The sequence below is a fragment of the Nannobrachium achirus genome, assembly GCF_963921795.1.
Source record: "Nannobrachium achirus genome assembly, chromosome: 1".
NCBI lineage: Eukaryota > Metazoa > Chordata > Actinopteri > Myctophiformes > Myctophidae > Nannobrachium > Nannobrachium achirus.
In genome coordinates, this window is record NC_137810.1 from 31865845 (window position 1) to 31937933 (window position 72089).

General features: G+C 40.7%; 1 protein-coding gene and 1 pseudogene across 2 annotated transcripts; one reads left to right on the top strand and one right to left on the bottom strand.

The window, feature by feature from the left end:
* The first annotated feature begins 17637 nt into the window (after window positions 1-17637).
* Window positions 17638-44340, top strand: LOC308287101 (protein brambleberry-like; annotated as a pseudogene). The gene is made up of 12 exons: window positions 17638-17730; window positions 40401-40529; window positions 40668-40862; window positions 40955-41177; window positions 41492-41609; window positions 41717-41897; window positions 42096-42302; window positions 42400-42559; window positions 42674-42732; window positions 42821-42948; window positions 43051-43151; window positions 44289-44340. The product of its transcript is annotated as a protein brambleberry-like (transcript).
* A 43-nt stretch (window positions 44341-44383) lies between these two features.
* LOC308282512 (GDP-L-fucose synthase-like) lies at window positions 44384-53973 on the bottom strand. Its single transcript, XM_080722877.1, has 10 exons — window positions 53914-53973; window positions 52340-52491; window positions 51732-51846; window positions 50415-50543; window positions 47130-47203; window positions 46870-47003; window positions 46613-46744; window positions 46412-46491; window positions 45477-45576; window positions 44384-45370 (listed from the first exon to the last, which is right to left on the bottom strand). Exons 2-10 carry the CDS (start codon window positions 52489-52491, stop codon window positions 45315-45317), a joined length of 972 nt encoding a protein of 323 aa, XP_080579003.1. The 5' UTR covers window positions 53914-53973; the 3' UTR covers window positions 44384-45314.
* Window positions 53974-72089: the final 18116 nt, after the last annotated feature.

The following is a 72089-nucleotide window of genomic DNA, read 5'->3' on the forward strand; positions in this document are numbered from 1 at the left end:
GGGAATGTGTGTGCTCACTTTGGCAGCGACCGGGCCAACAGCGACTGAGATTAGGCACTCACAAACTGCGAGGACGCACGCACGCACGCACGCACGGACGGACGGACGGACGCACGCACGCACGGACGGACGGACGCACGGACGCACGGACGGACGGACGGAGGGGAAAACATACTCTCCCTCAGCCTTCGGCTGGTGGAGACAAACATACTCTCCCCCATGCCTTCGGCTGGTGGAGACAATGAACTGCTTCAAGTAGCATGTGAGGGGTCAAACTAGGGTGTTTTCATGATTCTGAATCCATTGCAAGCATTTGTTTTGCACAAAACACATTCCTTGGGCTAAAAGACAGCGCTACAAAACTGACCTAAGTGATGAGTCATCACTGTGATGACTGTGAAAAGTGATGACTAAATAAAGATATTATGGAGTTCTGAACTGAACAGAACGCAGTTAAACACAAGTGTTTCGAAAGAAACACCTGTTTATTAAGTTCTGGAAGGAAGAACTCCATCCGACTCTCGGCCCTCTGTTCGTGCAAGCAGAGCGGCTTCAGAGGAGGCGCGGCTGGGCGTCACCGGCTGTTAGACAAGCTATCTGGCAAATGATTTCCTATTAAACTGATAGTTTACCTGTGGCGTGACTTATAGATATTGTGGATTACATTGTGTTGCTATATTACATTATATAGTGTACATACACAGTGTTGTACCCGAACGCGTTCAAAGAACGATCGTTCATGAACACGTTCATATTTTAGGCGAACGTGAACTTTGTTTTCGCTTGATGAACGATATTGTCGAACGCGGTCATTCTGACGCCCGTGAACGGCGTTCGTCGGCCGTTCGTCGGCCGTTCATGCGGCGGTCCGCGCCTCCGCGGTCGTCTGTCCTCTCCTCTCTCTTTTCATTCACATGCTCCAATAGCACGCACTGCACGCAGCTCCTCGTGAACGTTGATATGCGGTGCTGTCTGCAGCTGCACTGTGAATCTCCTCCTCATTACGTCTCGCAAGCCTGACTTTACTTTGTCGTATGTGTGTTGCACGGCGAAAATAGCTGATCTGCAAGCTCACAACGCGTCGCATCCACGAGACAACATGAGCTTGTAGATCAGCTATTTTAACCAACGCGGACACATGCTGTGGGCGAGGTTTAGAAACTTCTGCCTTCAGCCCTTCACAATAAGGGTGCAGGAAGACTGGGCACTGGGCAGTGGGCACATAAATATTGTGGGCACCTCAATGTTAAGTTGGATGAAATTATTGCTGTGTGTGGTTCTATATGGGCTGTGTCAATAATTTTGACAAATAATAGCATGCAGCAACGTCTAAACATTTATATATATATATATATATATATATATATATATATTATTAGTGGCCAAGGCCACGAAGTGGCAAATGGCCACTCATTGATATTGGACTTCATCATCATAACTATTATTATTCTTCCGCCACTTTTTCTCTAGCGGCTAGACCGTGCAGTCGCTTTTTACGAAACTCGGCAGTATGGCAGAGGACTATGCCAAACGGCTAAAACGCGAAGCTCGCAACAATCGGCCAAAGGGTGGCGCTGTAGGAAGCCTTCGAAAGTGCAAACTTTGAACAGATATAGCTCATGCTGTGTTTGAGGTACAGCCATGATACCAGTATACACTTATGCGTCTCCTCATGCCGAACAACTTTTACACTCTGACTTTTGACCTCTGACCTTTACCTCTCCCACAATTTTGAATTATATGAAAAACAGTCAAAATCTATCTCCTCCTGGGATTTTCGCATAACGTGCGCGAAACTTTTTTTTACATGAACTTTGGACCAATACGGTCATCACACAGCGGCCGGATTTTCTTTAAAGCGAAACATTATTTTTTAATAATTCACTGTATAATGCAGTTTTATGCAAATTATTCTTCTGCCTCTAAATCATACATGCAAAGTGACACGTTCATGGCATTTGGCGAATATGTAGAGGGTCAGTCCAAATATCACTGAAAGCAATCTTACTCCAATTGGCCAAAGGGGGGCGCTATACGAAGCGTTTGAAAACTCAAACTTTAAAGGGGCATAAGTCATGCCTTGTTTCGTTTGAAGACGTGCAACTTGCTTACACGCGCGCCTTGACTCAAGCGGAAGACATCTGTGTCTTTGTTAAGTAAGCTCCGCCCTTAGATTTTCCGCCATTTTGAGCAGTTCGTAAAACGCTTAAACCCGCTTTTATTCCGGATTTTTCGCGTCACGTGCACGGAACTTTTTTTACATGAACTTTGGACCAATATCTAAAGATCTGTCAGATCGGATTTTTAAAAAATTGAAACATGCTTTTTTAATAATTCAATGCATATTGCGGTTTTATGCAAATTATTCTTCTGCCTCTAAAACATACGTGCAAAGTCACATTTTCATGATGAAATACTGTAGAGGGTAAGTCCAAATATCACTGAAACCAAAAAGAATCATATTTGAACTGGGGACCCCCCACCCTGACGTGAGTAGGGGTTTCCCATGATCTGGGCCTTAGGCTAGATGCAGAATAGAGCTGGGACGTTCGCGAACGAATCGAATCTTTTGAATGGCTCTTTGAAGTGAACGATGGGATCCGGTTCGTGCAGTAGAGAGCCGTTCATTTGGGGGGGAGACCCCCCCCCCCCCCCCAATTCAACATCTCCTTGCTACTCCACTGAGTACTGACTGAGTACAGTGAGTGAGTGAGAGAGAGAGAACAAGTGGAGGAGTGAGTTCATTGTTGCCTGCTTGTTTTTTTTAGGTGTTTTATGAATAACAAAAGTCAAGGTAGCTTAATTTACACACACATTTTATGAAAAGGGTAAATACTAAATTGTGATCTCAACTGTCAGCAGAGGAATGTGGTGCCACCTTGTGGATTCATGTTTAAACAAATTCTTCTTAAAAATATATAAATATACAAGGAGTATGAGCCAGTCTTTTGAACGGCTCTTTTTAGTGAGCCAGATCGATGGTACTGTCTCACTTCAAAGAGCCATAAATCCCACCTCTAATGCAGAATAGACCCAAACACAGCTGCCCAGCAATTGGCAATCAAACCACACCCAGTATAAAGCCAGTCTTTCTGCAGTAACTTGCTCAGTGTGGTGCACAACACTGGATGTGTTACAGGCAGCAGGTATGTACTCTTTATTTATTTCAACAACTATTCCAATTTCTGACAGTTTAATTCATCAATTATTTATACTTACCCATGCAATAATTTGACTTTTAGATACCATACCTACCTGATCCACTCGCTACACTGGCTGTGTGAATGAGGAACATTGTGACTTGGTGAGTGACCATGTGCTCTGTAATGTAATGTTTTTTGGGATTTTTAATGTAAAAAATATTTATTTTTGAATGTAATGCTTGTATGTAAACTGCTAAGTTGATTATTGAATTGATGTATTTTGAGTTTAAAGACGGCTTGTAGATCAGCAGATTAGCAGAATATTTTTTTAAGCTGGTAGATCGGCAGATTAACTGAATTTGTTATTTTGTATTCATTTTATTTTATATTCATTTTGCCTTTTTCTCTGTATCCAGTCCAGGTTTTTTGGCTAGGAACTGAACTGAATGATGGCAAGCCAGCCCTGTACAATCCCTGTATGATCCCAGTCCTGTTTCACCTATGGTCATGGGTAGGAAACTCAGCGGCAGCAACTCATACACAAACATTCCCCCCAGTTCTCTCAATCCCAATTTGCCCTATGAACATTGAACATTCTGACTGACTTGACTTTGACCGGACTGATATTTGGGAATCAAATGTGAATATCAACTGTATGCATTCATGCTTTATTTTCCTTTTCCTTTTTCAATATAATCTCTCGCAATACAGTTTGGTCTCTTGAGTTTTATTTAATGTTGTCATCAATGTAATTCCTCCAACCAACACCTTCTTCTGCAACAACAGGTGTAGCATATGCTTTGTAGAGGGAAAGTATAAATTGCTAGTGGACCAAACTACAAGCCAATGCATTTTAATGTTTATGCCTGCCAGTTTATTGAATGATTGGGGTGGTGGTTATAATGGGTGTGGCCACTTATCCTGGGTCTCTCCTGGACTGCTGTGGGCTGTTCCTCGAGTAATAGGAACATGCCAAGTGCTGAGAAGGGGTTTCAGGGTTTCAGAGTAATTTGTTTATTTAAATTGTTAATGAGTTTCCACCCAAATTATATTTGTTTAATAACTATCTTTTTTGTGACATGTGTGTTTAGCTGTAAAATTGAAAATTTTTAATAATAATGCATCTTTAGTGTATAGGTTAATTTTAGGCAATGGGTTATTTTGGAAGTATTTAAGTATTGTTGCTAATTGGGGCTGTGTCCTGTGGTACAGTCCACTTCTATTTAAAGAAGGTCACAGGGACAGACAAGGTAATTAGTTGGACCTGCACTGAAGTGAGTTATGGAAGAAAAAAAAAGGTATTTGGCTGCAGACCCCATCTCAAAATATTTTGTTCCAGGGATCCCAAAAGTAAATAGGCCTATTTGCGTTAAAATATTCACTCTAGATGCCGAATAGATACACGAAGCTCAGATCCGTTGACAAATGAAAACTTCAACTTTTTTCAATAAAAACAATTTAAGTTTAGTTTAATTTAAGTCTGACTCTGCTAGCCACTTACAGAAAATAATGCTGCTATAATATTTTGCAATTGCAAATCTTTGTGTAAATAAACTGAAATTCATACTATTGCATGACTATTTCTTTATCATGTTTCACAAGCATCTGGGTCTACAATGCCAGTGGTGTAAAAGTAACTGAGTACATTTACTCAAATACTATCCTTAGTATAATTTTGAGGTATTTTATACTTCACTTGTATACTCTTACTTCTAGGCTACTCCAGTAAATGCTCATGCGTTGCATTGCATTGTGAGCTTGTAGATCTGCTATTTTCAAAAATGTTTAAGTTGATGCCAATACCTTTGTACTTTTATTCAGTATTTATCTATATATACAGTAGTGCTTTGGGGGCCGGACGCCGTGTGGCCGGAAATATTTCCCCACATGCACGCGCACGGACGGCACGGACGGCACCGAACGGTGCACGACCGTGTAAACGCGTGCATACCCCCCGCGAGAGCCGCGACAACCCCCCACCCCGCGAATCCGCGATAACTACAAGCAATACTTTAATCAGTGGCTACTACTATGCATAACATGTTTCTAGTGGTGAATGTGTGAGCGTCCTCAAGCCTCTATTCATATGGATATATAGCCTACTTAGGTTTCCAGCTGTGACTGCATTGTGCATGTGTCGATGTGTGTGTGTCCTCATACATGGCTCCATATTACTGTGGTATTTAGTGTTTGAGATTCGTTCAAGGCAAACTTTGTTTCTCTATCCTACTGCAGCGCTGTATTTTCTAAATGAATTTAAAGAAAGTAGAACATAAAATCTTAAGTAACAATGCAAATGTAGAAACTATTGTTTTCCCACCATTAGATCTGCTGACATCCTTTCTATCTAAATAGCCTCTAGAGGCGCGTGCACGCGCGTGCACGTGACGTCAATAAATGACCGTCCGCCCGAAAAAAAAAATCCCAAAGCACCACTGTCTATATATTCATGTTATTCCTGGCACCGCCCCCGTTATCCTGTTCATATCCTGAAAGAGGCGGAGGCTGAAAAAGCTGTCCTGAAAAACATCATTTGGTTTCCTGTTGTCCTTGCATTAAAGTGTCAATAGTTGGCGTTCTAGGCTCTGGGCTCTGAATGTACCTGGGTTGCCATGTCTGCTTATAATAAGCAATTTGTGTCTCTAGAAATACTATAGTTGCTTATTGGGCATTCTAATATTTTTAAACCAGTGTGTGAAGTTGGCTGATGGCCTAGGGTCTGGGGATCTTAATATAATCCGATTCTATGGGAAAGAATGGAAAATCAAATATCAATTTTTTTGATTTTTGTTTTAGAGCAAAAAACTAATATTGGGTAAATTTTCCAATTTTCTAACCGTTAAACTAAAATAAAATTATACTAAAGTACCGGTAACGTTTTTGGGGTCTAGGGATCTTAGTATAATTTGATTTTTTGGGAAGGAATGAAAAATCAAATATTTATTTTTTCATTTAATTTTTTAGAGCAAAAAACTAATATTGGTTCAATTTTCCAATTTTCTAACCGTGAAACAAAAATAAAATTATACTAAGATCCCTAGAACATTTCTGGACTGGGATCTTATTATAATTTGATTTTTTGGGAAGGAATGGTAAATCAAAGATCAATTTTTTTTTTGATTTTCGTTTTAGAGCAAAAATCTAATATTGCTTCATTTTTCCAATTTTCTAACACTGAAACACAATCAGGAAAATACTCAAATGAGCTCTGATTGTGTGATTCATATTTTGGCATTTTGTGATTTGGAACCATAGGCCCATTATTCAATTATCTAGTCCAGGAAAAAAACCTCATCATGAATGTCACGACCAATCACATGGTCTACAACTTCAAAATAAAAGCTGTAGGCTAGCCCAGGGATCTTCAACGTTTTCAGGCCCCCAAACTGATGGGTAGATGGAGCAGGGACCCCTTACCTCGAAGGGTGGGGTGGGGCTACAACATATTGTAGGTGTAGGCTATATTTATGAATAAAATTCAATACTATGCTATTAAAATAATAGATTATATTCATGATTTTATTTTAAATATGCATGTATTGTAGGCTTCAAGTGGCGTACCACTGCCATTTATAAACATACCTCATTAACTGAGAACCAATGTCAATACTATAAATTTAGCACTAACAATCTGTCATTTGCATAATAATCATGTATAAAAGCTGTTCAAAATAGACAGAATCATGTTTTTAATGCTTAATTTAAAACAATTTCAGGGACCCCCTGCAGTATCCCTGTTGAAGACCCCTGGCCTAGCCTAACCTAACCAGGTAGGCAGGCAGGCAGGCAGGCAGGCAGACAGACACAGGGACGTCACAATGGGGGGGGGGGGGGGGGGTGAATGAGTTACTAGGGCCCAAGGTGGAGGTGCCTGGAATTATTTTCTAGGCCTACCTTAGCTATTGAAAAATAGCAGATATACTAGTAAGACGCCTCAGGGCGACATGCGACCTTGCCCTGAAGGGCGACATGCAACCTCGCCCTCGAGGTCGCGCCAAACAGTGCCTGTTGAGATTGGCAAAACATGCCCATATATGGGTCACTGTATCCAACTTTTTAAAGATGACAGTTTATATGAATTAAATATATTTATGCCAGTCTAATTCAAAGCCTGTGTTCAGTAGATCGATCTCGTGACTGGCACTTATTAAACCTGTGCCTCAGTTGAAGGCATTTAAACTGTTTTTTTGGTCTAAAAAAAGTTTCTATCTAACTAAGCAACATAATATAATTTAGTGGAACATATATGTATAGGCTAATTATAATAGGCCTACAATAGTGACGGGGAAGTGATAGTCTGACTGACTCCTTGCAGATAATAGGAAGGAATCCATTCAGAATGAGTGAACCATTAGTGAACCACTACAATGGCAAAAGTACTAGCCCCAATCAGGCCGCCGCTGCTATGGAGACATTTTCCCGGTTCTCTGAGTATTCTCTGTATTTTTAAGTAGGCTCTGTGATGATACATTTACCACTTGAAAGTCAGTCAGAAGCGTGTTCTTGCTTGTCATTGGCCCATTAGTTTTACACTTGGGTGTAATATGACGCGCCATAAGAGACATAATACATGATAATGCCTGTAAATGCATTTTATACACACATTTTACACCTGTACACATCAATGTGCAAATGGCCTCCATTCTCTCTCTCTCTCTCTCTCTCTCTCAAAGCACACCTAAAAGCACAGCAGAGAGACCTGCTAGTTGACCGCACGCAGGCACGCACAATGACCTCACTGACTTTAAATCACTGCCTTGGGACAAGGCGGCTGAAACCGACAGACACTGTTCCTCTGGTTTGGTGACATAGTGTCTTTCTCTCTGTTCGTTATGGCAGGAATGAAAAACACATTTTAAAAACCTGTTAACCTGTGCAAAATGTCTGTCCTGGCCATCAGAAGATTCTCACTAGAGGTCAAAGGTCACACACTGACAGCTAAAGAATGCTCAGAATACACACTCTGCACACAAGAGCAATAATTACAATTCCACCCAAAGGTGTGCTAAGGCATTCCATGATATTTTGAATGCTCTGAGGTGTTGAAAGGTTTGCAAGATTAGAATCTTGAGCATCTACCAAGTCATGAGTGTAAATTATCTATCTATAAATGCGACAAATCTCTGTGAGTATGTGCCCCGCGTATCTCGAGAACCGTTCGTCCCACCGGCTTCAGATTCGGCACGCGCGTTCCCCGCCGCGGCGCGGAGTGCAGCGCCGGGCCTCGACCCGACCCGACGTGCGGTTTTCCGAAACCGCCCCAAAACGTTCGGAATCTCCTTATGCGGAGCTACTGTTGACATCAGGCTGTTCCGGAGGAAATCGGCACAAACGCTGATTCATTGTGACATCACTTCATAAAAGGCTCTGACATCACGTACGCCACATGAGTCTGCAAAAAATGCCATGGTTACGTATTGAATGTCATCAGTATGACGTGTTCTGATGTTCATAATACAGGCTTAAATGAACACAGGCAAACATATGGCCTGTGTCCATATATGACAACAGGTATAATGGGGTTTGCATTAAAGGGGGAACCGGCACTATGTCTGCAACACAGTCAGAGGCACAGACAGATAAAGAGATCTCCATAATAGGAATAAAGGGACACAGACAAACAGATACAGAGATCTCCATACATGGGCATAAAATGGATGCAGAAAGACAGATACAGATATCTCCATATATGAGCATAAATGGAGACAAGCAAACAGATGGTCAATACGAGATCTCAATATAAGGGCATAAAATGGATGCTTAGAGACAGATAACTCCATATATGGGCATAAATGGACACACTCCATATATGGGCATAAATGGACATAGGCAAACAGATGGTCAAAACGGGTCCTACAGAGATCTCCATATATGGGCATAAAATGGTCGTAGACAGACACATATCTCCATATATGGGCATAAATGGACACATGCATACAGATGGTCAAAACAGATCCTATGACAACAGGTATAATGGGGTTTGCATTTAAGGGCAGGGCATTCATTCCCTATTTACATTGTTCCCGAGTTGGCCAGGGTGCCGACTCGGGCGGCCGAGCTTCTAGTATGATTAATAAGGTTATCTCCACCAACTAGTTTGACACTCATTTAACTGTTTAGATAGGTCGTCTATGTACAAATTAAAGAGTAGGCTACAGGCAACATATTTCCTCTCTGGCGTACCCCATTGGTCACCAGAAGTGGAGTGGATGTACTGTATTCCACACTTGCATAGTTTGGTGTGAATACCAAAACGGCAGGATCCTTATTACAGAATATATAAGGAAACACCACGCTCTTTTAGCTGTAAAAACAGTTTACCATGATTGATGTGATCAAATACCTGGGGTGCATCAAGGAAACACGTAAATATAGTACTGTTGTATCTTCTGTACTGACTGACGATGTCCTTAGTGTATAAATACATAAATGAGTGCCATGCTTTTTCTTGCATGATGCAAATACTGACAACCAAATTGGTTGTCAGTATTTGCTGTATATTCATTGAGCCTTTCCATGGGGATACCTTCCAATGCTCGCCAATGCAATAGGTCTGTAATTATCAATGCTTGTTAACTTCCCAGTTTTGTTTTTGACAACTACTGGCAGAACAGATAGCATAGATTCAGGCAGTATGCCATGCATCAGCAGCCCTGAAAAACACAGCAAGCAGCACTGAAACTACAGTATATGGCTAGTGTGCTTCAGATGTTCTGCTGTTATCTGATCTTGAAATGCTTTGTTAAGCCAATTTCTCTATAAGGCTGCTCACCTCATCATATATAATCACACCATCACTGTGGGTAACCTCACCAATATTAAGAACTTCACTCTTGACACAGTTAAAGATATTTGCATAGTGTATTTTCCACCACTCAGCACCACTCATCAATACTGGAAGGCATTGGCATATTATATTACTGTTGTTAACCACCTTCACTTCCTTCCAGAAATCATAAACAGCAGAGAGACCTGCTAGTTGACCGCACGCAGGCACGCACAACGACCTCACTGACTTTAAATCACAGCCTTGGGACAAGGCGGACGAAACCGACAGACACTGTTCCTCTGGTTTGGTGACATTGTGTCCTTCTCTCTGTTCGTTATGGCAGGAATGAAAAACACATTTTAAAAACCTGTTAACCTGTGCAAAATGTCCGTCCTGGCCATCAGAAGATTCTCTCTAGGGGTCAAAGGTCACACACTGACAGCTAAAGAATGCTCAGAATACACACTCTGCAAACCAAGAGCAATGATTAAAATTCCACCCAAAGGTGTGCTAAGACATTCCATGATATTTTGAATGCTCTGAGGTGTTGGAAGGTTTGCAAGATTAGAATCTTGAGCAATCTGGACTCTTCTCTCTTTTTCTTTTTCTTTTTTGTTGATAAGCCCGTCATAATTATTCTAGAATTGCCTAATCGCAAATTATTCGAGTGTCACAAAGCTATTTCCGCAATAAAAAAAGTATACAATTATTAAATAAGCTAGTAATTTATTTGTTAGCTTGTTATAATGTAAGGAGATATATTCAACAAAATATGGAGATATGGGGCTCTTTTCTCGATATACTCTGCCTTCAAAAACTCTTGGTTGAGGTTATAAGAGGTTACTGACACGGTCACCAACCCATTCGCCTAAGACTTATTCGCCTTAACAGATTTGGTCTTTTCGCCTGGCACTTTCGCCGTGGAGGAGAGTCTTTTCACCGCCGTTGAAGAGCCATTTCGCCTAAATGTTTTAGGGTCCGTCTTTTTTATCCATTTTGCCTGGCTTAAAATGTTAAGTCGGGTGTCTTTAACAACGATGACATGCGATGCTGCGCACTGGCTGGGCTGCCACGCTGTGGGCAGACAGACAGGCAGGTAGACAGACAGACAGACAGAATTTGGCACAGAGCAGAGGAGCGCGCACCAGAACCAGACACAGAAAGTTTATGCTTGCAGGGGGATCTGCGCGCCAGAACAATTTTGTTGCATATTTTACAAACCAAATCAAATGCTATGATGTATATCGGGACGTCTTGACTCATCATGACCTTGCGCAATGCACATATCAATTAATTAATTATTTGGACGCACCTGGTTCCAAAGCTCTAATCTGTATGTCTACGTTCAATTCTGCTGTCATTTAAATATTATAGTGATTGTGACAGTGGTGTTACCTGTCAAACGGTGACCATTACACACAGCTATGCACATAATGCACTCTATAATCACAGCAATACAGATAGTTATTGGAATCAGGTGAGTCCAAATTTGCATGGCTCTTATCTCACAGTTATGCCCTATGCAGGTGCAGTGCATATTTTAACGGGGGACCCCCCACCCTGACAAGCACTAAGAGTTGAGGCATTACATTTTGTATAACATGGTTCTATTGTGAAAATAGCAGATCTACATGCTCCCAGCACCTTGCAATGTGAGCATGTAGATCGTCTATTTTCACAATTTCTGCCTCTAATATTTGAATTGGTGTGGGGATTCGACCAGAGATGACATGCGCTTGTCAAATTAAACGCATTCCTGCAGCGAGAGAGAGATGCAAACATGGACAGTCTGATAGCTGTAGTAGGCGAAATGGCTCTTCAACGGCGGTGAATCGGCCAGGCAGGGTGGGTGAAAACACTCTCCTCCACAGCGAAAGTGCTACGCAAAAGGACCAAATGCGTTTAGGCGAATAAGTTTTAGGCGAATGTGCCTGACACCACTGACACAATGAAGGTTGTTGTAGTCAACATTGTTTATTGTGCCATTCTGGGATGGGGGAGGGCTGTTGTTTTTTCTTCTAGTAGTGAGAAGTAGTGAGAATAAATAATTACACTATATTTAGGAGAGATAGAAATAAATTCGGAGGTGGTGTGGCTATATATGTACAGAATCAGTTACCAGCTAAAGAATGTAAAGAAATGGTGGTGAGTGACATAGAGGCTCTCTGTGTGCAGATACACCTGCCATACTTAAAGCCACTATTAATAGCTTGCTGTTACAGGCCACCAAGTTCAGATATTCAATATTTAGATGGGATGTGTATATATGATAGATAAAATGTCTGATTCAAATAATGACTTGTTTATTTTGGGTGATCTGAATATTGATTATTTCTCTTCAAACTGCCATTTAAGGAAAAAGCTCCTCTCAGTTACAAATGCCTGTAACCTATCACAAGTGGTTAACCTACCAACCAGAGTGTTCATTAATAAAGCTGGTGGTAAATCATCAACATGCATAGACCACATCTTTACAAATGTTCCTGAGCACTGTTCAAAATCAAAATCTTTACCCATTGGTTGTACTGATCACAATTTGCTTTCTATTACCATGCAAATTAAAATGCCTAGGGCTGGAAATAAGGTAACATTCAGAAGGTCCTTTAAGAGGTTTAATTCAGATATATTTGTGACAGATGTTGGTAATGAGCAATGGTCAGATGTATGCTTAGAAAAAGACCCAGAAATTGCTCTAAATAGATTCATGTTTAAATTAAATAGACTGGCTGACAAGCATGCCCCCTTGAGGAAACATAGTGTAAAGCATAACAGTGCTCCATGGTTGAATGATGAGTTAAAGGCTCTAATGAGGCAGCGAGATAATGCCAAGAAGGCTCTTAATCAATCTGGATGTTTACATGATAGGGAGCAATACTGTAAATTAAGAAATATGGTCACTAAATGTAATAAGAATACAAAAAAAGAATATTATCAGCAGAAAATAAGTAATGCTAAAAATGACAGTAAGAAAATATGGAAGACATTAAATGAAATTATGGGGAGGAAATCAAACTCAAGTTCCAATTATGTAGAATGTGATGGTATTTATATTACAAAACCTCTTGAAATTGCTAATTATTTTAATAGTTTTTTCACCAATAAAATAGGAAAATTAAGAGAAAAGATGGTTCCAACAACTAGTTCTATGTCAGATGATATTATTAAAAAATATATTATGGAGGAGAAAGAATGCACTTTTGAGTTTAGGCTGGTTGATGTCTCTATGGTTGAGAAAATGTTGTGGCAACTTTCTGATGATACATCTCCAGGTATTGACAATATGGATGGTAAATTTCTCAAGGTGGCAGCTAAAGAACTATCTATTCCTATATGTCATATCTTTAACAGATGTTTGGCCAGCTCTGTGTGTCCCACAATATGGAAAGAAGCTAAAATAATACCACTGCCAAAGGACAAAAAGGCTGCATTTTCTGGGGCCAATAGTAGGCCTATAAGTCTACTGCCGGTACTTAGCAAAATGTTGGAGAGGATCGTTTTTGATCAAATACAACACTATTTTTTAAGTAATCAGTTAACTACGCAATTTCAACATGCATATAGAGCTGGTCACTCAACTAACTCTGCTATTGTGCACATGACTGACAAATGGTTGGATGAATTGGACAATAAGAAAATGGTTGGAACAGTTATGCTTGACTTCAGTGCAGCGTTTGATGTCATTGATCATGAACTGCTAAGGTCCAAATTGAAGGCATATGGTTTTGTATCCTCGGCTCTCTCTTGGATGGATAGTTATCTTTCTGGGAGGAGGCAAAGAGTGTTTTATAATGGAAGTCTATCTGAGAGTAAGGATGTTATATGTGGAGTCCCTCAGGGAAGCTGTTTAGGCCCACTTTTATTTTCCATTTTTACTAATGATATGCCCTATGTGTTGGATAAAGCAAATATGATCATGTATGCTGATGATTCGACCATGTTTAGCTCTGCAAAAACATGCAATATACTAAATAAAGTGTTATTAAAGGAATTACAATTAGTGTCAAATTGGGTAAAGGAAAACAAATTGATCTTGAATGTGTCCAAGACAAAGTGCATTGTCTTTGGCACTAGAGATATGCTGGCAAGGGACTCAAAATTGAGTCTATCTATGGTGGGTACCCCAATACAGCAAGTTAATAAAATCAAGTTACTTGGTGTCACAATTGATGAGCGCTTGACATGGTCGGATCATATTGACACAATTGTTGTAAAAATGGGGCAGGGTATTGCGGTTACACGCAGATGTTCTCCCTACATTACACCATCAATTAGAAAGGAGGTAACACAAGCATTAGTTCTTTCTCATTTGGAGTATTGTACAGTTGTGTGGTCCTCTGCTGCTAAAATGGATATTAAAAAACTCCAGCTAGCACAAAATAGAGCTGCAAGATTAGCACTTAATTGCTCTTTTAAAACAAATGTGGCTAGGATGCACTACCGTTTGGTATGGTTAACTGTTGAGGGGAAGTTAAAGTTGTACTATGTAACTTTTTTTATAAAACAAATCTTAAAATTCTCCTAACTATTAAATCACAAAAGTTTTAGAAGATCCGCGCCGTGAATTTCAGCCTGTAAAGCCTTCTCTGTATGTAAACTGAGATCCTTGCCGTGGACCGGATCTCGCGCCAAAATTGCGTCATCACACTACCGGCCAATCACAGCGAGGGTTATACAACTGCCGGCCAATCACAGCGCATCTTGAAGTGGGGTCGCTATGGCAGCCATATTTGTTGTCGCCCGTTTGTACCATCCCTTCTCTAGGTAATTTCGCCTACCAGGCAGGGTGAAGGAGTCCGTATCTCTGGAATTACTGAACGCACAGGAACAAGGGACCCCTTAAAAGATAGATCTCAGCGAGGTGGAGGCAGACGCGGGGGTCTGAAGGTACGAAAAACGTCCGAAAGACGCGGACGCGACCGCGGTTTGCTATAGGGCTAATGACCACTAGTTGGGCATCTTACACAGTATGGCTTTAACATCTAGTATTATAACATTTTCTAGAAATGCAATAATTGAGGGGAAGCCAGATTTCTTCAGAGATCAATTATTGAATGCAGGTCTAAAACACGGTTATCAAACCAGACAGGTAAGCTCAGGGTATTTGGAACTTCCAAAACCAAATTCAGAAATACTTAAAAGAGCTGTTATTTATAGAGCCATCCAACAATGGAACTCATTATCTGTCAATATGAAACAAATCAAAAGTAAGTACTTATTCAAAAGAACTATTAAACAAATATTAATGAGAGACAACACACTTTGAATAATCAATATGTTTTTTTTGTACATTTTCTTGTATTATTTTATATTTGTATATTAATGTATTTTAGATTCAGACTGACGAGTGTCAGTTGTTTGTATGAATATTGTATGTTGATGTTGTGATGTTTTATGTGGACCCCAGGAAGACTAGCAACCGCGGCAGCGGAAGCTAATGGGGATCCGAATAAAGAACTAAAGAACTTCTTGCTTTTTTCCTTACAGTATATCCTGTTTTCTGTACGGATGGACGGATATACTTGGATACACTGTCAATAAATACATCTTGACTTTACCATCATCTGACCTGTATAATCTTTGAATAAGAAGCCTCAAAGTCTAATACAGTCTGATGGTGACAGCCTTAATTGGTAGTTGAAATGCTGGATGAATTGTAGTGTAACTGCAAACTGAATGCAGGAACTGTAACTGAATGCAGGAAAGAGTCCCAGCATACTGTGGATCATTCTCTGGTGCCTTCTCTCATTGAGTTCACAAGCTTTGAAATGCCGAGTCCAACAGCGGTTCTACGTATGTGGGTTGGGGGACCCCCAGAGTGGTCAACTTCTCTTAATTCCGCCAACTAATAAAACTACACCACAGGCCTGTGTGCAACTGTGCATGTGTGCGTGTGTGGCAAGAGAGGGCGATGAGTTTCTTTGGGTTAAAAAGTAGCCCAGCCTTAAAATAGACTCATGCTGGGTTTAGGGTGTCGTCAGATTGACTTCAGTGACCTTTGTGTGAGAACTGGAGTATCTATCGTATGACCTGAGGCCATTATTACCAACGGTTTGATCTCAGTAAGGGCTTCTGTTATTGATTCAGACCATCTTTTATCACCATCAAAGCACAGATGATCCTTGTAATGTTACAACAGCAAAAACAACAACACTGCACTGGTTTAAAACGACAAGGAAAGCTAGCTTGCCTTCCTGCTGCAGTCACACTGGCTGCGTCCGAAATCCACCCTATTCTCTAATGTAGTGTACTAAAAGGGGGCTCCGCCATTTTGAACAAGTGTCCGAATGTATAGTGAGCATTTTTGTACCCTAATATAGTGTACTGAAGTATCCCACAATGCATTTGGATTTGTAGGGTGCATTCGATGGTCACTATTCAAGCCCTACCGCCCCACAATGCACTGCGCTGCGGACGCTGTGTCGCGCTTTGAGCACGCACATGCGGTGTGCACGCGCACACGCACACTGCAGGCTCGTCTCTGGGCAGGAGCCGTAGCCACCTGTTGCTGAGCAAACGCAACAGAGCCGTCCGTAGCAGAACCACCGGCTAAAGAAAACAACTCGTACAAATGTCCACAGCCTTGTCACCAGAGAACAAATGATGAAAACAGCTCTAAAGTTGTTTATGAAGAGAATATACGAGAATAGACGCTGGAAGCTTTTGTTTTTCGATCTTTTCTACCCAACCTTCCACAGCTGATAATAATAATCATGATAAATAATGTTATTTAAATTACCAAGAATAACCTATTTTATCACAACTTAACTTTATTTTATTGAATTGTGATAAATAAAAACATAATTATATTTGGCCTATTTCTCATAATAACACCACAACATGTTATGTTATTTACAATCCACAAGCATTGGGGAGTTGATGTACAAGCTCAAAACGCTTCGCTTCGCCACCTGTTGAGAGCTTGTAGATCGGCTATTATTTATTGCTCCAAAAGCCAGTGCTCTGAGCGTTTTAACTGTGCGACAGCGATGAGCCGATGACGCAACCAGATGGCGACGGAGTAGTGTCCGAAATGCGCTGATTTGTTCACTAGTGTAGTACACTACATCTGGATCCCTCATTTAGGGTTAGGGAGTAGGGAACGTGTTCTGCATTTCGGACACAGCCCCTGTCTCTCATGCAATATTCAAATTATGCAGTTGAGGATATACTGTATACAGTCAGTCAGATTACAAGTCCTTCCATAACCAGACTCAATCTTTCTCTGTGGTACCCTAATACCTCCTCATTGTCTGCACCATGACCACAATCCAGTCACTGAAACTCTGTCACATATTCTGAATGGCTGTATGTAAGGGAATGTACACTGCTAGACAAATTCATACGTTTCATCTTCTGCCAAATTCTATAAGCAGATTAAGCACTCGTGTTTCAATAGGCAACAGGCCTAATGAAAATAATGAGAAGTGACCATTTTAGAAGTGGCATGTACAGTTGATCACAGTCTGGAAGAGGCATTCCTTACCAAGGTGCTTAAGTACCAACATCTTAAAGGAGTAGTTCACCCCCAAAATGACAAAATGGATGTTTTGTCCTATTTGAATATGACATCATTGACAACATGAGTAGGATTTGAGAGGCCTTCGCTGCTCGACTCGAATCCGACTCCAGGGCCTCGGCCTCGGACCGCAGAGTCCGGGGACCCCCGCTCGGGGACCACCTCCAGGGACCCCCGGTCGGGGACCACCTCCAGGGACCCCTGGCGATATGACCGTGGACCTGGGGATATGGCTATGGAGAACCAGGCGGGCTGCCGCTCCGCTCCTGTCCGACTTTGGGGCCTCGGCCTGGGGCCGCAGAGTGGCTGGGGGCCCCCGGACCCCCCGGACCCCCAGGGACCCCCTGGCGGCACCGCCAAAGAGCTAAAAAAATGGCAAAACTCTGGCTAGGAGCGGCCGGGAGAGCCGGGGCCGGTACCCACACGTCCGCCTCGGCGCCCCTTAGCCGGCCGCGTGTAGAGCGCCGCCTATTGGCAGAACCCCGCCACTGCAGCACACATAAAATGGCATAACTCGGGCTAGGAGCAGCCGGGAGAGCCGGGGGTGGTACCCACGCGTTGGCCTCTGCGCCCCAGAGCATGCCGCTCGTAGAGCGCCACCTAGTGGTCGACCCCCGCCACTGCAGCCAGCTAAAAAGGTCGTAACTCGGCCCCCGTGTGACCGGGAGGAACGGGGCTGGCACCCAGGGGGTCCCCGGGGGCAGGGCCACCGCCAGGGCCCCCGGGGACCCCCGGAGTTCCGGGGACCCCCTGGAAAAAAATATGGAAAAATAGCCAAAAGTAGCCGATCTACAAGCCAATGCTCCACTCCACGCGGCGTGGCCCGGCCGGGTAGGGGTCCGCTTCTCAGGGGGGGTTCTCTGGGGGTCCCTGGCAGCCCATGGAGCGCCGGTGCCCCGCCACGCCGTTCGCGGGCCCCAGGAGAAAATGTAAAAAATTCTAAACGTGGGAAAATGAGTCTAAGTGTAGCGGTTGAACACGCTCCGAGCTCCAGGCTTTCTCCGACCGCAGCTCCACTGCCGTGCGGATTCGAACCAGGCGCCTACGCGTCCGGCTCGCCGCCCCGGACCCGGCCGGGGGCTCCACGCACTCTGGCCGGCTGCCGGCGCACAACTAGGCCGCCGCTCCTCCAGGGGGGCCTTCCAGTGGTCCCTAGCCGACAACCGAGCACCGGGGCCCGGCCAGGCATTCCAGGGACCCCCCGGGGGAACCAGGCTGGTCCCGAGTACCCACTTTAGCTGTATTGATGAATAGCTATTAAAATGATTTTATTTAATCAATATATATTGAATAGGCACACGAGGAGCACTTTGTAGACAAGAGCTGTTTCCAGCTTCATTTATTTTTCTTAAAACAACGAATAAAAAGGTTATTTAAAATAATTCTAACATGGTATAATTATAGATGTGGATTAAACGTCTAAATGAGGTCTAAAAATATACTGTAAACGGTAAATGGATCATATTGATCCATAACGGGCCGTTGAAAATAGTGAAAATCAAGATTGTTGGCAGGGTTCGAACTGGCAATCTCTGGCTTACAAGTCCCAAGCACAGTCCACTGAGCCATCAATGCAGACATGTTAGTATTGTCTTTCTGTCCCTATTAGAAGGTGACGTTGCCCACCTGTGCTCATGTTGAGGAAACTAAATGTATTGATAGGCGCAGCATAAGCCTATCGATTACAATTATTTTGTTTAATCAATGAGACTCACACCACCTGTGTTAATTTTAGGGTAGTACGCATTGTTGAGGAAACTAATTGTATTGATAGGCGCATAAGCCTATATCATTCTATCAGTTTTTTTTTTGTTTTTTTTTATTATTATTATTATTATTATTATTCCCAAAGATCTTTCTTCATATTCACATACAAAAAAAGAAAGTAGAGTTCAAAATTAAAATATAAGGAAAGTTAAAAAAGTTAAAGTACCTTTTGTTTAATGAATGCATAGCCGGACCACCTGATATACCTCTGCGGACCACTAGTGGTCCACGTACCACCGGTTGAAAACAAATGACTTATATAATGGTCTAAACATAGACGTTGAAAAGCGGTATAATAGACGTGTACATCTAGACGGATACCTTATATTGACGAATGACTGTATTTTAAAGCAATATTTGGAGATCATTCTGCAACGTGCAGTTATTTTTTTAATTATATATTTATTGAAATATGGATTAAGTGTAATCGTCTAAATTTGGTCTAGATATAGACGTTGATACGCGGTATTGATTTAGACGTCTAAATCACGGCTAAGTCTAAACTATACTTTAAATTGACCAGCGCATGTTATTATTATTATAGTCCAATACTAGGAGATCAGTTATGCAGCTTACTGTAGTTTTTTTGATAAATAGTTATTGAATTGTGGGGAAAAAAGGCAAAGTCTAATTTCGGTCTAAATATAGACATAAACTAGACGGTTGAAATTGCGTCTAGAAAAAAACTAGACGTCTAATATCCGTCTATTGCTCAGTGGGTAGTATGAGTCACCAGAAACATATTGGGTGTTTTTAATGTATCTATCATGGTGCCGAGGAGCTCTACCACACATGGGTGTGTATGTGGAGGAGCCCTTTAGGAGGAAGGCCCTGATGATGATATTGACTGAAGCAAATTAAATCCGTCCAGAGTGTTCATAAAAGCCTGATTAGACGATAAAATGACCAGAAGTTAAATATCCCTTTAAGTAAACGTATCAATACGCCCAGTACTCTGATACAAGTAAAAGTCTGGAATTCAAAATGTAAATGAGTAGATCAGAGCTCACAACACATCGCATCATGGTTTGCTGTGTGGCTATTTTCAAATAGCCAAAGTTTAAATAGGGCTGGAGTGGTTAATGTATGTTTTGTAATAATAATCAACATTTACAAAACAACTAGTAACTAACGTTTTAAAATAATTGTTGTGGAATAAAAGTACAATATTTGCCTCTGAGATGTAGAGGAGTATAAAATATTTAAAATTGGACATAGTTTTAATAGTAAAGTAAAAGTACCTCAAAATTGTACTCAAATACAGCTACTTAAATAACTGTAATAGTTACTTTCCACCACTGAATACGGTCTGTGAGTAGGCTACTTACATGTAAATTAATGTACTTTGTGATTTTCCACCACTGGTTACAGTGTGTGACCAGACCTGTCTAATGTTGTGATGGATTCTTGCAAGGTGAGCACTCAACAGCACCTGTTAGTAATTATTGACCGGCAGTCATTCAAAGATAAGAAGTTTCAGTTTCAGGGAACATTCAGGAATAGGCCTAGTTTCTGACCAGCTGGTCAAACTTGTAAGTTGACTTTAGGCCACATTCTTTCCTGTGTGTTGCTTTTACTGTCATGTTGGCCCCCTGGACCTCACCTGGGAGTTAGCAGCTAGCAGAGGTTCAAAACGGGGTAATAGGCCCCTTCATTTACATTTATATCGACCACAATTAGTAAAAGGTTTCCTGCTCTGCTCTCAGAGTGGAGCATGACATAGAAGATGAGTAAAATAGGTAAATTAATTATGTATTTATGTTTGAAGCTTGTGAATTGTGCTGTTGATTGAGGGTAAAGTTATTCAATATTATACCGCCCTCTAGTGGTATCATGAACAATATTATCTTCAGATTGTAGCCTAATCCTTTATCTGTGTGCTTTTAATGGTAACAGGGAAGCAGGGAAGTGGGCACCATACACCAATACTTTTACACTTCTAATACTTCAACTCTTTTAATACATTTAACAAAATGTTTGCACCTTTTACACTATCAATACGTAATACTATTAAAATTCATAGGGAGCCCAAACTGTTTCTTGAGGAACAGAACACTACTTTCTAGTCAGGACAGCTAGTTCAATTATATTCATAATGTCATAGTAGGACCCAATGTTTAATTTCATTTCAAACAAAAGTAATTTGTTAGATATTGATATTGAATTTAAGATTAATACATTTGTGGTAGGCTACAGACACAATGTTTTTCTATGTACTATATCAAGTGTTTTATGTGCTCGTAATTTCAAAACTGTTTAATTTGTAATTTTTAAGAAAAGTAACTGTTGAGGCTGATGTTGATAAACATATTGTAATTTCAAAGAAAAATTGCCTACTTGTTGAGTTTGAAATTGATTTTGTGTCAACATTAACACAGATATTCTGTGGTACAGTACCATGTACCATTTGATTAAATATACTTTTACATGCATGATATCATGTGTTTGTCATTTCTACACCGTACCGTTGTGCAGGCATAAAGTGAAAGCATGTGTTCAGGGATGCATGAGGAAAACAATATGAGGAGGTGAAGGTTGCAGTGTTGATTACATGTACTCTAGTTTTAGTTGACTAATTCTCTAAATAAGATTTTAGTCGGCTAAATCGGTCACCAGCGCTTTCGCCTATGATTTTTTCGCCTACATGGATTTGGTCTTTTCGCGTGGCACTTTCGCCGTGGAGGAGAGTGTTTTCACCTAACCTGTCTGGCCGTTTCGCCGCCGTTGAAGAGCCATTTCGCCTACGCTACGCTCAATTCTGCTGTCAGACTGTCCATGTTTGCATATTGTCCCTTTGTCATTTAAATATTATAGTGACTGTGACAGTGGTGTGACATGTCTGTCCTTAGGTCAAACACCCTTAAATTGCTTTGGTCCGACCACTAAAACCTAACCTTAACCCTAACCCTAACCTCAGTAAGCGTGACGCGGGTGATTATCTAACATACCGACACGGGTGATTATCTAACCATTTAATTATTTGGACGCACCTGATTCCAATAGCTCTAATCTGTATTAATGTGACTATGGTGCATAGGATAGCCATGTGTAATGGTCACCGTTTGACAGTGTTGGGAAAGTTCACTTTCAAAATGAATTAGTTCAAGTTCAAGTTTAAAACCTCTAAAACGAACTAGTTAATTTCATAGTTCATAATTCTACATTTTGAACTAAAGTTCATGGTTCCTCAAAATGAACTTAGTTCTTTTTCGTTCTTTTTTTAACCATAATATCTTTATACTTTTGGCTATTCAAATGTATTTTTTTAGACGTTGCTGCAAGCTATTATTTGTCAAAATCATTGACACAGCCCATATAGAACCACACACAGCAATTATTTCATCCAACTTAACATTGAGGTGCCCACAATATTTAGGTGCCCAGTGCCCAGTCTTCCTCACCCTTATTGTGAAGGCAGACGTTTCTAACCGTCCGCGTTGGTTAAAATAGCTGATCTACAAGCTCACGTTGTCTCGTCACGTGGATGAGATGCGTTGTGAGCTTGCAGATCAGCTATTTTGGCACGCAACACACGTCACACAACAAAGTAGTCAGGCTTTACTTGGGTGGGAGACAACGTAACGAGGAGGAGACTCAGCACCGCTCAGGCGCTCACATAAAGTATGTACTGTATGTATGTAGGTGTCTCCCTACAGCCAATGACCGACCAGCATTCCTGGTGATGATGTCAACAGAGTTTGGTATATAAGAGCGCTCTCAATAAAGTCTTAACGGGCGAAGATATTAGGGACACAAGGCCAGCAGTGCACACCTTGTGGCGTGCTCTGCTTGCGCACAAGTAGGCCATGTGTGACCTGCGTATGTGTGAGGCACAAGTTGGCACCTCGACAAAGCTACCACACTCTGCTTGCGCAGAAGTAGGCCATGTGTGTGGCCTGCTTAAGCATGAGGTGTAAGTTGGCACCTCGACAGAGGTTATTAGTGTGGTTGCCTGACAGGGCAACACATTATAGTTCTAGGGAAACTTTACAGACTTATAGGGTAACGTTTATGGACTGTTTATAAACGACTTATAGGTTAACGTTTATGGACTGTTTATAAACGTTTATTGACTCCTAGGCTATAGTGAATCAAGTGGGAATCAGTAGGGAATCAATTGGAGTGGGAATCAGTAGGGAATAAAGGAAGTGGGAATCAATAGGGAATCAATTGGTCGAGCTTCATGCATGACAGTTAGCTTACTGTCGAATATAGTCAGCAACCACACTTCTAGATCTTTCTAGTTATTATTAAAAATATGTATCCACAACTTTCCAACATCCCATCGTGCAATGCACAGAAGGCAAGCGGCATTTCCTCGATGTGAGCTTGTATGTCTGCTGTTAACCGGATGTGGCCCGCAAATAATTCTATACAGTGAATTCTGGCGGAAACAGGTGGATAATATAATATGTGAACGGTCACAGCTTGACCACATCTCTGTCGGTCTGTCTATAACGCCTGACACTGTGGTCACCCTGACACATCACTGTGACGTCACTGTGATGTCAGGGGAACCACTCTTAACAGAATTGGTTTGCTGCTCTGACCTCACCCTCATGCTTGATGTCCCTTCTATGCCCATATAATTTATGCCCATATGTAGTGCACAATGTGATTGAACATGCCCATATATGATAATTCCCAGATCACACTTGCAAATTAATTACATCCTTGTCCGTTTTATGCCCATATATGGAGAACCCTGTCCCATCAATATTAAGGGCATATCTGGGAATGCCCATATATGAGCATGTTCTGACATGCCCATATATGGGCATTACCAGATCACACTTGCAAATTAATCGAGGGGTCGAGGTCGCATGTCACCCTGAGGCGTCTTACTAGTATATCTGCTATTTTTCAATAGCTAAAGTAGGCCTATAAAATAATTCCAGACCCCTCCACCTTGTGCCCTATTAACTCACTATTGTGACGCCCCTGTGTCTGTCTGCCTGCCTGCCTGCCTACCGGGTTAGGTGGTTAGGCTAGGCCAGGGGTCTTCAACAGGGGGCCCGCAGGGATACTGCAGGGGGTCCATGTGTGTGTGTGTGTGTGTGTGTGTGTGTGTGTGTGTGTGTGTGTGTGTGTGTGTGTGTGTGTGTGTGTGTGTGTGTGTGTGTGTGTGTCATTGTTGTCAATATATACTGTAGTATTGACATTGTTCTCTTAATAAGGTATGTTTATAAATGGCAGTGGTACGCCACTTGTAGCCTACAGTACATGCATATTTAAAATAAAATCATGAATATATTAATCTATTATTTTAATAGCATAGTATTGAATTGTATACATAAATATAGCCTACAATATGTTGTATGTCTTCCAGGTAGGGGGTCCCTGCTCTATCTCCCCATCAGTTTGGGGGTCCCTGGCCTGAAAACGTTGAAGATCCCTGGGCTAGCCTACAGCTTTTATTTTGAAGTTGTAGACCATGTGATTGGTCTTGACATTCATGATGAGGTTTTTTTCCTGGACTAGATAATTGAATAATGGGCCTATTTTTATTTTGTCGGTTCCAAATCACAAAATGCCAAAATATGAATCACACAATCAGAAAAATTGACCATTTTCCTGATTTTTGTTTCAGGGTTACAAACGGACAATATTTGGATTTTTGTATTGGGAGGAAAAAATGAAAAATGAATCATGTACAATCAGAAAAATGGACAAACATTTGAGTATTTTCCTGATTGTGTTTCAGTGTTAGAAAATTGGAAAAAGAAGCAATATTAGTGTTTTGCTCTAATACAAAAAAATCAAAAAAATAGATATTTGATTTTTCATTCCTTCCCAAAAAATGAAATTATACTAAGATCCCAGGCCAGAAAAAAGTTCTAGGGATCTTAGTATAATTTTATTTTATACTAACAGTTAGAAAATTGAAAAATTTACCCAATATTAGTTTTTTGCTCTAAAACAAAAATCAAAACAATAGATATTTGATTTTCCATTCTTTCCCAAAGAATCGGATTATACTTAGATCCCCAGACCGCCTAGGCTCTAAAGAACGGCTTAAGAGGGGTGTTTTAAGATTTTCATTTATCCAGCCTCCTCCATGCAATTTTGTAGCCTACAATGAAACCCAAAATTCAAAAATAGCAAAAATAAACTTTGACAAAAATAGAACTCAGGAACAAAAGGCAAAACTCAAGATAAAGGAAAAATAATAAACACAGCCCATGGAAAGGGCCTTGCAGCTCTCTCGCTGTGTGGCGTGCGTGCATGCGTGTGCGTGCAATATCTTTAAGCAGAGTGCATATGTCTATAGGGCACAGGCGGCTAGACCGAGCCTCCAATATGGCCTCCAATATGGGGTCACGTGCACAAGAAAATATGATCACTCAAAAATTTCAGAAATACTCAGATTACATTTACTCAGATTGATTTCACCCCAAGCCTCCAAAATATGAAGAAAAAGAAAATCAATAAAATCAAGGCACTCAGCCTACATAGAACTTTTTTTTCTTTTTTTTTAAAACAAACATGGTTAACAGATCCTGTGGCTGTCTAGTGTAGTGCTCAGGGCATGTGCCTTTCATGCAGAAGGACGCTGGATCGAATCCCGCTTGGGGTTGATATAAGCTTAAAATCATGACATTTGGTAGACTTTACAGTTTGGATCCTTGAACAATGTCTGATATGGAGCCTTCCCAATAATAATAATATCCGCCATTACTAAATAATGTAGTTTGCATCATAACTCCTGAACCAAGCATTATAATACAAACTGTGATGTCTACACCTATGTTGTGATGACCAAGGATTGCAATGATATCATGTACCAGCTCAGTGGCCTATTGGTTTCAGTGTCTGCCCTGAGACTGGGAGATCCGGGTTCAAACCCGGGTCGTGTCATACCAAAGACTATCCACAAGTTTCCGCGGGAGTTTACTGGAGACTATCAGGACCAAACTTCCGGGTTTAACAGCAGACATACAAGCTCACGTCACGTCGCAGATGCAACCCGTTGTGAGCTTGTAAATCGGCGGCAGAACCTCGGTGCAGACGTTTGCGCAATGCACTATGGGGCATAGGAAACTCGTGGATACAAAATGGGACCCAGTGCCTCCTGCTTGGCACTCAGCATCAAGGGTTGGATTGGGGCTAAGTCCCTGCGACATACTAGTGTCATGTCCAGGGGGTGTACTTGTACATCAAGCTGCCTCATGCTACATAAACAGGAGATAGGCTCCTGCCCTGTGAGACTCATGGCTCGGCCGAGTCATATGGTCTTCATGGCTTGGCAAGGCTTACTATGTACAGTATCAAACTGGGTGAATAGTATCACAGTATTTTATGTCTGTTGCATATAGTATTTTGCATACATGTTGTGTAAAGGTCAATTTGTGCTTTTACCTATAACTCCCCCGATTAGTGTAAAACTTTGTATGCACACTTCCCAGAGGCCAAGGAAAAACCTGTGCCCTGCATTTTTCACATCTGCCACCAGAAGGCCGAAAACACATTCTTCGATATTACTACTTCAGATTTTATCAGAAAATCACACAAATCAGTACACACAGTATCTCTACAGTGATGTAATCATGACGGATTTGTCCGATATCATATTCTATCTAATTGGCCACGTCGGGTTGAGTTGATGTTAACATCCTTGATGCCCATGGCATGTGCGTATGTCAAACTCTTTAATGTTGACACGTCTGATCTAACTCCAGATCACGTTCATGTTTAAAATGAGCCCTTCTACCACTTTTTCGAGTCACGTGTTCAAATACTGGATTCTGATTGGCTAAATTCCGGAGGTTATCAGAGGACAACTGCCGCAAAGTTGTGTGTCCGAGATCAATGCGCCTCAGTGTACATACGGGGACTTCAGGAGGTCCTTTCCCCCAACCAACAAATGACGGTGGCAACGGTCCTATGTTTACTAACGTGCATGCTATAGTCGCCGATTTATTTGGATCCAATGCAATCCGCCAACTTTAAAGCCCCTTTTCTCTGAACCTATGCCTTTCTGGAAGCGAACAGCCTCTATTTACGGCCGGAACGGTACTTCTAACTGACGTTAGCTTAGCTGTAAGCTAGACGCATGGATTAGTATGGAGTTGGCGCCATCTGTTGGTGAGTAGAAGATGTTGTTTGTGGAACTATCTGCTGTCTCGCGGAAGTTTTATAGGCAATAATGATTGTAACTTAAGATCCTTGCAAGTTACAACTATGTGTTTTCTTTCATGTATACGGGAAAAAGTGGTAGAAAAGCTATTTACCACTCGGGGTCGGACATTATGCTCTCATAATGTCCTGAGTGATGGTGTTATCGGACTCGGCTGCGCCTCGTCCGATAACACCATCACTGCGGACATTATGAGAGCATAATGTCCTCTCACTCGGGGTAAATTGCTTACTTCTCTACCGGCCATTTTTTTCTGTTATGAGTAAAAGAACAACAAACATGGTTAACAGATCCTGTGGCTGCCTAGTGTAGTGGTCAGGGAAATTGCCTTTCATGCAGAAGGTCGTTGGATCGAATCCCGCCTGGGTTTTATATAAGCATAAACCATGACATTTGGTAGACTTTACAGTTTGGTTCCTTGAACAATGTCTGATATGGAGCCTTCCTAAAAATGTCCCCCAACCCCCCTTGATGCGTATTTTAATATCCGCCATTACTAAATAATGTATTTTGCATCATAAATCCTGAAACAAGCATTATAATACAAACTGTCATGTCTACACCTATGTTGTGATTTCCAAGGATTGCAATGATAACATGTACCAGCTCAGTGGCCTAGTGGTTTGAGTGTCTGCCCTGAGACTGGGAGATCCAGGTTCAAACCCGGGCCGCGTCATACTAAAGATTCTAAAAAATGGGACCCAGTGTCTCCCTGCTTGAAACTCAGCATCAAGGGTTGGATTGGGAGTAACTCCCTGCGACATACTAGCGTCATGTCCAGGGGGTGTACTTGTACATCAAGCTGCCTTACGCTACAGAAACAGGAGATAGGCTCCTGCCCTATGAGATTCATGGCCCGGCCGATTCATATGGTCTTCATAGCTCAGCAAGGCTTACTATGTACATCATCAAACTGTCCAGGTGCATAGTATCACAGTTTTTTATGTCTGTTGCATATAGGCCTACAGTCTTTTGCATATATGTTGTGTAGAGGCCAATTTGTGCTTTTACCTATAACCACCGATTAGTGTAAAACTTTGTATGCACACTTCCCAGAGGCCAAGGAAAAACCTGTGCCCTGCATTTTTCACATCTGCCATTTATAGCGCCACCAGAAGGCCGACTTACAGTATGTAAAACACATTCTTCGATATTACTCCTTCAGATTTTATCCGAAAATCACACAAATCAGTACACAGTATCTCTACAGTGATGTAATCATGACGGATTTGTCAGATATCATATTCTATCTAATTGGCTAACATTGAATTCCAAGGTTTGCAGGATTGCTCCTTTTTGAACAAAATGTCTCAAACGCAGCCTGCTATGTGTGAGATTTTGCACACACATTCCCACTAGGCCAAGGAACAGATGCCACCCGTCTCACATTGGCCTGTTATAGCGCCACCAGCGGGTCAATTTTTGCAAAACACATTTTTGGAACAAAATGCTTCAAATCCCGCATGCAGCGTCCGATTGCCGTGAAATGCCCAAGAACACGTGGTACCCTTTTCACTTTGGCCTATTATAGTCACCACTAGGCCAAAAAAAACAAACAAAAAACACCTGACCTGCCGGAGACCTGTTCGGAAGAACACTGCTTCCAGTTTTTCTTTGATTTGTTCTTTGCTTTCCCTTGATGCTTTTTTGCTTTCCTGCTTTTTCTGCCTTGGCCACTTTATCGCTGCTTGCAGCTATATTTTAGATTGTAATTAGAGAAAAGAAAAAGTGAGTGTTAAAATGTTTTCATTTGCTTCGTTCTATTGTTTTATCGCGTTTACAGTGCTAAAATGTGGGGCATGCGTACGCATGGGGGCATGCGTACAAGTGGCTAAATATGTCTTTTTAGACACAATAAGCCAGCAGTTTCTTTATTGCTATTTACAGTAACACTTCTAGCCCACATAAGTCACATCCAACCATGAAAGGTTGTGTTGTATCTTGGGAATGGGCTTATTCTGTGTAAAATTACATATTTAGCCACTTGTATGCATGCCCCCAACCACTGAAATAAGAATCTCTAAAACAATAGAAAGAAGTAAATTAAATCATTTTAACACTCATCTTTTATATTCTGTAATCACAATCTAAAATATGAACCCTTGTTGTAAAAAACTAAAGTTGTCCTTTAATCAACTCAATCACGTAGTTGTTGAAGCCCATTATGTAATTTTATGTCAACAAATAGAAAAGAAAAGAAAAGAAAAGAAATTCAAGACGATGGTGAATTATATAGTTAATGCTATGAACGGCCCTATAAACTTTTTCAGCTCAACAGAACTTTGTATGGTGCATATTCTAAACAACACGAATACCAAAAGAACATTACCAAAGACTTTATTAGACTACATCAATGTGAATGAATAAAGCAAACTGCAAGGTATGAATGTAATATTAGCACAATCTCTGTAAAGCGCCAAAGGTACTATATGCACCTTTTACCATTTATTTACCATTTACACACAAACACACACAAACACACACACACACACACACACACACACACACACACACACACACACACACACACACACACACACACACACACACAATAAGCTCAATTTTCCCTCAGGGATTAAAAGTATATCTCATCTCAGCTTGGTTGTCAAAACAGACAATAGGCCATATTATTAGTGGCTAGATAACTGGCACGGCAGCATTTAAAGGAACGCAGGAATTTTTTAGGGTGTAGCCTACAACCTGCAAGGCTCATAGCAAGTGCTTTTCCCAATACGATAATACCACAGAGTTATATAAAAACTAAAAGGCGGGTGCCGCCGGTTGGGGGTTCTAATTTTGTTCCATGGTGTTCCATGGAGTCAAGCAACAGAATAAAACACTGTAAGAGAACATTCATTCCAAATCAATTCCCTCTTTGTCAAGTCCCACCCCATGTCGTTCTGTTACTAGGTGGGACAACAAAGCCAGGGAAGAATATTTTTCTAATGGAAGTGAAATCAATTGTATCATGTTTGTTTATGGGTTGATTGTTGACCGTGCGTGCATTCCTTAATTCCCATGGCTTTACATGCATTGCGTGCATCGCAAACTGAAATGAGAGAGAGACAGAGACAGAGAGTGGGGGAGCGGGCGAGCGAGTGAGAGAGAGAGAGAGGGGGGGGATGAGCGCAAGGGGAGAGAGTCCTATACAAATCATTGAGAGAGGGAATGGGTGATGGGTGTTTCTAAGTAATGAGCGCGAGGGGTGAGGGGGGGTTGAGAGGGGGGGGGGGGGTGAGCAAAGGGGAGGGAGTCCTATAATAGAGGTGTTTCTAATTTTTTTGGAATAGGGGTCCGTCGGAATAGCGGTGTTTCGGAATAGGGGACCGTCCCCAATCAACTCAATCACGTAGGTGTTGACGTCCGTTATGTAATTTTATGTTAACAAATAGAAAAGAAAAGAAAAGAAAAGAAATTCAAGACGATGGTGAATTATATAGTTAATTAATGCTATGAACGGCACTATAAACTTTTTCAGCTCAACAGAACTTTGTATGGTGAATATTCTAAACAACACGAATATCAAAAGAACATTATCAAAGACTTTATTAGACTACATCAATGTGAATGAATAAAGCAAACTGCAAGGTATGAATGTAATATTAGCACAATCTCTGTAAAGCGCCAAAGGCGCTATATGCACCTTTTACCATTTATTTACCATTTACACACATGTATAGTACACACATTGCAGGCTGTGTTCATAATTTGAGGTGTTTATGGCTTTGGCCACTTTATCGCTGCTTGCAGCTATATTTAGTGGCCAAGGCCACGAAGTGGCAAATGGCCACTCATTGATATTGGACTTCATCATCATTACTATTATTCTTCCGCCACTTTTTCTCTAGCGGCTAGACCGTGTAGTCGCTTTTTACGAAACTCGGCAGTATGGCAGAGGACTATGCCAAACGGCTAAAACGCGAAGCTCGCAACAATCGGCCAAAGGGTGGCGCTGTAGGAAGCCTTCGAAAAATGCCAACTTTGAACAGATAAAGCTCATGCTCTGTTTAGGATCCAGCCATGAAACCTGTATACACTTATGCGTCTCCTCATGCCGAACAACTTTTACGCTCTGACTTTTGACCTCTGACCTTTACTTCTCCCACAATTTTGAATTATATGAAAAACAGTCAAAATCTATCTCCTCCTGGGATTTTCGCGTAACGTGCACGAAACGTTTTTTACATGAACTTTGGACCAATACGGTCATCGCACCGCGGCCGGATTTCTTTTAAAGCGAAACATTATTTTTTAATAATTCACTGTATAATGCAGTTTCATGCAAATTATTCTTCTGCCTCTAAATCATACATGCAAAGTGACACGTTCATGGCATTTGGCAAATATGTAAGAGGGTTAGTCCAAATATCACTGAAAGCAATCTTACTCCAATTGGCCAAAGGGGGGCGCTATACGAAGCGTTTGAAAACTCAAACTTTAAAGGGGCATAAGTCATGCCTCGTTTCGTTTGAAGACATGCAACTTGCTTACACGCGTGCCTTGACTCAAGCGGAAGACATCTGTGTCTTTGTTAAGTAAGCTCCGCCCTTCGATTTTCCGCCATTTTGAGCAGTTCGTAAAGCGCTTAAACCCGCTTTTATTCCGGATTTTTCGCGGCACGTGCACGGAACTTTTTTTACATGAACTTTGGACCAATATCTAAAGATCTGTCAGATCGGATTTTTTTAAAATTGAAACATGCTTTTTTAATAATTCAATCAATATTGCAGTTTTATGCAAATTATTCTTCTGCCTCTAAAACATACGTGCAAAGTCACATTTTCATGATGAAATACTGTAGAGGGTAAGTCCAAATATCACTGAAACCAAAAAGAATCATATTTGAACTGGGGACCCCCCACCCTGACGTGAGTAGGGGGTTCCCATGATCTGGGCCTTAGGCTAGATGCAGAATAGAGCTGGGACGTTCGCGAACGAATCGAATCTTTTGAACGGCTCTTTGAAGTGAACGTTGGGATCCGGTTCGCGCAGTAGAGAGCCGTTCATTTGGGGGGGAGACCCCCTCCCCCAAATTCAACATCTCCTTGCTACTCCACTGAGTACTGACTGAGTACAGTGAGTGAGTGAGAGAGAGAGAACAAGTGGAGGAGCGAGTTCATTGTTGCCTGCTTGTTTTTTTTAGGTGTTTTATGAATAACAAAAGTCAAGGTAGCTTAATTTACACACACATTTTATGAAAAGGGTAAATACTAAATTGTGATCCCAACTGTCAGCAGAGGAATGTGGTGCCACCTTGTGGATTCATGTTTAAACAAATTCTTCTTAAAAATATATAAATATACAAGGAGCCAAATGAGCCAGTCTTTTGAACGGCTCTTTTTAGTGAGCCAGATCGATGGTACTGTCTCACTTCAAAGAGCCATAAATCCCACCTCTAATGCAGAATAGACCCAAATTTAGAGTGTCACGGGGCAGCCCGTGCCCTATACACACACATACAATGATTTAGGACAATGGACACACCTATGTAACCCAGGGTTGAGATTGAATATATTTTTAGTTTGTTTTTCAAATAGAATATTTTCTTATTTTTCACATGCAATGTTTTCTCCCGGTCCACAAGTCACAACCACCCACACAGCTGCCCAGCAATTGGCAATCAAACCACACCCAGTATAAAGCCAGTCTTTCTGCAGTAACTTGCTCAGTGTGGTGCACAACACTGGAGGTGTTACAGGCAGCAGGTATGTACTCTTTTTTTATTTCAACAACTATTCCAATTTCTGACAGTTTAATTCATTCATTATTTATACTTACCCATGCAATAATTTGGCTTTTAGATACCATACCATACCTACCTGATCCACTCGCTACACTGGCTGTGTGAATGAGGAACATTGTGACTTGGTGAGTGACCATGTGCTCTGTAATGTAATGTTTGTTTGGGGGCATTTAAATGTAAAAAATATTTATTTTTGAATGTAATGCTTGTATGTAAGCTGCTAAATTGATTATTGAATTGATGTATTTTGAGTTTAAAGACGGATTGTAGATCAGCAGATTAGCAGAATATTTTTTTAAGCTGGTAGATCGGCAGATTAACTGAATTTGTTATTTTGTATTCATTTTATTTTATATTCATTTTGCCTTTTTCTCTGTATCCAGTCCAGGTTTTTTGGCTAGGAATTGAATAATGGCAAGCCAGCCCTGTACAATCCCTGTATGATCCCAGTCCTGTTTCACCTATGGTCATGGGTAGGAAACTCAGCAGCAGCAACTCATACACAAACATTCCCCCCAGTTCTCTCAATCCCAATCTCCACTTTGCCCTATGAACATTGAACACTCTGACTGACTTGAGTACCAAGAACTTTGACCGGACTGATATTTGGGAATCAAATGTGAATATCAACTGTATGCATTCATGCTTTATTTTCCTTTTCCTTTTTCAATATAATCTCTCACAATACAGTTTGGTCTCTTGAGTTTTATTTAATGTTGTTCCAACCAACACCTTCTTCTACAACAACAGGTATAGCATATGCTTTGTAGAGGGAAAGTATAAATTGCTAGTGGACCAAACTACAAGCCAATGCATTTTAATGTTTATGCCTGCCAGTTTATTGAATGATTGAGGTGGTGGTTATAATGGGTGTGGCCACTTATCCTGGGACTCTCCTGGACTGCTGTGGGCTGTTCCTCGAGTAATAGGAACATGCCAAGTGCTGAGAAGGGGTTTTAAGGGTTTCAGAATAATTAGTTTATTTAAATTGTTAATGAGTTTCCACCCAAATTATATTTGTTTAATAGTAACGCATCTTTTTTGTGACATGTATGTGTTTAGCTGTAAAATTGAAAAACCAATAAAAACAATTTAATAATAATGCATCTTTAGTGAATAGGTTAATTTTAGGCAATGGGTTATTTTGGAAGTATTTAAGTATTGTTGCTAATTGGGGCTGTGTCCTGTGGTACAGTCCACTTCTATTTAAAGGAGGCCACAGGGACAGACAAGGTAGTTAGTTGGACCTGCACTGAAGTGAGTTATGGAAGAAAAAAGGTATTTGGCTGCAGACCCCATCTCAAAATATTTTGTTCCAGGGATCCCAAAAGTAAATAGGCCTATTTGCGTTAAAATGTTCACTCTAGATGCCGAATAGATACACGAAGCTCAGATCCGTTGACAAATGAAAACTTCAACTTTTTTCAATAAAAACAATTTAAGTTTAGTTTAATTTAAGTCTGATTCTGCTAGCCACTTACAGAAAATAATGCTGCTATAATATTTTGCAATTGCAAATCTTTGTGTAAAAGTGAAATTCATACTATTGCATGACTATCTTTATCATGTTTCACAAGCATCTGGGTCTACAATGCCAGTGGTGTAAAAGTAACTGAGTACATTTACTCAAATACTATCCTTAGTATAATTTTGAGGTATTTTATACTTCACTTGTATACTCTTACTTCTAGGCTACTCCAGTAAATGCTCATGCGTTGCATTGCATTGTGAGCTTGTAGATCTGCTATTTTCAAGTTGATGCCAATACCTTTGTACTTTTATTCAGTATTTATCTCTATATATTCATGTTATTCCTGGCACCGCCCCCGTTATCCTGTTCATATCCTGAAAGAGGCGGAGGCTGAAAAAGCTGTCCTGAAAAACATCATTTGGTTTCCTGTTGTCCTTGCATTAAAGTGTCAGTAGTTGGCGTTCTAGGCTCTGGGCTCTGAATGTACCTGGGTTGCCATGTCTGCTTATAAGCAATTTGTGTCTTTAAAAATACTATAGTTGCTTATTGGGCATTCTAATATTTTTAAACCAGTGTGTGAAGTTGGCTGATGGCCTAGGCTCTAAAGAACGGCTTAAGAGGGGTGTTTTAAGATTTTCATTTATCCAGCCTCCTCCATGCAATTTTGTAGCCTACAATGAAACCCAAAATTCAAAAATAGCAAAAATAAACTTTGACAAAAATAGAACTCGGGAACAAAAGGCAAAACTCAAGATAAAGGAAAAATAATAAACACTGCCCATGGAAAGGGCCTTGCAGCTCTCTCGCTGTGTGGCGTGCGTGCATGCGTGTGCGTGCAATATCTTTAAGCAGAGTGCATATGTCTATAGGGCACAGGCGGCTAGACCGAGCCTCCAATATGGTCTCCAATATGGGGTCACGTGCACAAGAAAATATGATCACTCGAAAATTTCAGAAATACTCAGATTACATTTACTCAGATTGATTTCACCCCAAGCCTCCAAAATATGAAGAAAAAGAAAATCAATAAAATCAAGGCACTCAGCCTACATAGAACTTTTTTTTTACTTTTTTTTAAAACAAACATGGTTAACAGATCCTGTGGCTGTCCAGTGTAGTGGTCAGGGCATGTGCCTTTCATGCAGAAGGACGTTGGATCGAATCCCGCTTGGGGTTGATATGAGCTTAAAATCATGACATTTGGTAGACTTTACAGTTTGGATCCTTGAACAATGTCTGATATGGAGCCTTCCCAATAATAATAATATCCGCCATTACTAAATAATGTAGTTTGCATCATAAACCCTGAACCAAGCATTATAATACAAACTGTGATGTCTACACCTATGTTGTGATGACCAAGGATTGCAATGATATCATGTACCAGCTCAGTGGCCTAGTGGTTTCAGTGTCTGCCCTGAGACTGGGAAATCCGGGTTCAAACCCGGGTCGTGTCATACCAAAGACTATACAAAATGGGACCCAGTGCCTCCTGCTTGGCACTCATCATCAAGGGTTGGATTGGGGGTAAGTCCCTGCGACATACTAGTGTCATGTCCAGGGGGTGTACTTGTACATCAAGCTGCCTCATGCTACATAAACAGGAGATAGGCTCCTACCCTGTGAGACTCATGGCTCGGCCGAGTCATATGGTCTTCATGGCTTGGCAAGGCTTACTATGTACAGTATCAAACTGGGTGAATAGTATCACAGTATTTTATGTCTGTTGCATATAGTATTTTGCATACATGTTGTGTAAAGGTCAATTTGTGCTTTTACCTATAACTCCCCTGATTAGTGTAAAACTTTGTATGCACACTTCCCAGAGGCCAAGGAAAAACCTGTGCCCTGCATTTTTCACATCTGCCACCAGAAGGCCGAAAACACATTCTTCAATATTACTCCTTCAGATTTTATCAGAAAATCACACAAATCAGTACACACAGTATCTCTACAGTGATGTAATCATGACGGATTTGTCCGATATCATATTCTATCTAATTGGCTAACATTGAATTCCAAGGTTTGCAGGATTGCTCCTTTTTGAACAAAATGTCTCAAATCATGAACGTAGCCTGCTATGCGTGTGATATTTTGCACACACATTCCCACTAGGCCAAGGAACAGATGCCACCCTTCTCACATTGGCCTGTTATAGCGCCACCAGCGGGTCAACTTTAGCAAAACACATTTTTGGAACAAAATGCCTCAAATCCCGCATGCAGCGCACGATTGCCGTGAAAGGCCTAAGAACGCATGGCACCCTTTTCACTTTGGCCTATTATAGAGTCACCACTAGGCCAAAAAAAACCTACCTGACCTGCCGGAGTCCTGTTCGGAAGAACACTGCTTCTAGTTTTTATTTGATGTCTTCTTTGCTTTCCCTTGATGCCTTTTTGCTTTCCTGCTTTTTATGCCTTGGCCACTTTATCGCTGCTTGCAGCTATATTTATTATTATTATTATTATTATTATTTTTTTTTTGAATAGCCAAAAGTATCAAAAAATTATGGTTAAAAAAGAACGAAAAATAACTAAGTTAGTTCATTTTGGGGAACCATGAACTTTAGTTCAAAATATAGAATTATGAACTCGTTCATTTTAGAAGTTCTGAACTTGAACTTGAACTAGTTCGTTTTGAAAGTGAACTTTCCCAACACTGTACATACATATTCCATGCTATGTAATGTGCTCATGGACTTTAAATCATATTTAAATTTTCAAACATTTAAGTGATATCTAAAAAGTAATCTAAACATTTAATTAACCCTTTAACAGAACATGAAATATACTGTATGCATTTTCTTAACACAACTCTTTTTACAAAACCTATTTATTCAGCAGTTCTATTTATTACAGACAACTATTTATTGTAGGCAAACATTTTTAACTTTGTCAACTGTGTTAGCTTGACATGAACTCTGTTTTAGAATAAGGCTAAGGGCGTGAATTAAGCACTGGGCTACACAAGTATCACCAATTTGTTCTTATTGCTTTGATAATACAATAATAAATGTGTCTATGTGTGTATGCGTGTCTGTAGCCTGGCCTGCAATACCGCTGGGTGACTGTTGAGCAGCCTTACATGCATGCACTGCTCAGTTCACACTGGTGTAATTTTTCTTTTACACTTTAGATATTTATGAAATATTTACAAAATTCAAGTCAAATCAAAGTACCCAAGTTATGTTTGTAATCAATAAGTTTCAATGCAACCGCAAACAAGTCAACTGATTTCAACCCACAACTGTTCAATGAATGAACACCAAATAAATGTTTTTTGCCACAGGCATGTCAAGTTCCCACAGATTTTAGTTCCAAAGAACTAAATGTTTTAATGCTCAATATCTTTATTTTCCAACTTTTTCATTTGTTTGGCTTCTTTGTTGAAGAGTTGGTCATCAGGTTGTAAACCTTCAAAACAGAAAGGTTAACCTTGCCATTTTCAACAACGTAAGCATGTCTTTAAATCACTAAAGTCTTCAAACTATGTTTTCAAATAATTCAAGTAGTAGACCTAAATGTCTTCAAATTAAGTTTTTAAACGGTAAGTATTTATACACTGTAATTAAATGTTTAATATTAAATTAAACATTTTTACTTTAGACATTAATATAGGCTACTGTGTTAATGATTATATGTAGTAGTTAGTGTAGGCCTATATTTACAGTTCTGATCATCACTTGCTGCTTACATCACCAATTCATGATTGACAGAAGAAAAGAAGAAAAAAAAGATGTGTGTAGTGTAGAGTTCAGGTTAATGGGCTTGATATTTATTTAATAAATGCATAGTGATATAATGTGTTGAGACACCCGCTGAACTGGATACTTGGCTGAACTGGCGCTGCATGTTTAGCACAGGACATGCAGCAGGTGGTGCTGTTTTGTATACACAGCATCCAGTTGTTCCAGCAGTCGATCTGACATGTCATGTCAACTTGTACCCAATCTGAGTTCCCAGAGGTAATTTTATCCGCCACTATAGAGGGTGGACTTGTTCCCCATGTCCACACTGAAACACACATGAGATGATTTAGCCCATTACCAGTGGCAAATTATAACGTCTCGTAGCGTGGTAGGTAAGGCAATACGTCATAGACTTTCTTTGGCTCGTGATCTGGTCTCTTTTTTTTTTCCTTCATTTTTTAATCATTCTGTGTTTTATGAGTGCATGTCTTGACTGTTGCATACAAGTAAGATTCCACAAACAATCGGATGATGTGTAATGGTATTTATTGATATAACGTTAGAAGCATGAAGACGACATTGTCTCCGCCCCTTCCAGGAAAACATCTGCTGACGTGCGCGTCCCAAGCCCCCAGAACCCAGGGCTAGATTTGAAGCAACCCCGATGGTGGCCAAAGTTGGAACTGCAGCCTAAACGTGCATTTTGGCCCCACCCCCTCCACTCCAGACTGAGCGGAGAGCAGCGTGACGTCATTTCCAGGTGCATTCTGGGGGCTTGGCCCCACTAGGTAGTGGCCAATTTCCCCCAGAATGCACCTGGATTAGCTACATGCTAGCACGTAGCCGTTGCTTCAAAACGCCACTGAGCACTTGCATTGAAATGATAGTGGGGGCGGGGCTCGTCCGCTCTCTATTTTATATATACTCTATGGCGCGTCCCCGAGGACACTGAAATCCAGACAACTCAGAATGTATGAAAACATTTAGTTAGTTATTCATTCCAACCTGCTAACATAAGCTGCTAATGTTATCAGCTAACCTTGCTAACAGCTAGCACTAAACAACACTTGAGATTAAAGTTTTGACCAATTTGAAAATAAAACACAGAGTTTTTCTCACCTTTGCCTTGCAGTCTTCCACACCTCTCAGATTTCACAGGACTGAGAAAAAATAGATAATTCAAATGTTCCATGTCAGCCATGTAGCTCTTGGCTCCAGACTCCAGTCCAGCAAGCAGTTAGCTGGCAGCAGATTGATGTTGAGTCACAGTCAGAATAACTTCTTGTTGTAAGTGCTTCTTACTCCAATGAGTACATTTTATGACTAATCTCAAGGTACAGTAGGCTAAACATGTTTGCTCTAAACAAAAGATAAATCTCTCACTGTCTTTTCCCTCACAAACTACATCTGACTGTTGCATTTTCCCCCCATAAACCGTAGCTCCTCCTCCTGGTCAAAAGGGTACAAATATGTACCTTAAGTGGCCAACAATGATTTTGTACCTTTTAAAATTCAATAAAGGTCCACAGTTGTCACCATAAGGGCCATTTAAGTACCCTCTACCAATCACAGGGTACTTTTATGACAAATGGACCTTTTAGGGTACAGAACCGTACCCTTATTTCTCTGTGTGTAGGAGGGCAGAGAGAATGGCAAACTATCAAAATGTTCACATAAGATTTCACAATTTGTGTTGTCACTGTCACCATCACTGTGTTGTACCCCACCTTAGCATTGTTTGTACAGTAATGAAAGGTAGATTACCAATCCCAACCTGTGGCCCAGGGACTACTGGATGGCCATGAAGATATTGCAAGTGGGCACCCTGCACCCAAATAATTTGCAAAACACTAAGACTTTATTAATAACATTACTATTGAAACGAATAATGAATGTAAAAATATATATAATCTTAAAATGATTTATTTAAAACTTTGAGAAAATTTGATTTCATTGTTATATAGACAAAAAGGAACTTAAAGTATACTACGTCAGTTCCATTGATCCAAGCCGGAACACAATCAATGAATTGATCATTAAAATAAACATCTCTGAAAATACAGTGGTCAGATGGGTGGCCTTGAATGCTCTAGAGATTTCCAAGTGGGCCCTGATCCAGAAAGGGTTGGGAATAACTAGTCTAAAAGAAGTTCTGTTGTGTCCCAGGTGGTCAGTCAGTTGAAGTCAACCTGTGGAAGCCTGTCAGAAGAGCAGCTTGCCAAGCTAGGAGTGGTCCTTTTCAACTGCCAGGCAGAGGTGGAGGGTCGCAGCACCTACCTCTGTACAGAGGAAATGGTATACTAGGTTTCATTCATTTTGGTAGATTTAATATCACAAAATTCACTAACAAATTGTGTTTGTGAAGCCATGTAGCATTGCTGTGCCTTTAACTGAAACGATGATCTTTAATTTAACAATCCTTTGACGTTTCAGACTTTAAAACAGTGCACATCAGACATGGATGCAGACACATGGAATGCATACCACAATTACCACATAGTGAGCAACCGAGCATGCTCTGTGTGCTATGCCACCCGCCAGCTGCAATTCCGCCGTAGGGCAGAGCTGACGGTCAACACACTCATCTCCACAGCCACCAGCCAACTGGATGCAATGAAAGACTTGAAGGTAAGTTGCCATATTGACTTTTGTACATTTGTTTGGACGGCAAGCTGTAATGATGGTATTTTTGGCCTTTTGTCAATGTTGCCTTATAACAGGAGGGACAGCTGGAGTTGAGAGAAATGACTTCTGCCTCCTTAGACAAGCTACTGCTGGGCCACAGTGCTTTGCAGGCCCAGCAGGGGGAGCTGTGGAAAGGTCAGGAGCAGCTGGAGAGTTCCCTGAGCGCCAACGTGGAGCACCTCAGCCAAGAAAAGGCCCTCATCGCCTCTGGACAGGAACTGGTTGCACAGCTCATTCAGGGCATCACACAGAGGATGGGTGAGACAATGTGTGATGCATCTTTTATGGTTATTTAAAAATTGACCGGATTTGCTTTTAGATATATATTTTTTTATATTCATGTGGCTGAGCGAAGTCTGCTTAACTCTGCACCCTTAGCAGATGATCATTTTAAACTACCAAAACAGGTTCTCTTATTTAATAACAGTATATACTGCTTTTCTTAGTACCCAAAGACTCTTTACATGGGGGGGCAAGATAACTACGAATAAAACGTTTATTAGGTATTTACAGTACAGTAATGTATTTGTGCAAGCAATGTATATCACATGCTGTCTCATGGCGTCCTCTAGAGAATGTGAGTGAGCAGTTGAAGGATCAAGGGTCTGAGGTACATGACAGTCACAAAGCCATTATTGAAGAACTTTCTGATGTCCGAGAACGAGCACAGGACGTCAACCATAAAATCAAGTGTCTCTGAAATACAAACATTTCACAATTTCAAAAATTCTAGTCTGGATGATGAACACAGTCCATTTATCTCTAATATTGATGGTGTCTGTGTTTGCTGTAGACAGCAGCATGGTAGGTTTTCTGCAGTACCAGAACCGGACGGCTGCATACTACTCTGACCTAATGGCCAAGCTGGAGAGTATGAATGGCACACTTGGAGCCCTGTTCCACCATCTTGACAACATGTCATGCAGTACCGTCTAGAAGAGCGGCTTCACATGATCCAGGGCTACCTCGGCTGGGCAGGTGAGTCTCACTGTGACAATACAACTTCTCTGGACTAATGAGGCTGGGATACCTACTTGTTGATCATAACCAGTATCCTGCCTGACATGTCTCACAAGCACTGGCCACCTGCCTGCAAATGAACTCAACCTGCAATATGGCCAAATATGTATTTACAGCATGAGATGATACTTTTCTCTTGTGCCTCTGTGATTTCAGGTCTGAGCGTAGCTGCCATGTGGACACGTATTGTGCACGCATGTTATTTCTTACTGTGTGCAATTCTGCTGACATTCCTTGGCTGTTTCCTCTTCACCCGGGCCATGCTACTGCTCACTGTGCCCCTTAATGCAGTGGCTGAGGTCAACCAGCAGCCAGCACTGGATCTCAAAAGCCTCAGCCTGTTGCTTCTTACTCTTTCTCTGGGTATGGACTTATATTGGAGATGGCTATGATTATATGATGAGGCAGTTTTTGTTTTGGGTTATTTTAATTATCTTAAGTATATGACATGCTTGCACAGGTCATTGGTGTGTGAATCAGCTGCTTTGGGCATACACTAACATCAAGGTGAAGCCAGCCAGCCTGCCCCCATGCAAAACTGTGGAAGCAGAGAAACATGTGGAAGCAGAGAAACATGATGTGCCTTCCTACCATCCATGTCAATCCTCTACACCAGAGAGGTAAGACTACAGATAACTCACTAGGGTTGGAGCAAGCATACAGGACAAAGCCACTGCCTGTTGGTTTTATCTGATAGTCTGCATCTTATTCCATCTCTATCTCTTCATCTTCAGAGATGAACCGGATGGATCCCTGGCACCTGACGATCTGCTGGATCAAGACAGTATCAATGGTGTGCATCATTGTTTTAATTTGGGGTGGCTTCCTTAACTGCATCATTTTCAAATGGCTTTGCCTCATATTTTTCTTGTTGTGTATAGGTGACATTCTCAAAGCAACACTGACTTTCTCCAATGGCCACCCAATACCGGAAGCCAAGTTTGTGCCAATAATGGGCACACCCAATCGATCCACACCAAAGTTCATAGGCCGACATAGCCAGTCTTTGGTGGGTGTTTGTGTGTACAATACAGTACTATACAGTATATATAGTTTATACAGTTATGTTTTGTCACTAATTTACTTTTTCCCCCTTCTCTCTCTGTTTAAGGCTCTCATGGAAGATGTGTACCTGAGGAACCTGGGAAGTGTTTTTGATGCAGAGGGTGAATTCCGAAGCTCAAGCCCTAACCAGTCTTTAGCCAGCAATGAGTTAGTTCTTTTGTTGTATCATCTGCTCAGATCTCTGTACTCTTTATTAGAAATAAATAAAATATTATCCTCTAGTATGTTTTCTTGTGGCTTTTAGACAAACCTCAACCGCTTCTTCACGTTTTCATGCTGGTAGAAGTGGTGGGAACAGTAGGACAATGGCAAATGCAGACCAAAACCTTTGCTAAAGGTTAGTCTGAATCCTAAAGCTAAAACCCCAGTAGCCCATTTGCGCTTATGACGTAATGTTTGAGTACATGTATTATGAATTGTTTTTATCTTTGTTGAATTGTTAATGTCTTGGAATGTACAGTTTTTATTAAAAGTTTTTTTTTATTGCTTTCGGTATTTGAACATGTTTGACAGATAACAGTCAAAAGCCTTGTTCACACTTATTTATTATGAAACCAACAGTTTTCAGCCTGATTATACTTTGTTGTACGACAGAGCATAAATTAAGCATTATAATATTGTGGAGAAAAGTCACAGCAGTCTGGGATAGGTCTCACACATCCATCCAAATGGGACGAGATCTTCTGTAATATACGTGAATTACTATTTTAACATTATGGGTAAGTTCAAAAGAAGTTATTGCAGTAGCCGTCAGCTCATCTTTGCATCCTTCGGAAATTACTTTTAGCTTTTTACTTCAGCTTGCAAGTTTAGAACTAGTTTCAACTTAGAACATACTTTAGACTAGAGGACACGTTCATCTAGCTGTAATAGACATTGGTAAAATACCCAATAAACACAATGTTGGACCCACAATCAATGTTAGCATTAATACATATAGATTTCATCATGACCATAAGTCATCATGTGGACCAACGTTTATTATTTCCAAGCTACTATTGGAAAGCATGACCGCCGACTTATCAGTCTGCTGTTGAATTCAAGTGTTTTCTGACTTTTCTGTGTATATTATATTGACACAAGCGGTCCAATAACAAATCCCTTTCTGACCGATTTGATTTAAACGGTGAGAAGTCATACTGGTACATTGTACAGCATTCACAAGGCTCAGAGCCTCTGACGCTATCTACAGTACACTGTAAATAAGGTATTACGATGTTCTAGTATGTTGTATACTTGTTTTGAGGTTTGTGTGGAATTCCGTTTGTATTTTACGTATGGCAGAGCCATTAAAGCCAGTCTGTTCAGTGCCTTGTCTCCAATATGTTCTACCTGAAGTATACAAGTTAACCAACAACTGATTTTGATAGAAATTTATTTCCATATAAAATTCTTACAAAACTTGCATTAAAAGAACCCCTTTATCATGCTCCATAACCATGACAAAGCAGTGAAGACAAAAGTGAACCTAGGCATACTTTATCTACCTAATCCATGTAAGTTACAGCAAAGATTTCCAAATAGGCATCCTTCAAGAAAGGTAAATCCTTTTAACCATTTCAAAAATGAAGTGAACGGATGTCATTTGGAATATTGCTGCTTGACAGTCAAACTTGAGCTGTCCAGTGTTTCTACAAATGAGTGACAACACAATCAGGGTGACGATGACCAGACTTCATTTACAGTACACAACATTCTGCCTGAAGCGTCACATTGGTCCCTTCACCCAGGGGCGTCACAAGGGTGGGGGGGAGTGGGATGGAGTTACAAGGGCCCAAGGTGGAGGGGCCTTAATTATTTAACTATTGAAAAATAGCTGATCTACAAGTACCTTGTAGATCTCTATTTTTGAAAAGTCATGAAAATGTGTACAAATCTTCAATATATATTTTTAAGCGAACATTTGTAACTCAAATTTTGCTTTTGGGGGGGGGTCCCTGGAACTAAATGTTTTGAAATGGGAAGCATTGGTTTTTCAAAAAACCTTAGAAGGATTTGAAATATTCAAAGACTTGCACAAATGTTCACGATTCTTCAGATATAGATGTACAAGCTCGCAACTGCGAGCTTGTACAGTATATCTGCTATTTTTCAATAGTTAAAGCACAAAATAATGCGTTCCCAGTCTAAATGGGTTAAACCCCCTCCCCCTATGAAGAACATTCATGGGGGGCCCGCAGTGAATCCTTCTACCCAGGGCCCAGAATTTGGTGTGAGGCCCCTGCTTTCACCTTTGACTATCCATACCAACACTATTATGGAACAGAATAGCGTGGACCATATGAGTCACTGCTGACTTCGGTGCGCTCTTCATTTACGAGCTGTGTCATAGTTGGCTACAAACCAATCGCATGTGTCCTTCAAAGCTGTAAGTAAGACAGAGGAACAATCAGTGACAATAAAGAGTAGACAGAGCAAATATGTGATTGTCATGCAGTATTCCATAATGTCTATTTAATGTGCCTGCAGTACCTTTGTTGAATGGCGTGAAGGTGAAGTTTGGGAGGTAGCGCATAAGCTTGGCATTACTGGCCGTCTTCTTGAACTGCCCATCTGCTTTACTGGTATCATACTGAAAGTCACAGGTCAAGGAAATGGACATTGGGGTGGAGCTGGGATCAGGCTAATTTTTTCTGTCCGTTCCGAAACGTTTCGGACAGTTTTTTGTCCGCCCCGAATCGACATCCGAGCATTAATCATTAAAATGCGTCCGACCCGCGCAGAGGCCCGACCATTATGTTTCCTACCGCTTTTCCACCTCATTTCTTTTTCTTTGAGGAAGCCACTGATTTAGGCTACACACCATAGATTTACTTGCTCGGACAAAACTTGAATAGGGCGGTGATTGGGGCTCCTCCGGCCCTGAAAAGAAGGCAACAAATCTCTAAATTGCAAGTTCAGCCATAAGGACTGACCTACTGTACTTAAAATAAAAAAAATTAAAAGATTACAATCCAAAATATTATCCCCATTGACTTAAACTGCACGCAGTGCACGGCAATGCACAGGTTTTGTAATTTTACACAGTGGCACACATATGCTTTGTTCATGTGTGTGCGCTAAAGAATTTGAGACCCGTCTTGCCATGCAATGTCAGTCAATGGGGAGAATGTTTTTAATAATTTTCCTCTTTGGAGGAACTGCTAAAGACTTTTAATTTATGTATTCACATCATTAACTACACAACACATTCCAAATGTACCAAACCTACCAAGATTCTATTGTGACTATCAAAACAATCATAGGCAATAATCTCATATAAACTTGTCTGTTCTGATTGAAATATGGTCCTCATATTTGTTAAAATGGTAAACAAAACGTTTGAAGCTGCGTGTTTTAATTGCCCAGCTCAGAATGAATTGCTGTACTGAGCTGACACCCACTGATGTATAGCTTCAAAAGGATACCACCACTTCACCTTTGAAGCCCAGCGCTTGGACCACCGATTCTGCCGCTTCTTTGATAGACACCTCATCTTCCTCACCAACTGAAACCAACAGGAAAGGAATACATTTCTTAATTATCTTTTTTTTCTTCTCACATGGACCAGCTTGATTATTATTATTATATATTTTTTTTCAATATGTCTGTTGTGTTTGATAGTTTACCAGAAAGAATGATAGGATCCACTTCATCATACTGCCTCAGAACCCACAGGAAAAGGCGGGCGAGGTCCAGGGAGTAGATGAACTGCCTTCTGGGAGTGCCTGAACCCCAAACCACCAGGGGCTTGTCCTCCTCTAACAAACAGACACAAATGGAATAGAGAGTGATTTAAACAAATTCATGCTCAAGTCTGTAATTAAATTAGTTTACTAATTCAATATAGTAGTTTACTTCTATATTGAATCTTGGCAAGACTTACTCTGAGAAATGTAGGCCTTGTGTATGAGGCCTGGCAGTACATGGCCGTCCTCAATATTGAAATTGTCATGGGGACCAAACACGTTAGTGGGAATCACAGCTGTGTAGCAGCGTCCATTCTGCTGGACATATGCCCTGCAAAACATCCACAGTTTGGCCCTCCATTCATTATGCTTGAACATGCAGTAAATACACATCAGTAAGTACATAAAGTTGAATATGTTTTAATATACAACCCACATCTGAGTGGACTTGGCGTACCTATTATGAACGTCGATCATTCTCTTTGCATAAGCATAGCCAAAGTTAGACTCATGAGGTGGGCCATTATGGATCTGGTGCAAAAAGAGAGATGGGTCAAACCATTATGCTTACAACAGAAACAGACATACTGGCAGACAATAGTGTTGGGGAAGGTATTCACTCTGAACTAACTAAGCTACCAATTACTCTATACTGATAATGCAAAGATACCACTGAGAGAGAAATAGACTAGTAAGACGCCTCAGGGCGACATGCTGTTAGATATGGGCTTAATATTGATGACATCAGGGATCTCCATATATGGGCATAAAAGGGATTCTGTTAGAGTGGTTCCCATGACATCACAACATACAATCACTTTTATAGAAGCTAACAATCTACAATGTATAATAACTACTTAATGAAAAGACATAGGTAACGTAATACTTAAAAAAAACACTCATGGATTCACAAACTATGTTGTAAGAAAACTAGACCAGGTCAACCTGGTTGTGCCAGACCCCCTGTCTGTCATCATCATTTATGACATCATGCCTTTTGTAGGCATGTCATCATCATATATACCCTTTATATAGAAAACCCGGACCGACATTTGCTTATGTAGGCCTACCCATTTCATGGGTCTGGCAATAAAATGGAAGCCAAACGACAAGCAAACATGAACATGATGAAATGGATAATGCAAATTTGGTAGGTTGTTACAATGCTCAAGTCTCTACAATACTAGTAAGACGCCTCAGGGCAACAAGCGCCCTAATGGGCGAGGTCGCGCCACAGTGATGTGGACATCAGGGATGTGGACATCAGGGATCTCCATATATGGACATAAAGGGGATTTGTTCCCCTGGCATCGCAGGGATCTCCATATCTCTATATATGGGCATAAAAGGGATTTGTTCCCCCTGGCATCACAGGGATCTCTCTAACAGGGCATCATTAATATTGATGACATCAGGGAACTCCATATATGGGCATAAAAGGGATTCTGTTAGTGTGACATCACAGTGAAGCCAGAGCGTGATTTCAGAGCGGCAAACCTGTTATGACTGTTATGGTCACTTTGATTTGGGCACTGTATTATTTTGATAGTCGTGCTTTAAGACACTTTATGTATATATATTATTCGTTCCCTTTCCTTTTGTACCTTGCTCTTACTGTACTACTGTACTCTGTTCTTGTTTTTTCTTTTTATCTTTTTCATACTTCTCTGTAACTTTGTAAATAACCTTATACTGCTGTGCTGCCTCTGGGAAACAAATTTTCCCCCATGGGATAATAAAGGTATCTATCTATCTATCTATCTATCTATCTATCTATCTAACCCATTCTGGTAGAGTGGCTCCCCTGATATCACAGTGACATCAGAGCATGATGACATCATGATCAAATTTTTACGGTCTATGGGTTTGCCCAAGCTCACAACAAATAAAAAGCAACCCGCAACTACCAATATTTACAAGCAAAGAACAAGCCCAAATTCACTTATAATAAGCAGACATGACAACACTGGTCACGACGCAACACGCATTCCTTCATTTCATTCAGTGTGTGCGTCTTTCTCTTTTCTCTCTCTCACCCTCGCTCCCTATAAACAGAGCTTTAACAAGTTACAAGCCATATTCTTCATGCAACACATAATGTAAGTTTCTCATAGCATTGTCAATATTACTCTGAAGCATTTTGTCACTGAACAGGTTTTGGCAACGGGCTGACTGTCGCACGCTCTCTCGTCTCGCTATTAAGCACCACATTAATCTAAGAATGCTGCCTAGCAGCTTGCTCTATCCAAAATGAGGGGATGACGTTCTATCTCTGGCTGAAATCAATGCTCAACGTCATGACTATCCAGTAAAATGTACGTTCACTACAGGGACATTTGTTTTCTCCCAGAACATTTAGGAGAAATTACTAATTACTAGAAATTACTAGTAACGCCCAAACTTCCGCCACAAAAAAGCAGTGGCCGTTTCACATGACGTGAATTTGTGATTTGTGAATTTGTGATTTGGCTCTGTGAAAATGGGGCTTTAGAATAAGACGTTTACTTTTCTGCTGGTTTGGCATGTTTGGAGACGGATACATTATTTGCATAGGGCTGCACAGCGCTCTCCCTGGTACTGAAAGGAGCAGAGAGACGGGGAAAAGTTGAGCAGAAAGAATCAGAACCAAAGAACGGTCTGAACAGGTTGTTTTTAACCTGCTTTTTTAACCTGGTTATCATTTTGTTAATATTGGCAGTCATCCCTGAGTGATTAGAAACACTAATAGATTATATATTTCTGCGTCTTGTAGACTTCCATTTAAATTAGCAAAACATTTAGGTTTAATACTGGCTCCACCATTGCTGTGAAATGTATTAGACTTAATAGAAAGGGTAGTCTTGTTGTGGTGTTATTTAGCTTTCAGGGACTTCTGAGTGGTTAAATCAATTACATTTGATCAAACTTATACCATCAGACAAATTATAGTGTATGACCCGGCAATCATGTAACTGACTGAAAATAATGTAGCTACCTCACACCCTACAGATACTGTAGTTAATCTAGTAGTACTAATTGCAGTAGTGTGTGTTGGCATCTATAATTATTCCCTCCCTTCCAGACGCACGGCACATGCACGCAAATATACATGCACAGTCACCGAATGAAGTATGAATACTATGAAGTGTGGCAGGTCTCTTGTTTAATGTGTGAGTTCCTTAGCCAGTTGTCATTGTCACCTCAAGAAAGACAACACCTCAGACTAAGCTATTGAAGTCCACATTCTTGCTGCCCCAGCCCCTCCTCCTGTGTATCAGATGCATATCAGATACGGTTTCTCAGGTGGTTTTTGAATGGCTACACTTGGGTATGAAAAATTTAGGTCACACAACGTATAATGCGTATCACGGTACAACACACCACTGACTATTTGCTACTCCTCAACACCGCAGACAATAGGTACAGTACATTATATCATAACAGGTCTCTTGCCTACGTCCAATTATTACATAATGGTCTAATCAGATAATCGTAATTATTTTTGCATAATTGTCATAATTATATAAGAAATATATTAAATTATTAAATGTCAGTAATTTCTTTGTATATTTAGGTTATTTGTCATATCTGTCCTGTGCAATTTTGGATTACAAACCCTAAAAGGCAAACAGATAAATGTCATTTTTATTCATATGTTCCAATGTTCAATGCCAAAAACACAATTAATTATTGTTAATCGCAATTACTTGTTGAACAATTAATCGCCAACTTAGATCTGTAATGGTGACAGCCCTCCTCTTACCATAGTCTCATCGATGGGGTAGGTTGTCTTATCAGGGAAAATGCAGGTGGAGAGGCAGGATACCACTTTAACCGCACTGACTTCATGTGCAGCCTGCAGGACGTTGTCATTGATGTAGACGTTGTTTCTCTGAAGGAATAAACACAACATTAATAAAATACTTCAGGACAACCCCCTTATACACACTCAGTCAGGAGAGCAGTTGAATAGCCATTCCAAGATCCTGGATAGATTAGCTTTTACTCATAACATAATAATAAATTGCGTATTATAAAGAGGTAATGACAGAAAAAAAGGTAACTCAGGCTATCTGATCAGCTAATATTATTGATGATGTCACAACGCCTCACAGCAGGAGGTGTTGTGAGCTTGTAGATCTGCTATTTTTGGCTGAAGTTCTCCGAATATGGACACTAGGGTTCAAGTGGCTAATATAAAAAAGGAGGAAAAAAAGTATCTAGCACACAAAGATTTGGAGGACCCCCTCTAGTAACTCTGAGGACCCCCTAGGGGTCCCGGACCTGCTGTTGAAGACCCCTGACCTACAGTATGTAGTCTTTGGGAGGTCTAGACCTCACCTGAGATGTACTATGCTCATATTATGTGCATTTAGATATACAGTATGTCCTGATGCTCTCTTCGTCCCAGTTGAAGTTTGGTTCCGTGTCTGGCCACCATCCTAAGCAGTATACTACACTGTACACGTTTCCCATCCTTCAGGACTAGAAGTTATTAATTAATACTGTTTAGACATAGAGCCTTGTCATGGGATCATTTTGGGTCCAGCAAAGTGTCATAATCTTGCAGCCACTTGGATTTGGTTGTGTGAAGTACAAGGGCTGCCATGCCCGGTGTACAGCTGCTTTTTACTGGTGATGTGTGTTTGTTAGTACAGGTCAGGGCTGTCTGCAAAGCCATTAAATGCCTCCCCATGTTTTTAGACCTTGTCATCGTGCCAAGAGCAAACGTCAATCAATCTGTGATACGGTGTCCTACTGTATCATAATATTAATTCTCGTGCGTGACATACATGACACCTTTAACAGTGCTGAATTTTCAGGGTTAGGGTTAGGGTTTCAGGCGTAGGCTACCGATCATACCGGTGCACCAACCAACAGACAATAAACCCCAGTGCTTTGCTTGGCCCACAGTGGATGGGAAATTTACGGTAGATTTAAAAAAAAAAACTCATTGATTCACTCGTATACCAAAATGTGTTTTAATTCATTACAAAACCTCTAATTAGATTTATCTGCCATTCTGATGCTTTCCCGGTTAAGACCGAATTATTTCCTCATGCTGTCCCAGTATACTCACCCAGAAGTCCAGGTTGACCCTCATATTTTTGAACAGTCCTCCCACCATCGCAGCGAGGTGGATAACGTGTGTGGGACGATGCTTCTGGAACACTGCCCGCGTCTCCTCCATGTTCCTAAATTAAAAACACGCAGAGTAGAGCATTTACCCAGCAAACCAGTTCCTTGACTGGTTTGGGTCTGAAATAGGAAGCTAAGGCTGTCACGATTATGACATTTACATTTTACATGACGATTAATTGTCAATCAAATAACTGCGATGAACGATTTAATTGTGTTTCTGTTGTTGATAATTACATTCCTGTTTGGCTTGTAGGCTTTGAAGTTGCACATGGCAGATATAACACATAACCTAAATATACAAAGAAACTACTTACATATTTGACAACTTTATACTTGAAAAAGAATATTGATAGTGGAAATAGCCGAGATCTAAAGCCGAGCTTGTGGATCTGCTATTTCCACTACTTTTTTGAGTGTTTGAAACTATATTAACATTTCTCAACATGGAAACGATTATGCAGAATAATTGCAATAATACCTCAAATAATTGCGATTAGATGATTATCATGTAATATATTGCGACAGCCCTAACAGGCAGGTTCTCACATGAGGTTGGCATCCTTGGAGGAGAGGAAGATCCATTCTTCGCCCTCCTTGGCTTCTTCTTTGACCACATGCTGTATGGCTTTGCCCACCAGACCAGACCCTCCTGTCACCAGCACCTTCATTGGACCTGAGTGATCACCCGAGCAATCCATCTACACACCACACACCACACACACAGAGAGAGAGAGAGAGAGAGATTTTGAATGAAGCAGATTGTAACAGAACACCTTGTACCCATGATAAAATGTGGCACTCCTCCCCACCACCAACCGGCAGGGCAGGCCACGTCTGCAGGTGGGTGTATCACTAGCCATAAATTATAACTCCGGAGAGGATGCTAATATGCGGAGGTTATAACCTCCGCATATTTTGTGGGTAATAAAAGTTTATAACCTCCGCATATTAGCATCCTCTCCGGAGTTATAATTTATGGCTAGTAGTGATACACCCACCTGCAGACGTGGCCTGCCCTGCCGGTTGAGGATGCTAATATGCGGAGGTTATGTAACCTCCGCATATTAGCATCCTCTCCGGAGTTATAATTTATGGCTAGTGTATCACAGTTGGATAAATGTTTATGTAGGAAGTAGAGCAAAACATGTCGTCATCATGTGACACTGCGTTGTTTTACCGGGTGATTCTTTTTTTATTTTTTTTATCTCGAGCAGTGTTGTAAAGTAACTAAGTACAACTTTGTGGTATTTGTACTTGACTTGAGTTTTTCGTTTTCAGTACTTTTACTTCTGCTCCACTACATCTCAGAGGCAAACATTATACTTTTATTACCCACAAAGATTATTCAAAAAACTTTAGTAACTAGTTACTTTGTAGATTTTCATTATTACAAAACATAGGCTACATTAATAACTTCAGCCCTATATACATTTTGGCCATTTGAAAATAGCCGATCTACAAGCTTACGTCGCTTAGATTGACAATTTTCAATTTATTTTTTAAAATGGGACACTCTGTCTAATGACTTGAGTACTTTTACCTTTGGTAGTAGCCTAGTACATTTTGATAACTACTTTTAAATACTTTTAGATAAATACTTTTGTCCTTTTACTCAAGTAGATTCCAGACTTTTACTTGTAACATAGTAGACCTATTTCTATATTGCAGTATTGTCAATACTGGAAAAAAGTACTCACATGTTTTAGAAAAGTAAAAGTATCAATGCTGTATTGATACTTCTCAAGTATAACATGTGAGTACGTTTTCCACCGCTGGCAGTCAGATCAGATGTTAACGTGCAGACAGACAGACACCCACACGGTAATCAACTGGCCGAAATAACAGCCTACTGGTATTTACATGTACAAGCTCACTGCTCACATCAGGGACGCATTGAGCTTTTCGGCGAGCGACAGTCGTACGATGGGACACAGATCGGGGCGTGCATAATAACGTTAACGGTTAGCATTGTTTTAGTCGCATGTAGTTCAAGAAACGGACATCAATATTATTCAGACAGTGGCAGCCTATGATGTGACTTTAAAATGCAAGATAAGAACTGAAAGCGGGTAAGTTCATGCATTTCTGTAAACGTACACTAGCGGTCTAGATTTACATACCAACGTTAGTAATTAGTTGTCTCTTCCCATCAGACATACAGTAGAGTCGTGGCTCAGCTTGCCTATGTGAAGTGAGCTGCATTAGCGTTAGCTGCAATAAGACTTCCGGTGCCGATCTCTTCAGAATAAGAGTACCCCTGAGGCAATTGAAAAATGATGAAAAACGAGTAATTGTCCCATGATATGCACATTCAAAATATAGATTAAGCATTTAAACGAACACACACAATGCTAATTATGTTTCTGGGTAAAAAAAATTTTTTTTATTAACATTATTTTATTTTGAAGGCTTGAGCTTGGCTCCCAGGCCGGAAACGCTAATGCAGCTCCCTTCACGGACCTAGAGAAGAGGGAGGAGGCTCTTCTTCTACTTTAGCTGACTGTTGAACCCTTCACTGCCCTCCATTGTCCAGTTTCTGTAGCACAACGCAGTAGCTGCTTCTCAAAATCTTTTAATTTCAGAAAAAAGGCTATATAACAGTGGTTCTCAAACTTTTTCATGTCAAGGAACCCCCCCCATTGACACTTATTAGCCCGTTGACCCCCATTTGAAAAGATATGCCAGGGACCCCCTGCCCATAAGAGAAGGTTTTATGGCTTTAGCAGTGATTCCCAACCCTTTTAATCTCAAGGACCCCCCGTTTGACATTGATATTAGGCTACGGACCCCCATTTAATGGCATTTCCATCTCCGAGACCCCAAGTGTTATTGTAAAATCAATGTTAATTTAAAGGAGCTATAGTCAACTTTTTCATTGTAGGGCCGACACTTTGTTTGCATCCTAGTCTACAGACTAGGATGTAAACAAAGTGTCGGTAGACTAGGATGCAAACAAAGTGTCGGCCCTACAATGGCCAAAATGATTATTTTATCATTATTTCACGCTTTTTGTGGTCATTTTTTAATTGAAACACATATTATGAAGCTTATTTTTTTATAAAATATTTTCGAAACATTATTTTTATTTTAGCATCCGTTTTTCAAGAACAAGTTGACTATAGCTCCTTTAACTCAGAGAGTGGTTCCATTTGTACACTCTGAGTTACACCCTTAAGGGTCCATTTGGTTTCTACCTATCGTTTAGCTGGGGACCCCATGGAACTCCCTCAAGGACCCCTGAGAACCAATGTTGTATAGCCTAATAAGGAGGTTATAAGCATTTTGGGGTAAAAGTGCATGGGGAATTTGCATAAATTTTGCATAACAACATACATGCATATTCACAATCTAATCTTTGAATTCAAATTGAGTTATAGTTTTGGTGATTCGTAATTGTGTTGGGATGACATGTTTATTAAGATGTTGCAGGAAATTTGTGGTATTGTACAGTAGGCTACAAGGTAGGCCTAGCTACATGATTGCATCAGGTGAGGACACAATTTGATAATAACTGTACGGACGCTTAATGAAATTAACTCATAAAAACACAGCTCACTTCACGCTGGGTATGATTTTTCTTAGTAGGCTACAATTTATCGCCCGATTTCCCCCTCATTTTAGTGTAGCCTACTGTTCTATCTGTCCATCTTCTTTTCTTTTTTCTTTTTTTTGGTAGGCTATCCTTAATTCATTTTGGTATTTTACCATTTCCTTTTTTTCACCCTATTTTGGCAAACACACTTAATGTAGGTATTTCCCATATTTTGTTCTACTTCTATTTTGGCAAATGCACTCTTATATTGTACTTTTCACTCTTTCACTCTTATATTGAAACTTTTCTTCTTTTTTATGTTAACCACTTGAACCCTAATGTCCATATTCTGAGAACTTTAGCCAAAATAGCCGATCTACAAGTGGCAGCCATCTTGGATTTACCCGGTATGGCAAACAGAAGTATAATTTTGCCTGTCTGTTGTTATATTATGATGTTGGTCATGTCCATCCATGGTACAAACTGTAAAATGTACATGAAAGTTAATAATTTTGTTGTTTAGACAACACTGAATTTTGTGGTTTTGCATATACAGAGTATACCCCTAAAACGGTGAAACTGCTATCAAACATACATGTCAGTCTCCTCCTGGATGTCAGACAAAATGATGTATCTTTTAATGGTACCGAGATCTCACCTCGCCCATGGACTATTAAACCAGCATATTTGATCTCACCAGCATATTTTTCTACGAGATTTTAAAAAATCACACCCGTGTGAACTGAGCGGTGGTCGTGGAGGCTACGCAACAGCACTACTCTACTGTGTGTGTGTGTGTGTGTGTGTGTGTGTGTGTGTGTGTGTGTGTGTGTGTGTGTGTGTGTGTGTGTGTGTGTGTGTGTATGAGAGAGAGAGAGTGTGTGTTTGTAGGCCTTTTGCAGTTGATGCTCAGACTAGACTCAGCAGCACGCTCTCTGGCCACCAGTGGTATTCAGGCTACATACACGGATACATACACGGATACATACACGGATACACACACGGCCATGCTATGGAGCGGTCTACCACCACTCAAAAATATCCCTTTAAGGTACATTTTGAACAGATAAAGACTGATTTTACTTATTTTACTTATTCGCAAATTAAAAAATGTATTCGTTGGATATAGCACTAGGACATAGCACTAGGTTTTTGCTAAAGTAGAATTTTTCTGGAGCATCACAGAACCTCACCACTACAATTATTACAATAGAAATTGCATGGAGGAGTGAATGGTGGAGTGTCCTGAGTGAACTTGACTTTATTTTTTTTTCATTCATTCATTCAACCTTTATTTATTCTCGAAAAGACATTGAGGTTGCCCTCATTTGCAGTGCCATCGAGATACATCACAACACAACATTAATATTTACAAAACAGACAATATAAAGTAAACTTAAAAACAATTGCAGACATTTGTTGGTAGGTTGTCAATTAAAGATTTAAATTGACCGTATGTTATGGGAGAACATATCTTAAAATGTAGTTGTAGCTCATTCCAGGTGGTTGGGGCATTACAGCAAAAGGCTGTCTTCCCCAGTTCTGAGTTTGCTGTGGGGACCTTTAATGTGAGCCAGTCACTGGAGCGTGTCCTATATGTCACAGGCTTCCAATCCAGCAGAGATCTAATATACATAGGTAAAGACCCATCAATTGCCTTAAAAATGTACAGGTACCAGTGTTTGTTTCGCCTGTCAGTCAATGAAGGCCAACCTTTTACATTTACACATAGACACTTTGCATGGCCCTCAGGGCTCAAGACCGAGCCCTGAGTGTCATGCAAAGTGAGGGTAATCCAAGAATGTAAATATGGAAATGATGTTGAAATGCCCGATGCTGTAGTTAATATGCAAATAAAGGACTTTCAGGTTTCACCCACCCATAATGTCACTGGCCTTGACATAAAGGTTCACTCTGGATATTCTATTTTATTTTATTTATTTATCTTTTTATTTATATCATCCTTTCTTTTCATCCTCTCTTTTTGTCATCCATAATGGCATCATCACCAACTACAAAGAGTTGAAAAAGTAGCCTACCTGGTAAGTGACTTTATATCACCATGTCCTAGTCCCTATAATAACTACTGTATGCACCCACCCACTCACATCTTCATCAAGGACATCCTAGCCTTGTGTTGCCAGACACGAATCCGGCCTCCACACGCAGTGAGTCTGGCAATGCGAGGCTAAGGGCATCCTACATCCTCTGTTCTGTTCCCGTTATCCATTTAAAGCCTATCTATGCCTATACTTTGCTTAAGGGAGTACCCCAGGAGTCCTCGTCCCCTCTTTTTCTCCCTCAGACAGAAAGACAACTGTCAACGTTTAATGACGGCATGGAGAATGTTTCTCATATCAGGTGTGTCAGTATTTTGGCTGAATTTGAATCAAATATTGAGGTCCTCTAAACCAGTGGTTCCCAAACTTTTCAGGTCAAGACCTGAAAGAGATTAGATCCAAACTAGTGATAATAGCAGATCTACAAGCACACGTCCTTGTCTGACATCATAGACCTATGATATCTATGATGTCTGACATCATACAATCCCTTTTATGCCCAAATATGGAGATCCCTGATATCATTAATAGTCACACTTGCAAATGAATTCTGTCCTTGTCCCTTTTATGCCCATATATGGAGATCCCTGATGTCATCAATATTAAGCCCATTTCTGGGAATGCCCATATATGGACATATAGTGTCAGTCTCATGTGGTCTATGACTTCAAACACCTTTAGGGCGAGGTCGCTTCTCGCCCTTAGAGCGTCTTACTGGTAACTAGAAAATATTGTTCCTTCGAAACAATTGTGGGCTTGCTTCAAGCCAGAAAACAATGGCTATAAAAGTACAAAATGTCAAGATCGCAGGCAGTGCTCTCTTTGACGTTACTGACGTCAAAGATTGGTCCATTTTGTTCCAAAAATGTGTTGTGCAAAAGTTGACTATAACAGGCCAATGTAAGAAGGGTGGTATCTGTTCCTTGACCTATTGGGAATGTGCTTGCAAGATTTCACGCACATTGCAGGCTGTGTTCATGATTTGAGGTGTTTTTGGCTTTGGACACTTTATCGCTGCTTGCAGCAATATTTATTATTATAATTTTCTTTTTTTGTGTGTGCACTTCATAGGCATTTTAGATAAAGGTCCTTAGATTGTGTGTAGAATGTTTCATGCAAATTGCAAAAAAAAATCCTAACGGGTTTAAGCGTTTCACAAACTGCTCAAAATGATATAGCGCCCCCCTTTGGCCAATTGGAGTAAGATTGGTTTTAGTGATATTTGGACTAACACTCTACATCTTTGCCAAATGCCATGAACATGTTACTTTGCATGTATGATTTAGAGGCAGAAGAATAATTTGCATAAAACTGAAATATTCATTGAATTATTAAAAAAGCATGTTTCAATTTTTTTTTAATCCGATCTGACAGATCTTTAGATATTGGTCCAAAGTTCATGTAAAAAAAGTTTTGTGGACGTGACGCGAAAATTCCAGAACAAAAGCGGGTTTAAGCGTTTTACAAACTGCTCAAAATGGCGGAAAATCTAAGGGCGGAGCTTACTTAACAAAGACACAGATGTCTTCCGCTTGAGTCAAAGCACGTGTGTAAGCAAGTTGCATGTCTTCAAACGAAGACATGCAGCTGTCTCACTGAGTCCCTTGCTCTCTCTCTTTCCTCTCTCTCTCCCTGGCCTACGGCTTTCGGATTTCCAAAACGCAACGAAAACACGCAGTGCAGTGTGCAACCAGCTTTACTGTATAATAAAAAAATAAAAACATTCCTACAACCCAAATCTGGTACAAGCTCCCTTGCAAAGGTTTGTAACAATGAGAGTACAAATGGACCCAAATGGACCCTTACCTTAAAGGGTCCATTTGGTTCCATGTGTACACTCTCAGAGTTACTGTAAGGGTCCATTTTGTTCTCCCTCCAGAAGGACTACTAATACATTAAAGGCTAATAAAGCTCTTTGTGTTTACAGTAATATTTGCTCTGTTCATGAAAACAATAGAATTATGATTAAAATGTCCTCCTCAATCTATAGTACACTGGTTCCCAAACACTGGCTTAGGACCCATATGTGGGCCGCAGATACATTTTTATGGATCCCCTCATCCCTACATTTAGTTATCAATTATTATTATTTCAAAACAAAAAAGCAGAATCCTTCACAACTTCATTAAAAACAAATTCAGTGATTATTCTTTTCAGTAAAGAAATTAAATAAAAAGGAAAAGTAGTGAACACAATGTGGCTCGAACCAACACGTTATGAGCTTGTAGATCTGCTATCTTCATTAGTTTGGGTCCCGGGAAAACGTCTAATTTCTCTTCTGGGTCAAAATCATTCTTAAAATCATGGCCCCAATCCATTTCTCTCCCATTAACTTCACTTCATTTAATTACGTTTTCTTTCAAATACAACCCAATGAGACAAACCCATCAGATGCCCACAGGGGGTTAAACATAAATGATAAAAAGCAACATTTAATCTTTCAAATCTTACCCCCTGCAGATCATTGTTAGTATAGTGTGTGTTTTCATGTGTTTCAAATCTAACTCATTGCAGATCATAGTTAATATATTGTCTATTCTTACCTGTCAGGTGATGATGCTCTGCTCCTGGTGTGCAGAGAGTCAGTGGTCACAGTGTCCTGAACTCAAGCATCTTATATGGAGAGAGAAGAGATCTATCTGGTTCTACTGGATTCCTTTAGACCAGGGCTACTCAACTGAAGATGGTTCCTAGAGATCTGGTTCTACTGGATTCCTTTAGACCATGGCTACTCAACTGAAGATGGTTCCTGGAGATCTGGTTCTACTGGATCCCTTTAGACCAGGGCTACTCAACTGAAGATGGTTCCTGGAGATCTGGTTCTACTGGATTCCTTTAGACCATGGCTACTCAACTGAAGATGGTTCCTGGAGATCTGGTTCTACTAGATTCCTTTAGAAGACCAGGGCTGCTCCTCGGGGGCCACTCAGCATAACAACTAAAATCCAAGGGCCGCCAGCTAAAAGTGACGCTCCTGTTTTGGACGATTAGACCAGGGGTTTTCAAAGTGGCTGACGGGGCACCCTGGGGTGCCTCGACAGCAGTCCAGGGGTGCCGCGAGATCATTTGATAATATTTGGAATTTATTTGGACACTTGAAAAAATATTTAGTATCATTTTAAACTTGAAGTACGGGGTTAGGGTTAGGGTTAGGGTTAGTTATTTAGTTATTTTCAGTCAGTTCTAACCAAAATGGCTATTATCTCAACGTTTCCTCGCAACATAATCACTAAAATATCCTCACTGTCAGGCAGAAACCTTGTATCTCCAAGTTTCAAATGTGTACGTCTTTTGGTAAAGCAAAGCCCTGCTTCATCATACAAGACTGTCGCACAAAACTAGTGAAAGCAGCCGATCTACAAGCACGTTGTGTGCTTGTAGATCTGCTGTTTTCACTAGTTTAATACATTTTATAGACTAGCCCTTACCCGTTCAAAGATATGAGCTCCAAAATGATGTGCAGTGTGTGGGTTATGGGATGTGCACTGTGCACACAGTATATGAGGGATGGAAAGTAACTTTAACTGGTGCTTGCATGATAATATGTAGGAGCATCAATGTAAGAAATACCCGTTTCGTTTAATGGCTACAAAATGAGGTTTTATTCACAAAGTTTAAAGAGAACATTAACAGATTACTGTTGCAATAAATCAGAGGTAGGATAATACTCAGCTGTATATATAATATCAGAGGTAGTTAAGACGATAATAGTCAGCTGAAATGAAGCCATATCACACTTTGTTGGGCTGGTACTGTTTATTTGGATCCCCATTAGCTACTCTTCCAGGGGTCCACACAAATCTATTACATTACAACACATTAATAAGTTTTACAGTACAAAAAGAAAACGGTTAAAAACTTTAAAATATAACCAAATGTAAGGAATAATACAAAATAACAATAATAATAATTAATCTAGATTATATGGTATAGTACAGGGGTCTTCAACGTTTTCAGGCCAAGGACCCCTTAGCTGAGTGAGAGATGAAGCAGGGACCCCCACTACATATAATTATTGTATAAATGTGTGATGCAGATTTTCATGGATTTCATAGACATGTTTGACAGCGCTGTCATCAGTCTATGTTGGATTCATGTTAATGTGTATTTTCAGGCATTTAACCACTTAAATCGTCGATACTTTGAAAACATGACCTTTCACTCTGTACTTGGTCTGCTCTTTTTTACCTCCACACCAAACCTCTTTGTCGAAAATAGCTGATCTACAAGCTGATCTACAAGCTCTTGTAGATCTGCTATTTTTTATCCTCCTTCCTATCACACAAGGATTTGGTGGACCCCCTTAGTAACTCTAAGGACCCCCTAGGGGTCCCGGACCCCCCGTTGAAGATCCCTGGTAGGCCTATAGTAAATCATTGCATAGGTACATCTTAAAGGAGTAGTTCACCCGCAACATGACTTTTTTTCTATTGATTACTCATGCCATGGAGAATGTGTTTGTATTTGTCGCATTCCTAAGAGAAAAGAATTATTATCGTACATTTACCCCCATTGATTCTGGATGGGGACCCAAATGCATGGCCCTGGATGGGGAAACCATCAGGGTAAATTTACTATAATCAATTTTTTGTCTTAGATAATTTGAAAAATATTCTGACATTTTCTAAATTCACAACGGCCGTTTTAAACCGGAAATGGCCATATTCCAACTTAAATTGGGATGATTTTGATACTTTTTTGTTGATTTTGATTATGAATTAAATTATAAATGTGGTTATTTATATGCTTATAGATTATCTGCATTTCAAAAGCAAAATATAGACAATCCACTCAAATTATTAGAACAATGACTTCCATAATAGCCTATCAAAAATAGTCACTTCATCATTTGGAAAATCAACAAAAAATCAAAATCATCCCAATTTAAGTTGGTATATGGCCATTTCCGGTTTAAAACGGCCGTTTTGAATTTAGAAAATGTCAGAAATGGATTCAGCATCCTCAATAACCCCCAAAACCACTCCAATATTGTTAAAATCGTCCAATCAGTTTTTGACATATTTTTCATTATTATAGGTGATTATGCTAATTAAAGCTAATTATGCTAATTATGAAAATTGCCCAACATATGCAAGTTAGCATCCGGCAGTTTTTAACTGCTGGGGACCCATACTCAACATTTCTAACATAAAACTTTAGGGTACTCAAAATGTCCGGGTTCACTTTCTGGCTACTAGACTAATATTAGATAAAGGTCCTTAGATTGTGTGTAGAATGTTTCATGCAAATTGCTAAAAAAAATCTTAACAGGTTTAAGCGTTTCACAAACTGCTCAATTGGAGTAAGATTGGTTTTAGTGATATTTGGACTAACACTCTACATCTTTGCCAAATGCCATGAACATGTTACTTTGCATGTATGATTTAGAGGCAGAAGAATAATTTGCATAAAACCGCAATATTCATTGAATTATTAAAAAAGCATGTTTCAATTAAAAAAGAAATCCGATCTGACAGATCTTTAGATATCGGTCCAAAGTTCATGTAAAAAAAGTTTTGTGCACGTGACGAGAAAATTCCAGAATAAAAGCGGGTTTAAGCGGTTTACAAACTGCTCAAAATTGCGGAAAATCTAAGGGCGGAGCTTACTTAACAAAGACACAGATGTCTTCCGCTTGAGTCAAAGCACGCGTGTAAGCAAGTTGCATGTCTTCCAACGAAACGAGTCATGACTTATGCCCCCCTTTGGCCGATTGGAATAAAATTGGTTTCAGTGATACTTTGACTAACCCTCTACATCTTTGCCAAATGCCATGAACGTGTAACTTTGCATGTATGATTTAGAGGCAGAAGAATAATTTGCATAAAACCGCAATATTAATTGAATTATTAAAAAATAATCTTTCGCTTTAAAAGAAATCCGACCAGACAGTTTGACCGTATCGGTCCAAAGTTCATGTGAAAAATGTTTCGTGCGCGTAACGAAAAAATCCCAGGAGGAGATAGGTTTTTACTGTTTTTCATATAATTCAAAATTCTGGGGGATCTAAAGGTCAGAGGTTAAAAGTCAGAGCGTAAAAGTTGTTCTGCATGAGGAGACGCATACGTGTATACAGGTTTCATGGCTGTACGTATAACAGAGCATGAGCTCTACCTGTTCAAAGTTCGCACTTTCGAAGGCTTCCTACAGCGCCACCATTTGGCCGATTGCTGTAAAAAGTAATAGCACACTTCGCCACTGTAAGCTGAACACATTGATGTTTTTATTTTCATTTTCTGCCTGAGTATGTAGGAGTAGAAAGGAACCGAAGTTTTGAGGAGAACTTGATTTCTTTATATTACAAAAGAGTAAGTGATCTACTTCCGGGTCATGTATCGCTAACTTAAATACCAAACCACTTGGCCAAGATGTACTACATATGTACTAAATATAGCTTAAAAATTCAAACACCCATGTCACCTTTGCAAGATGTCGTCCTTTCCCTTTCCAAACCTCTGTATACAGTTGTATTCGTTACTAGAAAAATATTGTTCCTTCGAAACAATTGTGGGCTCGCTTCAAGCCAGAAAACAATGGCTATAAAAGCACAAAATGTCAAGATCGCCGGCAGTGCTCTCTTTGACGTTACTGACATCAAAGTTTGTCCATTTTGTTCCAAAAATGTGTTGTGCAAAAGTTGACCCGCTGGTGGCGCTATAACAGGCCAATGTGAGAAGGTTGGTATCTGTTCCTTGACCTATTGGGAATGTGCTTGCAAGATTTCACGCACATCCCAGGTTGTGTTCATGATTTGAGGTGTTTTTGGCTTTGGACACTTTATCGCTGCTTGCAGCTATATTTATTATTATTATTTTATAATTTTTTTGTGTGCACTTCATAGGCATGTTAGATAAAGGTCCTTAGATTGCGTGTAGAATGTTTCATGCAAATTGCAAAAAAAATCCTAGAATAAAAACGGGTTTAAGCGTTTTACAAACTGCTCAAAATTATATAGCGCCCCCCTTTGGCCATTTGGGGTAAGATTGGTTTCAGTGATATTTGAACTAACCCTCTACACTATTTTGTCATGAAAATGTGACTTTGCATGTATGTTTTAGAGGCAGAAGAATAATTTGCATAAAAATGCAATATTGTTTGAATTATTTAAAAAAGCATGTTTCAATGTTAAAGAAATCCGATCTGACAGATCTTTAGATATCGGTCCAAAGTTCACGTAAAAAAAGTTTTGTGCACGTGACGCGAAAATTCCAGAATAAAAGCGGGTTTACGCGTTTTACAAACTGCTCAAAATGGCGGAAAATTGAAGGGCGGAGCTTACTTAACAACGACACAGATGTCTTCCGCTTGAGTCAAAGCACGCGTGTAACAAGTTGCATGTCTTCAAACGAAACGAGTCATGACTTATGGCCGTTTGAAGTTTGAATTTTCAGACGCTTCGTATAGCGCCCCCCTTTGGCCGATTGGAATAAAATTGGTTTCAGTGATACTTTGACTAACCCTCCACATCTTTGCCAAATGCCATGAAAGTGTAGCTTTGCATGTATGATTTAGAGGCCGAAGAATAATTTGCATAAAACCTCAATATTGATTGAATCATTAAAAAATTATATTTCACTTTAAAAAAAATCTGGTTGATCAATCTGACCGTATTGGTCCAAAGTTCATGTGAAAAAAGTTTTGTGCACTTGACGCGAAAATCCCAGGAGGAGATAGATTTTTACTGTTTTTCATATAATTCCGAATTGTGGGAGACCTAAAGGTCAGAGGTCAAAAGTTAGAGGGTAAAAGTTGTTCGGCATGAGGAGACGCATAAGTGTATACAGGTTTCATGGCTGTATAACACAGCATGAGCTATACCTGTTCAAAGATCGCACTTTCGAAGGCTTCCTACAGCGCCACCATTTGGCCGATTGCTATAAAAAATAATAGCACACTTCGCCACTGTAAACTGAACACATTGATGTTTTTATTTTCATTTTCTCACTAAGTATGTAGGAGTAGAAAGGAACCGAAGTTACCGTCTACTGTATGACTGATAGATAAACAAATAAATAATGACAATATCTAAAGTGTGCTCGCCTTATAGGCGAGCCCACAATAATACAATCTTTTGAAATATATATTTTTAGAGAGTGGGATTTTTACTTGAGTCGTGACCCATGAAAATCGGTCTGTGACCCACAAATGGGTCCCGGTCCACTGTTTGGGAGTTATTAAGCAATTTCCCTTACACCCATAGGGGGCACCAGCACTGCTACAAATGTCAGTTTGTGTTATATTTTCACCAAATGAGGTACACATGATCTTGAATGAATGGTGTGACAACAGTCAAAAGGGTTTTGAAGTCAAAAGCTTTATGAGAATGACATGTTTGTACCATTTGAATTCAATGACATAACTCTCAAGAGACTTGATGTCAAGTCAGGTCAGGTCCCGCTAAGAGAATAAGACATGTTGTGTGCATGTTGTATGTCTATCCAAGCCAGCAAGACCAACAGAATATCTAAAAACAGTAAGACGCCTAAGGGCAAAAAGCGACCTCGCCCTTTGGCCATCTGTCTTAGCCATATATGGATTCTGTCGTCTGACATCATACATACAATCCCTTTTATGCCCATATATGGAGATCCCTTTTGTGCCCATATATGAAGATCCCAGCTCTGAGGATCTGACATCACTGTGATGTCACATGAGATGTCAGGGGAACCACAGTGTCAGGCGTTATACGGTCACGCTGTGACCGTTACTATACTAAACTGCGACCTACAGTCGCAACGAAATATCTAAAACATGACGATATCAACCTAGAATGAGAGCATGATTGCAATTGGCAAAAGCAGTTGTTTTCTTTGCCATCCAATCTCCACAAGTGCTTTTTTTTGCCTTCTATTACTATGTATCGGTGCCAGTTTCCATCTCTTTCCCATGCAACCAAAATCAACTATCTACTATTACATTTTTCTTAGAGCCGCATCCCACTTCCAAAGCCATACCCGCCCCTTTACATCGACTTCAACTCATAGCTAGCTCCGATGTCGGTAGAACGCCATACACGCCCCCTTTACATCGACTTCAACTCATAGCTAGCTCCGATGTCGGTAGAATGCACGGCACAGCCGTCCGCTGATTCGCCCCCCGTCGCCATGGTGTGAGAGAGAGAGAGAGAGAGAGAGAGAGAGAGAGAGAGAGAGAGAGAGAGAGAGAGAGAGAGAGAGAGAGAGAGAGAGGCACGTGCGAGAGAGAGAGAAACGAGAGAGAGACAGAAACAGAGTGTATATTTCCTCTGTCTGTGTGAATCACCTAAAAACAGTCAACAAATCTCGCACGCCGCAAATGAGAGAGAGGGGAGGCAGCAAGAGAAGGCAGGAGAGAGAGAGAGAACAGCGCAAGGACTTGGTGGAAGTTTGAGGGAAAGAGAGAGAAAGACAGGGGAGGGGGAGGGGGCAGGGGGAGAGAGCGAGAGAGAGAGACGGAGAGAGAAAGACGGGGGCAGTGCACACACTCATTTGAGCTGTGAGAATAGACGGAGAGAGAAAAAAAGAGAGAGCAAAATAGTCCGTCGCCTCCTCCCTGTGTGAGTGCGTGGCTTGCGCACGCGAACACTCATGGACCTGTTGATGTGTGTTGCGCACCAGTAGCCACTAATCACAATATACAAATAGGCTACACCGCTACAAATGTACTGTCTGTGTTACTATCAGGAACCAGGCTTCAGATTCAACAATGGACAAGATGATCTGACTGCCTCTGCTCCCCTCTGAGAGGGGAGAGGTTGGCGGCCCTTCGGGCCACTCACATCTAGAGTTCGGCCCACTCACCTCTTCACAGCAACATACTGTCTGTCTGTCTGTGTGTGTGTGTGTGTGTGTGTGTGTGTGTGTGTGTGTGTGTGTGTGTGTGTGTGTGTGTGTGTGTGTGTGTGTGTGTGTGTGTGTGTGTGTGTGTGTGTGTAGGGGTGTGTGTGTGTGTGTGTGTGTGTGTGTTGCTAAAATGAAAACATTGAAATAATGAAAATAAAACATTGGCAGGCCTATTATAGTAATAATAATAACACAATTAGGCCAAAACTTTTTTTTTTTTTTCAAAAAACTTACCCGAGCTCTAGATTTGAGGGCCCCCAAAGGGGGCCCGAAATTCTAGTAGCTTTACAATTGTTCAGTGGTGCTGATACTGTGCACTCAACATGTAGCTGGACAGAAAAGAGACAGCAGACTGAATTAATGTTAATGTAAATGAGAAAAGATATGTTTTTACTTTTTATCTCTGTAAAATTCCATGTTCAACATAAAAAGTAAAATAAGAGTAAAGACAATCTTTAATATAATGTTTGTAAAACCCAATGTGAAAATGGGTTTTAGCAACGGGTAAGAAATAACAAGGCTATGTTTCTGTTATCATATTAGGCTTTCAATGGGTAGCAATGCCTGTGCAGATACTGTATGTGTAAAATCCATACAGTGAGTTATGTACCGTCATCATCATGTACGTAAATGTTTTGAGTAACACGTTGACGTTATCAACAACTGAAAGATGTACGTTAACAACATCGAATACCTGTTCACGATAATGGAAAACAGAACAATTGAAGATACCTTGCCCAACTAGTTCAGTGGGTAGAACATGATCTCCTGCTGTCCTCAAGTAGCCTGGAGGAGCCACAATGTATACTGAACTGAACTCACCCACTTTATAACTTGTGTGTTAAAGAGGGCTTAAAGCTATACTGTGTAAGTTGCTATACTGTGTACTGGTGGTCTGTAGCAGTATAGCAAACCGCGGTCGCGTTTGCTTTTTTCGTCCGTTTTTTGCTCGCGGACCGGGCCGTCAGACCACCGCGTCCGCCTCGCCTCGCCGAGACGCTTTCAATGAGGTCTCCCGTGTCCTTCTACGAGCAGCGGTTGGGGAGTTACATGCTAGACTCCTCCAGTGTAAACACTGCAGTGTACTTCCTGAAGGCGTGTTTCCTAAACCCACCAGAGAGCCCGGCAGTGTATGTTCTGCGCTGTGATTGGCCGGCAGTGTATAACCCTCGCTGTGATTGGCCGGTAGTGTGATGACGCAATTTTTCCGCGAAAACCGGTCCCGGGCAGGGATCATAGAAAACATATAAAGAGAAGGCTTTAGAAGCTGAAAATAACGGAGTGGGGGTTCTAAAACTTTAGCGATTTAACAGCTAGGACCATTTTAAGATTTGTTTTATAAAAAAAGTTACATGGTATAACTTTAACAGGCCAAAGGAAGAGTGACCAAAACTTGCCATGAATAATTATTGAAATAGTCTGCAGTTCAAAGATCTCATTCTCATTTGTGGAAAGTTACTAATAAAACGTATTGAATTACTTTAATTGAGTGGCTTACAGGCACTTTATGTTTTCTTTATTTTCTCAAGATTCACAATTAAAGATTCTTTATCATTGCATACAATCATAGTCCAGCAGCCAAGAGGCCTTTTTTGGCTGAAGTGGGACTTTTTTTTTTTTTGCCCAAAATATTGCCTATATATACAGTACATACATTCATGAAAACACCTGCTGACTGGCTGTCAGCATTGATCAATTCTTTTATAGGGGGTATAGTCCAAGCAAACTATTAATTGGCATCAATCCGATATGACCGCCTTATTGTGGGCTCACCTGTAAGGCGAGCACACTTTAGATATTGTCATTATTTATTGTGGGCTCGCCTGTAAGGCGAGCACACTTTAGATATTGTCATTATTGTGGGCTCGGCAACACACTATAGTTATGGGGAGACTTTATTTATTAGTGTGGTTGCCCTAACAGGGAAACACACTATAGTTCTAGGGAGACTTTATTTATTCCTTATTTCTTTCTAGATAAACTTTTTTTCGGCGCGTTTCACCGCCCACAGTTTTTGCGCCACACACTCGCGCCATATGTCAAATCGACCGGCTTCATCGGGAATGGTGTGCTATGATTTTGCTAAGAGAAAAGTTGTATTATTTTCCCCATTGACTTGAATGGGAAAATGCAAAAACTCACATTAGATTATTTTTCTCTCGCAAACCATATGGGCTACAGTTTCAAAACTCGGAGAGGAGATTCATAATAACTTCAAGAATTAATCGAAAAATAAATATATCAATCGGCCTCATGGTGGCGCTATAACGGCCCACTTTACGTTTTGGCCTATAACTAACCGTAGGTCGGAAAATTAAAATTATTTTTTCCCTGGATTCCTTGGGTCTCCCAATATAGGCCACACCCATTTGCGTCAGGATAGATTTTCCGCCATTTTGAATTTTCTTCAAAACACACTTTTTGCTCCTTTTCCCACATATTTTCTCCAAATGTCATAAAAATCGGTACACAAGATCTCTGGAACCATGCAATACATCATCCAGTCAACACCAAAGTTTAACCACAAGTCACGGGTGGGATATTCAACAAATCCCCAAAAGCATTTCCACTTCGACCCTTAGGGGGCGCCACAAATACGCAAAACGTAACCGTTTCATGCCTAAACGCGTTTTTCAGGGGGAACAACCCTCTCAAAACGAAACACAAACGATCTCGGGAGCGACGCGACAACATAATCGCCTTGCAAAACTTGTGGGAGGAGCCTATTTCTTTAAAACAAGAAACCATATCCTTATATCAAGAACACAGGATCCCAACGGCACCTTTTCGAATCGCACGTTGCACAGCCCCGACGGTATCCGTCCCTACATCCTATCCCTCGGGCCTCTGCGTTTTCCTCTGGGTCCCGGAGGCGCATCCCCGCCGCTTGCGCCGGGGCGGGCAACCACACTCGCAATTTCACAAATTGCAAATGTTCTAGTTAGTGTGGTTGCCCAACGGGCAACACACTATAGTTATGGGGAGACTTTATTTATTCGTTCTTTCTTTCTTTGGGGGATAAACTTTTTTTCGGCGCGTTTCACCGCCCACAGTTTTTGCGCCACACACTCGCGCTATATGTCAAATCGACCGGCTTCATCGGGAATGGTGTGCTATGATTTTGCTAAGAGAAAAGTTGTATTGTTTAATTGATATTAATTTATTAGCGAATTAATTTTCCCCATTTTCTTGAATGGGAAAATGCAAAAACTCACATTAGATTATTTTTCTCTCGCAAACCATAGGGGCTACAGTTTCAAAACTTGGAGAGGAGGTTCATAATGCATACAAGGATTAATTGAAAATAATTACATAATTCGGCCTCATGGTGGCGCTATAACAGCTCACTTTACGTTTTGGCTTATAACTCTTGAACCGTAGGTCGGAAAATTAAAATTATTTTTTCCCTAGATTCCTTGGGTCATGACGCATTTCCCCATATAGGCCACGCCCATTTGCGTCAGGATAGATTTTCCGCCATTTTGAATTTTCTCCAAAACACACTTTTTGCTCATTTTCCTACATATTTTCTCCTCAAAAATCGGTACACAAGATTTCTGGACCCATCCGATGAACATATTCAAGCGATATTTTGATAGTCCATACCGTTCGCCCGTAACAAGCTTCCAAAGTTAGCGGGAGAGGCCCGTTTTGCAAAGAATATCCATAAATCACAAACAAAACATCCAGTCAACACCAAATTTTAACCACAAGTCGCGGATGGTATACTTAACAAATCCCCAAAAGCATTTCCACTTCGACCCATAGGGGGCGCCACAACCGCGCAAAACTTAACCGTTTCGGTCCAAAACGCGTTTTTCAGGGGGAACATCCCTCTCAAAATTAAACACAAATTTTAACCACAAGTTCCAGGTGATATACTCATCAAATCTCCAAAAGCATTTCCACTTCGACCCATAGAGGGCGCCACAAACGCGCAAAACGTGACCCTTTCGTTCCAAAACGCGTTTTTCGGGGGGAACGACCCTCTCAAAACAAAACACAAACGATCTCGGGAGCGACATGACAACGTAATCGCCTTGCAAAACTCGTGGGAGGAGCCTATTTCTTAAAAACAAGAAACCACATCCTTACATCACGAACACAGGATCCCACCGGCACCTTTTCGAATCGCGAGTCGCACAGTCCCGACGGTATCCATCCCGACGTCGTCTCCCTCGGGCCCCGGCGTTTTCCTCTGGTTCCCAGCGGCGCATCCCCGCGACTCTTTGTTTTCTTCGCACGGATGCTCGCACAGTGACGCACGCACGCACGCACACACACGCGTCGCACACACACACACACACACACACACACACACACACACACACACACACACACACTCACACTGCAGGCATTTATCAGATAATCAAGAGGTCCGAAGAGGTGAGTCTGGACTGATTATTGGGGAAGATTGGTAGTGAGTCTGCAGTTCTAACTGCAATGGAGGAGGGTTCGTTCCACAGTTTGGGTTAGGATTAGTGTAGAAACCTGCCTTCCACTTTTACCAGGAAGCCCTATGAAGCATCCCCAACACAAGGTCACACAGTGCAAATGCATCACTGCTCGGCAGCAGTGTTATAGAAGTTGTAGGAGCCATTATCGAGGTTGGCATGTCATTTGTAAGTTGTGGTTTTAGTTATTGGACACTACATTTGGTGGCAGGCTTTAGATTTCTCAGCACTGGGTAGTTAACTTAAAGGAGTAGTTCACCCCCAAAATGACTTTTCTTCTATTGATTACTCACGCCATGGAGACTTGAATTCAATAATGTTTTTGTTTGGGGACCCGAATGGATTTAGGTCCGCATCCGGAATCAATAGGGGTACATTTCTTGCAATCAAATTTGTGTCTTAGGACTGCAACAAAAAACAAAAAATATT

What these genes read in the sequence shown, in the direction of transcription:
- LOC308282512 (XM_080722877.1), bottom strand. Translation starts at nt 52,491, where the DNA reads ATGGATTGCTCGGGTGATCACTCAGGTCCAATGAAGGTGCTGGTGACA. An exon ending in GGGTCAACCTGGACTTCTGG is followed by an intron (nt 50,544 to 51,731) that starts GTGAGTATACTG and finishes TTATTCCTTCAG; the next exon opens with AGAAACAACGTCTACATCAA. An exon ending in CTTCACGCCATTCAACAAAG is followed by an intron (nt 45,371 to 45,476) that starts GTACTGCAGGCA and finishes TCTTACTTACAG; the next exon opens with CTTTGAAGGACACATGCGAT.